Source organism: Pinus tabuliformis, chromosome 6 (assembly GCF_031772625.1).
Source record: "Pinus tabuliformis cultivar Carrire ecotype Pingquan chromosome 6, CPIR1, whole genome shotgun sequence".
Lineage (NCBI taxonomy): Eukaryota > Viridiplantae > Streptophyta > Pinopsida > Pinales > Pinaceae > Pinus > Pinus tabuliformis.
In genome coordinates, this window is record NC_142292.1 from 860,630,654 (window position 1) to 860,702,742 (window position 72,089).

The 72,089-nt window shown below is 37.5% G+C and overlaps 3 protein-coding genes across 14 annotated transcripts in view; 2 read left to right on the forward strand and 1 right to left on the reverse strand.

Annotated features, from left to right (window-relative positions):
* Positions 1-22,264: 22,264 nt before the first annotated feature.
* LOC149261607 (pleiotropic drug resistance protein 1-like) lies at positions 22,265-31,368 on the forward strand (the record flags this gene model as incomplete). The annotated part of the gene is made up of 6 exons (XM_089369930.1): positions 22,265-22,611; positions 22,773-22,893; positions 30,596-30,684; positions 30,791-30,875; positions 31,056-31,215; positions 31,280-31,368. Coding segments are annotated over exons 1-6 (891 nt in total), but the record flags the coding sequence as incomplete, so codon positions are not given.
* LOC149261608 (ABC transporter G family member 35-like) lies at positions 31,354-38,126 on the forward strand. Of its 12 annotated transcripts, none has more exons than XM_089382065.1 (19): positions 31,354-31,374; positions 31,860-31,913; positions 32,007-32,097; positions 32,201-32,502; positions 32,789-33,070; positions 33,160-33,476; positions 33,740-33,900; positions 34,011-34,114; positions 34,213-34,372; positions 34,477-34,597; positions 34,976-35,156; positions 35,266-35,598; positions 35,714-36,004; positions 36,166-36,249; positions 36,366-36,499; positions 36,658-36,885; positions 37,190-37,361; positions 37,447-37,701; positions 37,845-38,126. In XM_089382065.1, the coding sequence occupies exons 1-19, from the start codon at positions 31,369-31,371 to the stop codon at positions 38,109-38,111; spliced, it is 3,543 nt and encodes a 1,180-aa protein (XP_089238191.1). In that variant the 5' UTR covers positions 31,354-31,368; the 3' UTR covers positions 38,112-38,126. The 12 variants fall into 12 exon arrangements, with proteins under 12 accessions (XP_089238191.1, XP_089238213.1, XP_089238200.1 ...); XM_089382087.1 differs by having other exon boundaries at positions 34,477-34,595; positions 35,082-35,156; XM_089382074.1 differs by having other exon boundaries at positions 34,477-34,590; positions 34,999-35,156.
* A 23,913-nt stretch (positions 38,127-62,039) lies between these two features.
* LOC149261609 (putative RNA-dependent RNA polymerase 3) overlaps positions 62,040-72,089 on the reverse strand; it is a 142,415-nt gene continuing 132,365 nt past the window's right edge. Inside the window, exon 9 of the mRNA XM_089369936.1 lies at positions 62,040-62,204. Coding sequence (XP_089226062.1) covers positions 62,040-62,204 — 165 coding nt within the window. The remainder of the gene's footprint in view (positions 62,205-72,089) is intronic.

Here is a 72,089-nt window from a genome sequence, read left to right on the forward strand (position 1 = left end):
AGCCTTAGTGAGTAAGGCGAGGAAGGGAAAGGGAAGGCGTCCCATTCCAAATCTGGTTCTTCCCATGGTGGGAAGAAGTTTGACAAATCGAAAGTGTGATGCTTTCATTGTCATGAGGTGGTACATTATGCTACGAATTGTCCACAAAATAAATCCAAGCAGGGATCCTCGAAGGGATCAGATGGTGAGGCACTGGCCTCATAGTTTGAGTTGGATTTCTCTTTCATCGCATGCATGGTTTCATCCATGGTGAGATGTGTTTGGTACTTGGACAGTGGAGCTTCATTCCACATGTCAGGTGACAAGAATCTTTTGAGTACCTTGGAGGAGAAGGATCTCTAGATGCGGATCGAGATGGGCGATGATGGAAAGTACCATGTTTCAGGTGAAGGTACGATTGTGTTTCAGAGGGAGCATGGAGATCCTTTCACCCTGACTGATGTAAAGTATGTACCAGGTCTGAAGACGAATCTTGTGTCCGTTGCTATGCTAGAAGATAAAGGCTATGATGTATTCTTTAGTAAAGGAAAGGTATTCCTGAGGAATATCGGCACTGGACAAACCAAGAGGATTGGGATTCGAGTAAAGAATCTCTACAAGCTGGAGGTAGACAACTGTGCTGCATTGAGTTCCAAAGCTGAGCTGGTGCAAAGCCAAGATGTTGGCGAGCTATGGCATAGAAGATTGGGCCACTTGCACCATGGAGCTCTGAAGATCATGCAACAGATTTCTATCAGGCTTCCCAAGGGAAAACTGGAGCAAAAGGATACATGAAAAGGTTCTACCTTGGGTAAGTATGTGAAATCTTCCTTTCAGGATCAAGACAGTAGAGCTAGAGCAATCCTGGAGCGAGTTCACACAGATGTTTGTGGACCATTCTCTACAGCCTCCACCACTAAACAAAGGTACTATGTTATTTTTATTCATGATTTTTCTCGTAGATGTTGGATCTACTTTATGTAAAAGAAGGATTAGACCTTCTTGAGGTTTTGTGAGTTTAAAGCCTTGGCAGAGAAAGAGTCTGGAAAGAAAATAAAGGCCTTGCGTAGCGACAATGGTGGAGAGTATGTCTCCCAATAGTTTAAGGACTTCTACGTTGCAGAAGGAATTAAACAGGAGTTGACGACACCCCATAACCCACAACAGAATGGGGTGGCCGAAAGGAAGAACAGATCGATTGTGGGAGCATCTCAAGCGATGTTGCATGACCAAAGCCTACCACTTCAATTGTGGGTTGAGGCATACAACAGTATACTTGTAGAACAAAAGCCTGCACCGTATACTGGGAATGAAGACACCTATGGAGGCCTTTTCCAAGAAGCGACCAGATGTGAGTCACTTCCGGATCTTTGGATCATCAGTTTATTGCCATGTGACCAAATATGCCCGGAAGAAGCTAGATCCAATAGCTTAGTTGGGAATACTTGTGTGGTACACTGATACACCCCACAACTAATGAGTGTTCCTGCCTACTAGTCAGAGGATAGTGGTACGCAGAGATCTGAAGTTCAACGAGTATAAAGCCATGCGAGTATCACTTGAGAGGGAGCTCAAGTTGCATGCAGAGGAGGAACTTTCAGTTCCTAAGGAGGAGGAGTCTCAAATTGATGTGGAGCAGCCACATGCAGAGGATCCGAGAGTGGAGACATCCACTCATGCTGAGTCTTCCAGAGATGGGCGGAAACGCTCAAGGGAAGATGATAGGTTGATGTTGGATGCGCGAGAGGATGTGGGACAACCATCGTCTCAGTGCAGACAGAGGAGGTCACCCGAGCGGTACACTGGTTACATGACCCTGGTTGGGGAGTGTGTAGAGTCCGATCCTTCTTCATTCGAGGAGGCAGTGCAGCAACCAGTCTGGGTTGATGCAATGATGGAGGAGTATGACTCCATGGTTCGGAACTGTGTTTGGGATGTTGTCCCAAGACTTCAGGACAAGTTAGTGGTGAGTTCCAGATGGCTTTACAAGGTAAAGCAGGCAGCTGATGGCAGTGTTGAGAAACACAAGGCAATGTTTGTTGCCCATGGTTTCTCACAGGTTGAGGGGATTGACTGCGATGAGAATTTTTCTCCTGTGGCAAGGTACTCATCTATCAGATAAATGTTGGCAATATCAACTCAGATGGGTTGGAAAATCCATTAGATGAATGTGAAGACAGTGTTCGTCAATGGGAAGATTGAGAAGGAGGTGTACATTGAGCAGCCGGAAGGTTTCGAGACCTTTGATTGTGAGTCGCATGTGTGCCGACTCAAGAGGGATTTATATGGGCTGAAGCAAGCACCCCGTGCTTGGTACACCAGGATCGACAGCTATTTCACCAAGTTGGGCTTCACCAAGAGTGAAGCAGATGCGAACCTTTACCACATCATGGTAAAAGGTAAGCCATTGATCATTGTTATTTATGTCGATGATTTGATTTTGACAGGTGATGATTAGTTGATCCAGTATTGCAAGGAGGACCTTGCAAGAGAGTTCGAGATGAAAGACATGGGTCTTATGCACTACTTTCTAGGCATGGAAGTGTGGCAGAAGGATGGGGAAGTGTTTGTTTCTCAAGGCAAGTATGCCAATGAGATACTCAAGCGGTTCCACATGGAGAAGTGCAAGCCCATGCAAACTCCTCTAGCTAGTAACTGGAGGAAGGAGGATGCTACTTCAGGTGAGGTAGTAGCTGCTACTATTTATCGGTAGCTTGTGGGTTCACTTATGTATCTGGTGAACACACGACCAGACTTATGCTTTGCAGTAAACTAGCTGAGTCAAGCTATGGTTCAGCCTACCAAGCTGTTTTGGAAGGCAGCGAAGCATGTGCTGAGATACCTCAGAGGCACATCTCAGTATGGATTGTGGTATAGATGGACAAAGGGAGTGAAGCTTTAGGGCTTCACAGATGCGGATTAGGCAGGGAGTCCATAAGACCAGAAGAGCACTTCTGGAGGAATATTCAACCTTGGTTCAACTCCAGTTTCCTAGTACAGCAGAAAACAGAGGTCAGTTGCACTTAGCTCAGCAGAGGCTGAATACATGGCTGCCAGTCAGGCTGCATGTGAGGCCATTTGGATGCAAAATATTCTAGTGGGATTGTTTGGTCAGAGGATGGATCCAACTGTGATCTACTGCAATAATCAGAGTTGTATCAAACTCTCTGAGAATCCAGTTTTTCATGACAGGTCCAAGCACATTGATATCCGGTATCACCATCTTCGAGACTGTGTGGTCAAGAGGATCATGTTGTTGCTATATGTTTCGACCGAGGAACAGGATGCAGATATTTTGACTAAGGCATTGTCAAAATGCAAGTTCGAGTTCCACAGAGACAGGATTGGGGTTACTGATAATCCCTTTCTTGTTAAGAGGGAGTGTTGAAAATAGTAACAAGAAATGCTAAAAATAGCATTGCTATAAATAGCATTTCGGGATACATTCCAAGTTTAGTTAGCACCTGAACTAAAATTGAGAATTAAAATTCGAATTTGATCTTAGCAGTTGTTTGCAAAATAATTAATTAATTCATCTTGAGTTAATTAGTTGTATGAAATCAAACATGAAGTCTATGTGAAGACATGCAACAATTTCTCCATTGATTGAGGAAGTTATCCCTTGATTAAGGAGATTAGGAGGAGTTGTACTTTGAGTTGTAATTAGTTAGCTCAGTTATCTTAGTTAAGTCCAGTTAGATTAGTTCCAACAGTTTGTGGAACTGATTGTGAGTTCAGTTAGTTAATGCGTGCATGCATGTAACTGTTGCACTTCAGATAACTGAATATTCTCTCATAAATAACTCATGCATGTCAGTTCAGTCAGAGACCCAGTTGAGATTAGGTGATGGGACAGTGCATTATCAGTTGCAGGAATATTCCATGGAGGATATCTCTTGCATGCAGAAGGAATTCATTCCTTGGAGATTGCACAATTACTTTTGAGTTTCATGGTTGTGTGATGAGGCCAATTCACACAGGTGGCAACATTGGACCCCAAGAGAAACTGCACAAGGAAATAAGAGGCTTGGAGGGCTAAGGGAAGGCATATGTTGTGTCTATTCAGTCTGTGAGCTGAATTGTTCGATTTTACTGAGAGTTGAATGGCTTGTGAGCTAAAGCTTTATGTAATCCGAACATATTTCCGCTTGTATGATATTACAAAGATTGGGGTTTTAGGCTAAGGCTTTCCCCATAGTATTCTTCTGTGTTCATGTATGATTGGTTTTTCATTCTCAGTTATATGTGTTCTATTTGATCTTACTCATATTCGATTAAGCTTCTGCAAGTTTGTTGTAGAAGTAGATCTTGTATTTTGCTTTAGTATATTGCATAATTTGTTGATCTACAATGGAAATTTCTACAAGGCAAGACTCTAACAATCAATTTCCTTGTTGACCACTATTATTTTACTATTGACCAATGCAACTTGTAATGTTTAACTTTGAAAAATAAATCTTTATTTTTCAATATTATTAAAAAAACTTGAAGGTTTATTGCTTTACATAATATAATGCCATGTAGATAAGTGCTTCACATATTTTATGTCACAATTTATGCATATGGTTGTCATATTTATGCATAATTTTTAGATATTTGTGTAGTGAATTTTATCATTGAAAATAACTCATGCTCAAGTAAATAACATATTTACCATTAGCTTCTTCTCACCATAATTTAAGCAAGTCTTTTTTGGGCATGTGATATTGATAATGTATGGTATTGGTCCATTTTATTATAACAAAACCTATTTACAGATTAAGAATTTTCATGTAAAGTGGAAATAAAACTCCATCGTTAAAAATCTTGTTCCATGTGTTTTCATATATGTGTGTGTGTGTGTTTAACTTATATATTAATTCTTTTTATAATAATAATAATAATAGTAAATTTATATTATTGTTAGTTTTGTGATTTCTTTTTTTATTTTAACAATGTGAGACATATCATGAAGTACACGTTTTGATGTTTATTATGGATTGATACCTAACAATGTTTACTAGACATTTAATTTATATGGCTACGCTGAATAGGAATACAATGTAAATAAATATAGTCTTTTTCAATTGAAGAAAGCATGCCTGAAGCAACTCTCAAGCATATCTGGGGATCAAACCTCTCCACATCACATCCTCAGGACTATGTAAATTTATGCAAGTCTTGATAAACATCCTAGTACTATTTATTTTTATGTAAATAAATATATTTACCAACAAATACTTCCCACCATAATTTATGTTTTCCTCATAATGCATGCAAGAGTAAAATTGTAAATGTGTAGACTTACTAGTGGTTACTTCACATCTCAATTGATTAGTTACTTCGAAAGCAAGATTATATGAGCTGATTTGCCTATTGACCACTATTAATTTAACATTGACCAATGTCGGCTATAATTTTTTATGAATTTTTTTTCGATAATTTCTAACTTGAGTGGTAGGGCCAAGTTGTCATGAAGCACTTGTTAATATAGTATATGATATCTATTTGTTTTATCTTTTACTAGTTGTTCAATATTAATAACTAATATATACAAGATGATATGAATGCATTTTTGTTAAGATGGCTTTAATAACTAATTTACAATTGACATAAGATTTAAATTCCCTTTTGTTTTTAGGACAGAGGGCTCAATCCTCCTTTATAGATTCTAGGAATACATATTGTTTTTCTTATTTTAGGCATCTTCTAACAAAGAACATTATTTACTTGTATACTTAGTCTCAAGTTTAACTATCCATTATATATTTTCTAGCTTCTCAAACAAGAACTAAGCTTCCATGCAACACTTGTTTTATAAGGCATCATTAAAATGATATGTATTGTTTTATATAAATAATTATTGAATTGATTTATATTTTATTTTCTCTTACCATATTGTTATTCCATATATTATTAGATTGATTTCTTTTTAAAAAAAAATGTGTTTGTTTTATTTTATATATATATATATCATATTGAGTTGTTAGTTTTCTAGTGGGGAAACTAAACCAATAGCAAAAGTTTAAAACATCTATTCAAATTGACTATGACAAGTTTAATATTAAAGGATAACTTAGAGAGTGAATGGTCAAATAGAGATGTATGTGATGTCATATAAGGTCAAAACTAAAGAGGGTATAGGAAGAAAAAAAATAGCGATGAGCCTAAACATATTAGATATCAATTTATAGTGTTGAAATTTGCACTAGGAGGGGATCAAAGATGCTTGTGCTTAGAGACAATGGTGTGCTTGACAAAGGTTTGTGATTATGGAGATGAAAGCTTAGAGTTGATCTACTTGAGCTGCAACTGAACTTCATCGAGTTGCAACTGAATTTCCACATGGGATTCATCTAAGTTGTTATCACTCAAATTGGAACCCTTTGTGAAATCCTTGACAATGATGCTATCAGGGTAAGAAAACTTGGGAAACATACTATTGTCACCTCAACATAGTTCCCCTTCACATTAGGGTTATCCCAATCTATGAAATGAAATTGTAAATTATATCATTGTAAGTATAAAATAATTCATTTCACCAATGCACACCTCAATAAAGGATAGATAGACCAATGCCAATCAAGAGAGAAAATATATAAGTTAGGGCATTAATCACCATCTAATAATGAGGGTTAGGAGTAAATTAATTAGTGTTAAATATATTATATAATATGCTATAACAAAATATAAGTCAACATAAAGATTTAACTCTTTAAGTTTAGAGAAAATATACATTTTACCATACAAGAGGAAGATATTATTTCATAAATCAATGACAAAGTATATTCGAAGGTTACCTATAGATTATGTGTTGTAAATTGGATAAGATTGTTACCATCAAAACTTTCTAGAATGTGAGTTATGATAGAAAATAGAGAAATTATAGATTTTGGATGAAGAAAAAGTCACCCAAGAGTGCTTAAAAGCATTTTTAATGTTGTTTAATTGATACCTTAGCTAGGGAAATGAAATATATATGTGAAAATAGCATAGAAATAATAAAATATAAGTTCAAATGATAAGTAAATATGAAATTTGTACAAACTTGTAGGAAAGGTGTGAATCTTCCTAGGTTTCACCTAAAATTTTCCAAATTTGGATATAAACAATGTTAAACACTTAGGAGACAAATTTCATTGTTATATAATGTGTTAGATAACCTTGAATAATAATCCAACATTGAAATATGGACTAGAGTAGGATTAGAATGGACCTTTTGAGATAAACCCTAGCTTTAGGATTTCACAAATTTCGATTTCTTTTGTTGCAATTTAATTTCCAAAATTAATGAAACCTTATATAGACCCACAATATGCCAGATAAAATATTTAAGCAAAAATGTGTGGGGTTACTTAGCTCAACTAAGGGTAGAAATCAACAATTTACAATAAATCCTTGGAAAAAAAACATCTATAATTTGAAAATAATGTGTTAACTTTGCATTGGACAGTGAGTAAATATTTTTTATTGTTTATCTGGTATATAATTGTGTATTTTATATGACACAAAAGAAGAGATTGGAATTTTAAGTTTTTTTTTTTTTTCCCTTTTTTTTTTTTTGAAATAAGCTTAAATGCCTCATATCCACTTAGTTCTTATGGGATCAAGTAATATTCCCTTTCAAATATAGAGTGAGGGATTAGGGCATAAAAGTTTCAAGTAATCTCTTGTCTAATTAGGATAAACTATGAAAACCAAGATCCTATGAGAAGGATTTGTTCAAAGGAAATGCCCTTCATTAACAAAGTCGACAATGCTATGGAAAAAAACACCATAACACTTGTTAAGGAGCATATAGATAAGAAAAACAAGATAGTGAGAACTTACCACACTAAATAAGGAGAATATGTGAGTAACAAACCCTAGACATCCTCCATCCAAGTGATAAGAAATTGCTTCTCAATGGACCGATCTTGCTAATTAGTAGAAGTATTGAATTATCCACAACAATATCTTCAATAAACCAATATAGAGATATATCAAGATATTTTGACATTAAAACACCAAAAAGATATTTCTATTAATGGCTTAGAAAATGTTCTCCAACAATTCAGAATAAGAGGACAATCTTTATTTATAGATGATTCACAAATTATATCCTAAGGAATCACAAATAAATGATGATTCAACCACACAACTTGGAGACTAATTCAAAATATGATTAAAATTATGCTTTGTATGGTTGAAACCCACATAAAGAAATGACATAAAACCATCCACAATGAGTGGATCCTTCAAAATAGCTCCATAAAATGCCTAAAAAAATGCTTATTAACCTTCAAAATATGTGTCAAATGAATTCCCATGGCCATACTTCAAGTCAAGGTACTTTCATGGAGCATGGGAATGACTTTTCATGTCATAAAATGGGTCATTAAACCCCCAAAAAACAAAATGACATCAACCTTAGAAGGGAGGTTGATTTTCCTTTAGGAGGAAATTTTACACTTGAAATGTGTCGAGGATGCTTCATTTAGGTGCAACCATTGTTCCTTTTCCACTTTTCTTCCAACATATAACTTGAGTAGGTGAAACAACCTCTATAAAAGTGAAATGAAAACCCTTTTAAGTGGAGGACTTCCCACTTTAATGACAAAAATTAGTGTTGAAATGCAAAAAAGAGGAGAGAACTCAAGCATGTGACACATGAAATGTGTATAGGGGGGACATGTGGATGTAGCTAGCCCATTTGTGCCTCAAATAATGTGATCAATGCCTCAAAAAATGTGTTATGCCTTGAAAACTATGAGATTACCTTGGGAAGCATGAAACTAGATGAGCATGAGTGGAATTACATACAACAACTCATGATTTAAGATAGGTGTGCTAAAACGTGGGTGTGATAACCTTTAAAAAGCACAATCACATTTAACATAACAATAAAGTAAGTGACTCAAGAATATATGGGTAGTCCCTCCGACTTGACCCCAAGCTCCCTCAGTGATAGGAGGCAAGTCTATTGATTCTCATGATACAAAAGAAAAAACAATAAAGTGAGTGAGTAATTGAGGCTCCTGTAAATCATGTACACTATTAGACGCATCCCAAGATGCTCCCATACATACCCAAGACATAAATTCCCAACATGATGGGAGTTACTTCCATTAAGAGTAGTCGACTTAAGAAATAAAACTAAGCACCTTGAGAATGGGTATTGAGAGGACCTACCATGACCATCCACTATAGGAGATCTAGGCCACCAACCAGCCAATGCTTATACATCAAGTCATCAAAGAAGGCAACATAAATATAAATCATCACACGTTGAGCTCATTAGCATGGTCATATTATGTGAGAGAATGTAGGATACAGTGTAAAGGGTTTGAGGTGTAACACTGGTCTTGCAATATCTTACCCACCAATACTTTAATGTGTCAATAAAGGTCCATTGTTTGCTAATATTTTGTGTCCCCTTCATTGGAGCTTCCGATGTTAGGGATCCAATTATCCAATTCCTCATCATGGATGGTTTCACACTTGATTTGGACCTTTGCTCCACATTGGCAATTTCATCTCTAATGTGGGAGTGGTGTATGCTCTAAAGAGACATCCATTGATCCTTGAGAATTCCTATCTATATGAGTGCTATAAGGACCTGACCTACCTCACCAATATTAACTATTGGCTCTTCCATGAGGCATGATAATAAACCCAAAGGCTAAGTGAAGGGGAGTAGAGGTTGTAAGCAATAATAATGAAGAAAGCTTGTGGGTAAAGAAGAGAGAGAAAGAATTTGTGCTTCCCCCTTCTACCAATAATTGGAATACCAACAACAATACATGCATTAGGAAAATTATAGATCTAAAATGGGCCTCCTAAGAAAAATAATAAAATAATAGTTATAAATTTTTAACGAAAAAAGAAAGGAAACTACTTTTTTATTGTATTTCTGGCTTATCTCCTTATAGGTTTACTCAAATATCAAGTGTAGACACATTGTGGATGCAAAATTAAATTCTTCATCCAACGAGTACCCACTCTGCATACTTCTGAGTAGACCAACATAGAAAAAAATTACATGAAAAAACGTGTCCAACACACTTTTTCATGTATTTTCAATCTTTTCAATGTGGATCTACTCAAAAGTATGAAGAGTGGGTACTCATTTGATGTTGAATTTAATTCCACATCTGATGGGTGTCTACACTTGACATTTGAGTAAACTTATAAGGGCATAAGTCGAAAATACAATTTAAAAAAGTCATTTTTTCTTTTACCTCCAAAATATGTATCCTTGGGATGACATCATCATCTTGAATCATATTGGTTCTTTTAAAGTTAATTTTGATAGTGCATTTTTTATTTTGAAGCCCATTTTTGACATCAAAGTTCCCATAACGAGACTTGTAAATTTTATGTAATTGGTTGAGAAGTTCTACCTATCCAAAATCATGATTCTTAAGACCTATATTAAGAATCCACCTCTTATGTTCATGTAAACTAATCATTTCAGAATTATAATTGGATCACATATACTCAGGCTTGTGGAGGTCCTTTCCTCTCCAAAAAATTCATAATTAGACATTCTTCCTACCAATTGCCCCATTATTCCTAGCATGTAGTGGATTTGACACGGAGTTTCCATAATGCCTTGAGTTGCATAGAGGAGGTGGCTAAATTAGCCAACAAGTGTGTAGTTGGCCTCATGCATAAGGACTTTGGCAACCATATAAAGAGTTTTTCATATATTTTTTAAATTTATATTTAACAAAAAAATATATTAATTATTTAATTTTTATTTTGTTAGAGAATATTATTATTAAATAATAGCAAAAACAAAAGTTATTTTATTTTGAATAATATTGGCTAAGAAATCCATTTTCAAAATCAAGTGCACATTACTCTCTCTAACTAAAAAACATTTGTCATTCCTTCCCCCCACCACCAGAACTGTTGGCTAATTATTTTGAAGTCATATGGTTGAATTCTTAAATATTTTTCTACTCTTCAATGCTAAACATAGGACATAGTATTACATTAATGGTTGATTACCAATTTTAGTTTTTGGCTTCAATTGAATTTTATATTCTTAAATAAGCTATGTTGAAAGTTTTTTTATTTTTATTTTGGAGTAAGTTGAAAATCTTATTATGGAGTTTTGATTTCATCACATTAAATATTATGGGTTATCTACTGTGATGGGCCTATAAATCTGTTGAGATTTTTCTGTTTTAGTCAAAATAGGCAAAATCCCAGTGTGTGACAACAATAGAAAATCTGTTGCTGGATTATCTCCAGGTTGTTGGGAGAGATTTAATGCATCCTAAATTTGATGTGAGAAGCAGTTAGATTCTCCTTGCTATAAAATAGGTGGTCATACGGATAGCTGGGTGTAGTGTGTGAGAGAATTGATGTAATCTCCTGTTTGATTAATGAGAATTGTTGATGCCTTAGTTTGGTGGATGTAGCCCAGATTGGTTGGGTGAACCACGTTAAATTCTTGTGTTTTATGTGCTTGATTTATTCTGCTGTGTGTTTATTTAATTTAGCTGTGCATATCTCCAACAATTGGTATCAGAGCGAGTTGGAGGAGCGGCACAGTTAGAGGTGGAGCGTAAAGGCGTGGAGGTGCTGGTGCGTTGATAATTGTTGCCTGTTCATCGCTATTCATCGCTGGTGCATGAGGATGCCTGCGTGGAAACTGCAATCATTGCGTGGTGCGTTGGTATTTATATAGTGCTGTGCTGGTGCGGCTATGGTGTTGAACTCTATGTGCCCACAAACGCCATAGTAATTGCTGGTGCTGCAAAACGGCGTGGATTTGTGTATTTAAAAACAAAAACTGCGTATCTCCAATACCACACGTGACTGACTGCGTACGTGGAGTTACATTTAAAAACGGCGTGGAGTGGATATATTGGTGCTGCATGGAGTGGAGTGGATATATTGCTGCATGGAGTTGTTATAAAACAGCGTGCGGTGACACCTGCGTGCAGATGGAGGTATATTAAAACTGCGTGGTTAAGTTATATACACAGCGTTTCCATACGTGGAGGTAAACCATACACACAGCTGCGTGGAATTGAACCAGCGTGGGTATGCTGCTGTGCGTTGGAGCTGCCAGGACCTGCGTGTAATGCCAGAACACCCAGGAAATTTTGGTGAGTGCGTTTTTTGTTTTTTGGTGCGTTTTCTGCTTGGCGCGGGTAATTCAATACCAGTCGCGCCAACCAACTGAATTAGCGCGGAAACACATTATTTAAGAGCGCCAATGCGCCAATTCTCTGGTTAGCGCGAATTTTAAAGGTATAAACGCGCCAATTTGTCATTCCTTACAGCGTTTTTCATTTGGCACGGTTCTTGTAATTATTGACAAGCGCCATTTGTATTTTACATGATAATCTGAGGTTTAAACAGCAAAAACACCGGAGGTTTGTTTTTTTTTTTTAAAAGGTGAAGATAATCTGAGGCATAGGCATTTATTGACATTCAATTTTGTTTTTTATTAAATTGAAATTGGAGATTCTTTGTTTTTAGACGAGATGGCCAAAACTCAGAGTGCCTGTTTTGAAATAGAGAAATTTAATGGGAAAAATAATTTCGAGATCTGGAAGGTAAAGATGCACGATCTGCTGGTTCAACAAGGTGTGGCGAAAACACTGTTGGGGAAAAACAAAAGGCCTCCTTCCATGACAGAGGATGAATGGGATGAGATGGACGATAGAGCTCTGAGCACAATTTGGTTATGTCTGGCGGACGATGTTCTGTTCAACATTGTGTCAGAGAAAACCGCCGCAGGCCTGTGGTCGAAGCTTGAGAAGCTCTATATGACGAAATCTTTGACAAATCGGATTCTCCTGAAACGGCAGCTTTATGGTTTGCGAATGAGAGAAGGTACCTCGATTACTGATCACCTGAATGTTTTTAATACCTTACTGGTGCAATTAGACAGTCTAGATGTGAAATTTGATTCAGAGGATAAGGCAATAACTCTATTGTGTTCATTGCCCGAATCCTGGGATCACTTTGTTACTTCCATAAGCTTTAGTACAACAGACATCCTTGAGTTTGACGATGTTGTTGGAGCCTTGTTGGCTGAGGAGACGAGGAAGAGGTCGAATGCAGACACCTCTACATCAGAGGTAATGATGGCCAGAGGTCGCTCAAGAGAGAGACACTCTGGGGGAAAGCATAGCGACTCTCGTTCAAAGTCCAAAGGCAAGAAGACAAAGGTGAAGTGCTGGCATTGTGGCAAGGCTGGACATCTAAAAAAGGATTGCTGGAAGCGAAAGCAGGCTGCTAAAGAAGGCTCTTCAACAGAAAAGAAGGAAGCCAACACCACAGATACAGGTTCAGTATCTGGTTCAGGTATGAGTGATGAGGTATTGTCTGTTAATGTTTCAAAACATGATCAACATTGGTTGTTAGATTACGGGGCATCTAACCACATGTGTATACATAGAGACTGGTTTAAGACATATAGATCAGTTGATGATGGAGTCGTGTACATGGGTAATGATGTCACTTGCAGTATTGTTGGAATAGGAAGTATACAACTGCAAATGTTAGATGGCACAACCAAATTGTTAACTGATGTGAGACATGTCCCAGATCTAAGAAAAAATCTAATTTCATTAGGAGCACTGGATACGAATGGATATAAAACTGTAATTCAAGGTGGAGTTATGAAAATTTATAAAGGTATCTTACTAGTGATGAAGGCTAAGAAAGTAGGAAATCTGTTTCAGTTAGAAGGAAAAACCGGGTCAGTTCATGTGTTTACGGTGTCTGAACAGGACAGTAGTTCCATTCGCCTATGGCATCAAAGGTTGGGCCATATGAGCGAACGAGGGTTGAAAATTTTGGCTGACCGCAAGTTACTTCCTAATCTAAGATCTGGAAAGTTAGATTTCTGTAAACATTGCTTGTTTGGAAAACAAAGTAAACAAAAGTTTAAAACAGGCAAACATACTAGTAAAGGGATACTTGATTATATTCATTTAGATGTTTGGGGTCCAGCCCCTACAGCGTCATATGGTGGCTCGTCATATTTTGTATCGTTTATTGATGACTTTTCTAGGAAAGTGTGGGTCTACATGTTGAAAAGGAAGTCTGATGTTTTTACAGTTTTTAAGCAGTTTAGAGCATTGGTAGAAAATAGCACTGGTAGAACTATAAAATGTCTAAGAACTGACAATGGTGGTGAGTTTACTTCCAAGGAGTTTGACAACTATTGCAAGGATGCAGGGATCGAGAGACATAAGACCACGGTTTATACTCCTCAGCAAAATGGAGTGGCTGAACGCATGAACAGGACTCTTCTAGAGAGAGCAAGGTGTATGCTGAGTAACGCCAGGTTGCAGAAGGAGTTGTGGACGGAAGCAGTGGCAATAGCTTGTTATGTGATAAATCGATCTCCATCGACGGCGATAGGCTGCAAGATTCCGCAAGAGGTATGGAAAGGACACCCTTGTGACTATTCTAAACTCAGAGTGTTTGGTTGTGATGCATATGCTCTAGTGCCTAAACATCAACGAACTAAATTAGATCCGAAATCGAAAAGGTATTTCTTTGTTGGGTATGGTGATGGATCAAAGGGATTTAGATTGTGGGATCCTACTACCCGCAAAATCATCATCAACAGAGATGTAAAGTTTGATGAATCCTCTCTTGTACAGTTAGATGTAAATAGTAGATTGAAACAGGATGATGTATCTGATTTCCAGCATATTCAGTTTGACAGCACTTCTGATGATAGTCATGATGATCATAGTTCAGATTCTAGTCATGAACAGGTTTCAGAATCAGATTATGAACAGGGTTCAGATGGAGGACATGAACAGGTCTCAGATGGCGATCATGAAGAAGTTCCTACAGATAGTAGACAGCCAATTGTGGAAGCACCAGAAACATCCTTAAGGAGGTCTACAAGGATCAAACGCCCTCCGAGAAGGTATGATGATTATGTTACTTCAGTTGCTTTGACCGCTAATGATGATGAACCTTTGTGTTATCAGGAGGCTGTGGAAGGTTCAAATAGTGACAAATGGAAAGCATCCATGAAGGAAGAAATGATGGCCTTAGGTAAGAATGGCACATGGGATCTGGTTGAACTTCCCAAAGGCAGGAAAAATGTGGGATGTAAGTGGGTGTTTAAGGTGAAACGGGGTGTGAATGATATGGAAGACAGGTACAGAGCGAGACTGGTTGCAAAAGGGTTTTCTCAGAAAGCTGGCATAGACTTTCATGAGATATTTTCACCAGTGGTTAAAATTGTTTCAATTAGAATTGTGTTAGCATTAGTGGCTTTGCTTGATTTAGAGTTGCAGCAGTTAGATGTTAAAACTGCATTTCTACATGGAGACTTAGATGAGGAAATATATATGGAACAACCGGAAGGGTTTGTTCAGCATCGCAATGAGAAATTTGTCTGCAGACTCAAAAAGTCATTATACGGCCTGAAGCAGTCGCCTAGGCAGTGGTATAAGAAGTTTGATTCTTTCATGTTGAGTCAGAAATATGTAAGAAGTGAATATGATCATTGTGTTTACTTTAAGCAGTTAAATAATGGCATGTTCATTATCTTAGTGTTGTATGTTGATGATATGCTTTTAGCAAGCAAAAGCATTGAAGAAATCAACATGTTGAAGACTCAGATGGCAAGGACGTTTGATATGAAAGATCTAGGAGCGGCAAGACAGATTTTGGGCATGGAGATTTTCAGATACAGGAGTAATGGTAAGTTGTGGCTTTCACAACAGAAGTATGTTGAGAAAATACTTTTGAGGTTTGGTATGAATAATGTGAAGCCCGTGTCAGTCCCTTTAGCTTCCCATTTCAAGCTTTCTTCCAGTTTATGTCCTAATACAGATGAAGAAAAGGATTATATGTCTCGAATTCCATATGCCAATGTAGTAGGATGTTTGATGTATGCGATGGTGTGTATGCGACCAGATATTTCACATGCAGTTGGGGTTGTCAGCAGGTACATGGCAAATCCGGGTAAAGAGCACTGGTCAGCAGTAAAATGGGTGCTTCGGTATATGAGAGGCACAAGTAGTTATTGTATTTCTTACAATAAGAGTAGTGAATCTGTTTGCGGATATGTTGATTCTGATTTTGCAGGTGATTTGGATAAGAGAAGGTCAACTTCAGGGTATGTCTTTACTCTTGCAGGTGGAGCTATTAGCTGGATGTCAAAGCTACAAAACATTGTTGCTTTGTCCACTACTGAAGCATAATACATTGTTGCTTCGCATGCTTGCAAAGAGGCGGTATGGTTGAAAGGTTTGCTTGGTGAGTTTGGTAGGTTACAGGACAACATCAGGTTACTTTGTGATAGTCAAAGTGCAATACATTTGGCTAAGAATCCAGCCTATCATAGTAAATCAAAGCATATTCCAATCAAGTATCATTTTGTAAGACAGGTTATCACTGAAAGGGTCGTTTCTCTTGAAAAGGTGCCTACAAAGGAAAACTGTGCAGACATGTTCACAAAACCAGTTTTGTTAGAGAAGCTACGTTGGTGTTTGGCTTCTCTTGGCTTGCAGAAAAGATAGAAATAATAAACAAACTGGGCATCAGGCTAATTGTTGTCAAGGTGGAGATTGTTCAGATTTTTCTGTTTTAGATAAAATAGGCAAAATCCCAGTGTGTGACAACAATAGAAAATCTGTTGTTGGATTATCTCCAGGTTGTTGGGAGAGATTTAATGCATCCTAAATTTGATGTGAGAAGCAGTTAGATTCTCCTTGCTATAAAATAGGTGGTCATACGGATAGCTGGGTGTAGTGTGTGAGAGAATTGATGTAATCTCTTGTTTGATTAATGAGAATTGTCGGTGCTTTAGTTTGGTGGACGTAGCCCAGATTGGTTGGGTGAACCACGTTAAATTCTTGTGTTTTATGTGCTTGATTTATTCTAATGTGTGTTTATTTAATTTAGCTGTGCATATCTCCAACAAAATCTTAAATGTTTTATTGTAAATCCATCAATGTCTTAAATGTTAATCATTGTTCATTAAGTTAAGATTAAACCAATATTTCCCATGTAAATTTGACTTGGTATTGCAAAGTTGACTTGGTATTTATTTCATTTTACATAAAATATGAATTTAAATATTAATCATTGTTCATAAGTCAAGACTAAACCAATATTCCCCATGTAAATTTGACTTGTTATTTATTTTATTTTACATAAAATATGAATTTAATTTATAGTAAAAACTTCAAAGGTTGAAAAATGATGTTTCTGGAAAGTAATTAAAATATTATTTAAAATATTATAAAATATTATTTAAAAGGTATAATTTTGGTGGAAACTATGTTATTCAAGTATTTTAATTTGATTACAATTAGTTGAATAATTAGCTATAGTCTTAAAAAAATTAACATAGAAGAGTTAGACAACATTGAATAATTGTATGTTAACCATCCTAGATCCATCTTAACCTTGGATCTATCAAGCATGGAGAGGGACCAAATCTCTCAAGGCTCGAGAGATTTGATCACTCTAAGCGCTTCATAGATTCGGGGTTAAGATGGATCTACGCTATTTATATAATATCTATAATTGTAACTATGTGTCTCTTTCTTATTCCCTCTCTCTATCCCACCCCCCAAACATATGCTCTCTCTCTCTCTCTCTCTCTCTCTTCCCCTTCACTCTCCACTCTCTCTATCACTCCCTCTCTCTCTCCACCTTTCTCCATCACTCTCTTTCTTCTTTCCCCCCCCCCCTCTCTCTCTTCTCTCTAACTCTGTCACTGTCTCTCTTTCTCTCTCCTTCTCTCTCTTCCCTCCATCTTTGTCTCCCTCTCTCTCTCTATTCCCCTTCTCTCCCTATCTCTCTCCTCTCCTCTTCTCTCTCTTCCCTCCCCTCTCTCTCACTCTCTCCCTTTCACTCCCCCTCTCTCTCCCCCATCACACACACACACTCTCTCTCTTTGCCCTACAACTTTGTCACTATCTCCCTCTCTCGCTCTCTTTCTCCCTCCCATCCCTCTCTCTCTTAAATTTGATTCCATGATATTGTGTTTAAGAAAGTATCTAAATAAATAAAAACTCAATTGGTTGTAAAATATTAAGCCTATATTTTGGATCAATCATATCAAAGAAAAATAGAATAATGAAAAAATTAAAACAATCATGCACTATCTTTCCTCTATTATTGTTAGTCAATTTGTTTGCTCTCATGGTTTGGATCCTTAGTTAAGATGGATCTATGTTGGTTTTTAGTAACATTATTTATATTATATATATTTCACATCTTTATATATAAAATATTCTCATTTTTAATTTTATTGAAACCTTGATTTAATTTATATGAGAATCTTTGTAGTAGTCGTGAGCATAGAGGGTTTAGAGGGTTTAGATATATCGTAAAAGTAATGATAAACTTTTTCCTTTTATATTTAATTAAAAAATGTTATAAAATTAATTAAAATAAAAATATTTTGATTGTGAAATAAAGTGGGGGGTGAATATCCATGGTTAAGAATTGAATTTATTTTTATTGTGAAATAAGTTATTGTTTTCGGGCATGTGGTATTGATAAGCCATGGTATTGGCCCATGGTATGGTAACAAAGTCTATTCACAAGTTAATAAAAAAATCAAAATATAACAAATTGACTTTAGCTTTAAATTTTTATGATTAATTGAGCCAAAATTTAAATGTTTAGAGTCATTCGACTTTGTATTACATTTAACTTTTATTTATTACTTTTAATGTTTTAATTTTTATTTTCCAAAGGCTTCTTATTTCAACTTAAGGTGGATGAGGATGCCATAGTCTAAAAAGTATGCTTTTTTGCCCTCGAAGTTATGGAAATTCCAGCTATATTTTGAAAAAATCAGGGATTTTTGTAAATCCAAGTAAAAGATATTAAAATTTATAATTTTAGGTGCCTTATATGTTTTTGATGGTGTTGAATCCATTTCCACCATCAAAAATATGATTCAAACACTGCATCTAAAAGATTTTTTGAATTTTTTTTTACTCGGAACTTTTGGCTGTCCTCCGCCTCTACGACTCCGATGAGGATCTATTGACTTTTTTATATTTTTTTGATTGAAGGCCTAGATTGATTCTCAAGGGAATATTCTAATCATATTCTTAGTCTTAATGCTTATCAATGATTCTAGTGTATTAAAGAATTTGTTAGGTTATGTTGACTCTTAATAAATTAAAAAAATTATTTCCTAGCGATTTGAGATTGTTCCACTTCTAATAAGTTTCTTCATGATAAGTTCCTCATTATTATTTATAACATTCATTTATATAAAAGAAAATTTTATTTAGCAAAATGGTCCATTACTTTTAATAAATTTAAAAATTAGATTTGTGCCAAGTGGTTCCCCACCTGCCAATTTCCTAGGGATTTGAGATTATTTCAATTCTAATAAATTCCTCCATGATAAGTTCCTCATTATTATTTATAACATTAATTTATAATTCATTTTTTTTCTTAAGTTTAAGTTGACCATAACCTTTTTATACATGGTTAATGAGGTAAATGTGTGCATTAGTAAGATATTCTTTGTGTTGCAATAGTTTTTTGGTTATATTTATGAAGTATTCCACTATATCAGCCACATTAATACTTTTAATGTGGTTGTACTAGTTTTAAATTTAGCGACATATAAATGTTAAATGTTGAACATTTACCCCTACACTCGGTTGATAATGACATTAGATTAAATTTTTTGAATGTTAAACATCTACCTTATAATGGGTTGTAAATGTTAAATGTTGAACATTTACCCCTACACTAGGTTGATAGTGATAATGACGTTAGATTAAATTTTTTGAATGTTAAACATCTACCTTATAATGGGTTGGAGAGCAAATATGGCTAGAAACTCTATATTAATTAATTTAATATGCTTAAATATGATTGGAAATTCTATATTAATTAATTTAATATGATTAAAATAATATGGCTCTAATTAATCCAACAAAGCAACATGTAAAGGTTCTATGTTTTTGGCATTTCCTGGTTCTATTTTCCCAAGAGTTTTCCATGAAAGATAGTGAGTTTTGCTTGAAATCTACCAAAAATTGTTAAAATGAGAAATTTGAGTTATTAAATCTATACAACATAGAATCTAGCTGAAATGGTTGGAATTATATATTTGAGTTGTTAAATCTATATAGCTTGGAATTGGCCATGGTTAGAATGACAAATTTGAGTTGTTAAATGTATAGCTTGGAATCACTCAAAAATAATTGGAATGACATATTTGAGTTTGTAAATCTCTTTAGCTTGGAATCTGTCAAAAATGATTGAAATAACATATTTGAGTTGTTAAATCTTTACAGCGTGGAATTAATCAAAAAAATTTGGAATTACATATTTTACTTGTTAATTTTGTACAACTTTGAATCTGCCAAAAAAAGGTTGGACTGACATATTTGAGTTGTTAAATATATATTGTGTGTAAATGGTCAAAAAAATGTTAATCACATATTAGAATTGTTAAATCTATACAGATTGAGTGCCCCAAGAATTTTGGGATGCTTTAATCTTTTTTATGCATTAGAATACACATTTCAAATAATGCAAAATAATGATTTCACCCTTATCAATTTTTTGGAAAACACACACACACATATATATGAGTGGTCTAATTAGCCTATAATTTTACTTGGAAAATAGTGTAAACATTTCTGCATGACAATTTTTTTGGGAAATCTATGTTATAGCTGTGAGAGTTTTTGGTGCCTTAAAAGTGGTGCCCAAAAGTTTTTGATGGTGCTGAATCCATTTCCACCATAAAAAAAATGATTTAAACATTCTTATTGTCAAATATTTTGAAAAGGAAAATGACCAGATTCCAATGAAAAATGATTTTTCACCAATTTTCCAAGGTTGGAAATCTATGTTACAGTTGTCAAGCTTCAAAATTTTGGGTCCCTCAAAAGTGGTGCCTAAAATATTTGAGGGGCCCGGGGAAGGGAAAAACGAGTGTTTTAGTTATGGAGTTGTCTATAATGCGACTTTTTGAGATTCCGGTGACGGAATCTGGCGGAAGAAATTGAGATGAAATCATGATTTGTTGCAGTTAAAATGGTTTTTTAACTGCATATTCGGATTCAGCACCCTGAAAAACCCCTGGGACGGTTTCATTGTGCAGAAATTAGCTATCAAACTTGGATTCCAATAAATTACTGCCGGATTTTCACCGGAAAAAATCGCTGGAAAAGCTTTCAAAAAGTCGCGTTAAAGACTACTGCTTTTAGTTATATAGTCTATTTCTTTATTGAGAGTGCGTTCACCATAATAAAAAAATGATTTAAACACTCTTACCGTCACATAATTTGAAAAGAAAAATGACCATTTAAATGAAAAATGAGTTTTCACTGACCTACAAGAAAAATTGTAACTTTGATAAACGATACTATTTATATACTTCCCACCTAAATACAATTTTCATATCTTAATTTCAAAAATATATATAATACAAGCTGACTTATTTTTTATTAAAATATATAAGAAATCCTATTAAATTAAAATCAAACCAATTTTCAGAAAACATTTACTTTATTAAATTAAAGTCAAACCAATTTTCAAAAAACATTTACTTTATTAATGCTGCTATAATGTAAAAATGATTATTATAATAATATTTGATATCACATTTCCATATCAAACCAATTTTCAAAAAACATTTACTTTATTAATGCCACTGTAATGGAAAAATGATTACTATAATAATATTTCATATCATTTTTCCATTTATCATTATTTTTCCGACATTTAATGCATAATTATCTTCAATACTTTAAAGTAATTTCGATCGTCGCAGACGTAAAATAAAAAGGGTCGCATTCAGCGACTTTAGCTGGCTCTTTCATTCTGTTTGAGTTGGTCCTTTTTTATCAGATCATCACTGTGCCAACCTTTATGCCGTGTTCACTTTGCAGACTGTGTTGGAAATTCAGCGACCAGCAGATGCAAAGTGAGATCGTGAATTTTCAGTTTGGAATTTACATTTACATGTATTTGAACAAGTTGATCACGGCAACGGCAATATAGGTGACGTAGTAGAATTCACTGCTACAACGGACCCGCCGTTTATAAAAAAAATCCGTGGCATATTTGCTTCTGCAAGACTTCCCTCATGGCGTAGTTGTGACAGTATTAATTTGAATGGATCACAAATTTATTAGGGCGGATTAGTTGACTTAGGAGAGCGCTGTTCTAGAATCCCATCAAGCATCAGTTTGCTTGTCTCATTCTGTAGTCCTGTAGCTTGATGATCCGGAGATTCAAATATTTGTCCATGGTGGTGGCTTCGCTGCTTCAGTTCTCTTAGGTTTTGTTGCAGAATTTGTTGAAGGAACTGGAGCTCTGCAACGTCATGGCAGTGCCTGTGGGTTTGCAATCAGGCGGGTTGTGGGGATCTGGGCGCAATGCATGGAGTGGCGAAGACGGTGCCTTTTCTGGGTCTTTTGGTAGGAGGAGCATCCACGTGGAGGAGGACGAAGAGGCGCTCAAATGGGCTGCTCTTGAGAAGCTCCCAACTTATGATCGGCTGAGGAAGTCCATTATACACGAAGTTGCAGACACCGGGAGCTTCAGGTATCAGCATGTGGATGTCACATCGCTTTCCAGTGAAATTCGCGAGAAGTTCATTGAGAGAGTGCTGCAGGTGGCGGAAGTAGACAACGAGCGGTTCTTGACGAAGCTCAAACAGAGGATTGACAGGCAAAGCAGATCTAACCTGAGCTTGAGTTTTTTCAATGATAATGTTTAATGATTAAAAGTGTGTTTTTTTTCTAAAATATTTTAAGTTCAAAACTATAAAAGTAGAATTAGAAATTATTTCATGCACCAATTTAATATCTAACTAAACAATAACTTCACAGAGTTGGGATTGCGTTGCCAACGATAGAAGTTCGGTTTGAGCACCTGAACATTGAGGCAGATGCCTGTGTCGGAGGCCGAGCACTTCCTACTCTCTTCAATTTTACTGTCAACATCATCGAGGTGAGGGACTGGACGATATATTTTTGATTTGATTGTTCTGGTCTGGAGGATTCGGAAAGCTAATCCTGCTCGTCAGTCTCACATGGGTAATACCTTGTCCAGTGCAATTGGTTTTGGTTCCCCTTTTCCACGAAAGTACCTCAACACCAAATTTGTTTTTGGCTCCCGTTTTCCATGAAAGTACCTCAACACCAAACTCTGACACCATGTTCGCCCCTGGACAAATTAGGAGTGCAACCCAGGACCTCCATGTTCGCCCTTGGAACCCAGGACCTGCTTTATTTGGAAATGTCATTCAATAACAACACTTTGGATCCCCTTTTCTACAAATGTACGTCAACATCTAATCCTGACACCATGTTCGCCACTGGACAAAGTTCGGAAGGAAACCCAACACTGACACCAGGTTTGCGACTGGACAAAGTTCGGAAGGAAACCCACCACGATAAGCATAAAATCCTATTTCCAGGACTTATTTCGAGCACATTCTGGATTAGGAGGACATTTTGTATTAGGTTTTTTTGGTTATGGTATTTATTAAGTAATAGGCAGTAAGTTAATAATTAGTTTATTGATTTTACATTTTTGTAGTTTATTAAATATTACTTCATCTTTTTTATAAACAAGGTATAATTTTTTTTCACTTAATTATATGTTTTTTTAATATTAAATTGTAGATTATCTATTTAACAATATATTTAACTGAATAATTATTAACTAAATAAATATAGAGTTGTTTTTAATGTGATTTTTTTAAAAAAATTCGATTTATTCTTCCGATTTAATTTGTCTAAAATACGGTAAGAATTCATTGTAATCACAAGTTTGATGGGTAAACTCTGCACAAGAGAAATGCTCTAGGGGTTTTTTAGAGTGCTAAATCCATATATGTAATAAAAAAAAAACAGTTTTAATAACAAAAATCAAAATTTCACCGCAAATTTTTCTGCTGGATTCCGACCAAAAAATCAACCGAAAACTTAAAAAAATAACATTAAAAACAACTCCATTAAATATCTCATATAAAATTTATTTATAATAACCAAACTTACTCCCCCTTAAACCACACTTTAATTGAAACTCTCTAAATATTAAAAACCGCTTTCAACGCAACTTTTTTTTGCATAATCTATTCTAAACAAACCAAACTACTATCCTAACCAAACCAAGCTCCTGCTCCATTTTGATGTGTTTTTCCACCCAGCAAACCAAACAAATACGCTAACCAAACCAAACTCCCGCCCCATTTTGATATGTATTTCCACCAAAGTGTTAAATCTGTTGGAATGTTAATTCCAATTGCAAGTTGCAGACACCGTGCAGGCGGACGTGGACAATGACGGTAGCACGAAACCGCTCCTCCAAAACCACCAGTATATCGGATCGCCTTCGACCAGCAGGTAGTTTCCGTATGTTCGAACCTGATGCAATCAACTGTGAACGCGTGTTCCTCCCTCTACGTCATCATCTCTGACATTTCGGGACGTAATGGTCAGTCATGTAATGGCTCCCGATATCTCCTTCCACCGTCCGATTGTTTCCATCGCTCTCCACCGTCGATTGCTCCAAACCTGCATACGGGCAACATTTAATACTTGCGTGGAGTAATTTGAAGTTTGATTGACCGCCGTAAAACATTCAATGCATAGTTATGTGGTTCGTAAGTGTTTGGTAAAACATTGAATATTAACTACACTAGCGGTATGGGCACATATTATGTGTGTTATTTTTTTAAAAAGGAGCGTTGACCATATGTATTGAAAAACCCACGGTAGTAGAATTTTTTTGTATTAAGTTTTTTTTTATAACGAGCCATAAAAAATATGCTTGTGTTGTGGTATTGTTGCACACGGGAGAGAGGTATGTGCAGCAGCGAAAGTCATGGTATTGCACAGCAGTGCATGAAGAAAAGAAAAGAGGGGGAGCAAAAAGAATGTTTTTTTGTTTTGACCAGAGTGAAGAAAGGTAAATATTGCACAGCATTGCGGGGAGTATATGCATATAATTGTTATTCGTGGAGTTGCATATAAATTTTTTTTCAGCAATATGTGTTAAAAATATTTTTCACAGCAGTGAATGTAAAAGGGGTTTTACAGCAGTAAACCCAGCACAGTAAATTCTCAGGTGGAGACAGAGTTTTGTTTTTTATGGGTGAAAGTAATTTTGGTGAATCCCTCTCAGCAAAAGAGGATGAATGTTGTTTCAGACATTTTATATTTTAATGAATACAAGGATTTTTATGGCTGTGTAATAATCTGTTCTGAGAATTTTTATTAAAAGCTTCCCTGTGCAAAAAGGATCCTGTGGCAGAAGGAAACAGAGCATTGCCTCTGTGGAGTTTATTCTGTTTGTTTTTGGGATTTTCTCAAAAAAACCCCCAACAGTGGTATCGGAGCTGGTCCAGGCTCTTTGACGGTGATAGAGCCAATCCAGGCTCTTTGAAGGTGTCAAAGAAGCTGAAGGAAAGATTCTTGTTGCAGCAGAGAAAGCTTCTCCAGCAGAGTGAAGTCTCAGGCAAAAGAACCCAGGTATTCCTCAAAGTTTTCTTTCTGTGTTGATGTTGAACAAACAGTGAGTCATTTTAAAAACACAGTCAGCTATTTTAAGCATAGTTAAGAATGGCAAGGTCAAAGAAAAAGGTCTCCAAACCTCTTAAAAATGTGTCTCCCTCTTCTACTAAAATAGAAGACAATCTACTTGAAAGCATTCTATTTGAGGCTTCAAAGTTTAATGGAAATTTTGATATGTGGGAAATAAAAATGAGGGTTGTCTTACAGTCTCAAGGGATTGAAATCTGGGAATCAGTGATTGATGATAGCAAGATGGATAGAGAATCCAAGGAGTACAATGCAAAAGCAGAAAAGACAATCTTGGATGGACTGCCTGATTCTATAAAGAAGAAAATAGGAAAATATTCATCAGCAAAGGATATTTGGGACAGACTTCATGACCTTCATGCAAAGGGAGCACTGACCATGACCATCAGTCAAGAAGAAAATTCTGAACCCATCATAAAAGCTGAATGTGAGAAGGTTGACCTCATCAAACTTCAAGTAAAAGAAAGGGATGAAGAGCTCGTCAAGCTTAAGAAAGAGCTTGATCAATGCAAGAGGAAACATCATGAAGAAGTCATATTCATGACAAATCAGTTGAATAAAGCAAAGAAGCAGGAAGACGCCTTGTCAAGTCAACTTGAACAAAGGCACAAGAGAGTGAACAAGCTTGTAGAAGACATTGGACAGTACAAGGTAGAGGTCTCCTCCCTTAAGTCTGAACTACAAGAAGCCAGGAAGCAGGCACAAGAAGCTGAGAAGAAAATGGAGAGCAGTGAAGCAGAAATCTCCAAAATGAAGTCAGAAATTATCTCCCTTAAAATAGTAGCAGCTGAAGCTACTCATAGCAAAGAAGAAACTGAGGAACAACTTGCAAAGAAGAATAATGAGTGTGAAAGATTGGAAGAAGAGATTGTTCTCCTCAAGAAAAAGGTTGAAGAAATGAACAAAATCATGAAGAGCTCTCAAGCCTTGGATGACATGCTCAGCTATCACAGATCCCCATCTGATAAATCAGGACTTGGGTATGTAGGTGAACCCTCAAACAAGAATGAAAATGCTTTAAGCAAAGGAGATGTGAAGAAGGCAGAAAGAAATGGTGATGCTCCTAGTTCCAGCAAAGGCAAGGAGAAAGATCAAGGCTACAATAGAAGAAATCCTACTCCAAGTAGAAAACCAGCTCCAAGAAGAAATGTAGCTGATGTCAAAGAGGCAAGAGGCGATGGTTATCATCAAAGGATCTCAAGGCAGCAAGGCTTCAGAAGTACATCAAGGAAACCTCCATCTCCCAGGTACCAAAGTTCATTTTTTGGTTATTGTTATTCTTGCTCAAACTTTGGTCATATGGCAAAAGACTGTAGAGCATTTCATAGAGATAGATGTTGTAGTCTCCGACAATCTCCAAGAAATAATTTTATAAGAAGAAATCATGAATTCTTATTCATGAACAATGTAGAATGTTTCAAGTGTCATAACATTGGGCATATGGCACGTGATTGTAACTTAACATGGGCTCTTACACAAGCTAGACCCATGCAAAAGAAGAAAGTTACACAAGTATGGAGAAGGAAGGAAATACAGTCTGAAAGCCCCTTGAGCTCCCTAGTTGATCTAAGTTTCTTTTGAGAAAACTTTGCTGAAAGAAGATGATGCATACAGTTAAGGGGAGCCTGTAATTTTTTTTTATCATAATTGCTGAACTGTTTTAACAGTCATTCTTTGATGAAGATCTTGTTATAGGGGAGAGATATGGAATTAAATCTTCCATAAAAGCAGAGAAGAAAAGTCTGCAGGGCATGGAGACTGCGTGGAGGATGTATTGCAGCGCAGCAGAGCGCAAATGAAATTTTTTTTTGTTGTTAATCCCTCTGAAATGTAATATGCAGCAGTGTTGAAAAATGTAATGTTTTTGCTTTGTTTTTTATCACATATGCAATGCAATATGCACAGAAGTGCGGAGAAGGAAAAGGGGCAGCGTTGAAATGTGAAGTGCAGCAGCACGATAAGAAAAATGAGAAGCAGTAGAACGCACAACAGTGTGTGAGTGAAGATGAAGATGAATTCGATGTGAATCATATGCATTTTATATGCATTGTAATGCAAAGCAAGGAGACCCGCACAGCAGTGCGAAGGCAGAACATAGAAGCGTGGAAACTTTTGTGTGTGGAGCACATGGATTAGAATGAACAGCAGTTTGAAATTTTTTTTGTGGAGCACATGCATTGAAATGCATAGCAATGGAATGCAGTTTTCCTTTTATGTAATGTGAGAGAATATACTCACAGCAGAGTGAGTGTAATGCACAGTAGATGGAAATGTTTTGTATTGGCAATGAAAATGCAAAGCAGTGAGAGGAAAATGAGAAGAGGGAAAAACGCAATAGAGCGTAAATGCCCAGTGTTTGAGAATGCAATGAAATTTTTCACACAGCGTTGAATATGAAAAATGCAGCAGCATGAAGTTTTTTTTTGTTATTGATGAAACGAAATGTAATGGGCAGCAGCACATGTAAAAGAAATTTTTCTTTACAACAGTAAATGAAAGTGCAGTGAGTGTGTTGTTCATTGAACCGAAATCCAATATATGCACAACAGTGCATTGTGTAAATAAAAAAAATGAAGACGAAGATTGTGTGAAGCAAGGGTGTAGAAAGGAACAGGGGCAACCCGTGTTAATTTTTTTTTTTTGTGGAGAATGAAGCGCAGCAGCGTGATGATGATTCCTTTTATATGCAAGTAACGCAGTGTAATGAGTGAAACGAAAAGGGCAGCGAATGAAGAAAATAGAATGAGATGCATAGAAGTGCAGTGAGGGTAACGGACACAGCAATGTGAGAAATTTTTACGCACAACAGTGCAAATTGCAGAGGCAACGCAGCAGCGAATAAAAACTCAGGGGATACAGACTCTATGGTTATGGGTATGGACAGCAGTAAATAAGAAAAAGGCAGCAGTGTGATGGCAAGAAGGTGAAGCACAACAGTGCAAAGAAAATGAAACCAGAGAAGTGAGAATGAAGAAATGTGTTTTTACACATCAGTGAAAAGGTGAATGAAGCAAGAGGATTTTTATTTACAGCAGTAAATGTAAGTAAATATTTTTATTACAGCAGTATAAGCAAAACTCTTTTTTACAGCAGTTAATGTAAATGAGATTTTCTACACACCAGCAGTGTAAAATCTCAGGAAGAAAACAGAGTAATATTTTCGGTTGTTTTGGAACTGCATCTAAAGTAGTGTCTGTTTGTAATCCCTCCGTGAGAGGAAGTGAAGTTCTTGTTGAATCCCTCTGTTAAAGAGGAAGGTGCTTTTTCAGCACAGTCATTTTGGTGAATCCCTCTGTCAAGAGGAAGATGTTTTTCAGCATAGTGTTGGTGAATCCCTCTATGTGAGGAAGATATTTTTGTAACAGCAGTGTTGGTGAATCCCTCTATGTGAGGAAGTGTTTGAGTATGTTTGAATGCCCAGCAGTTGAAATTAAAGGGGAGTGTTGGAATGTTAATTCCAACTGCAGGTTGCAGACACCATGCAGGCGGACGTGGACATTGACGGCAGCACGAAACCGCTCCTCCAAAACCACCAGTATATCGGATCTCCTTCGACCAGCAGGTAGTTTCAGTATGTTCGAACCCGATGCAATCAACCGTGAACGCGTGTTCCTCCCTCTACGTCATCATCTCTGACATTTCGGGACGTAATGGTCAGTCATGTAATGGCTCCCGATATCTCTGTCCACCGTCCGATTGTTTCCATCGCTCTCCACCGTCGATTGCTCCAAACCTGCATACGGACAACATTTAATACTTGCGTGGAGTAATTTGAAGTTTGATTGACCGCCGTAAAACATTCAATGCATAGTTATGTGGTTTGTAAGTGTTTGGTAAAACATTGAATATTAACTACACTAGCGGTATGGGCACATATTATGTGTGTTATTTTTTAAAAAAGGAGCGTTGACCATATGTATTGAAAAACCCACGGTAGTAGAATTTTTTTTTGTATTAAGGTTTTTTTTATAACGAGCCATAAAAAATATGCTTGTGTTGTGGTATTGTTGCACACGGGAGAGAGGTATGTGCAGCAGCGAAAGTCATGGTATTGCACAGCAGTGCATGAAGAAAAGAAAAGAGGGGGAGCAGCAAGAATGTTTTTTTGTTTTGACTAGAGTGAAGCAAGGTAAATATTGCACAGCAGTGCGGGGAGTATATGCATATAATTGTTATTTGTGGAGCTGCAAATAAATTTTTTTTCAGCAGTATGTGTTAAAAATATTTTTCACAGCAGTGAATGTAAAAGGGGTTTTACAGCAGTAAACCCAGCACAGTAAATTCTCAGGTGGAGACAGAGTTTTGTTTTTGATGGGTGAAAGTAATTTTGGTGTCCCTCTCACCAAAAGAGGATGAATGTTGTTTCAGGCATTTTATATTTTAATGAATATAAGGATTTTTATGGCTGTGTAATACTCTGTTCTGAGAATTTTTATTAAAAGCTTCCATGTGCAAAAAGGATTCTGTGGCAGAAGGAAACAGAGCATTGCCTCTGTGGAGTTTATTCTGTTTGTTTTTGGGATTTTCTCAGAAAAACCCCCAACAAAATCTATTTATTTATCTCTACTTTACAATAAAAAATATAAAACCAATAATATCAAAGTGTCATGAAAAAAAGGTGAGGATAAAACCAATACTATCAAAGTGTCAAAGAGCAAACCAAAAATTGCCATCAATGTGTTAGATCCATTTATTTATATCTGCTGGTCAATACCAAAAAAGACCAGCCGTTTCCACCCTTGAGGCTATTCTGTTTTCTGCTACCTTCAAGAAATATTCAGTCGAGGCCACGTAAAAATTCACTTTGTTATATCATTGATGATTACATTACAATTAGGTTGTGGCTTAGTGTTTGTGATAAAGTGTTCCAGTAAAAAGAGTTGAGGTTCAAATCTCAGCAGGTGCAGTAAATGCTTTCAGATAAGAACAGTGACATCTAGGACAGCAAATTCTATGCTTTCAGATTAGAACAGAGAGATCCAAGACACTCTAATGGAAACCGTCCTGGAATAAGATTCAATACCCAATTGACATGGAGTAGGAATGAAATTGGCAATTTTGACAACTTGCCATTTGACAGCATCAAAAATGTTTTTATTGTCCAGGGATTTCTTAACTACATGAAGATCTTGCGGTCAAAGAGGATGACTCTAACAATTCTCCATGATATCAGTGGCATCATCAAGCCTTCTCGGTAAGTTTTTCATATGGTCTTTTTTCCTAGCTAGAAGATGTACAGCATATGTCACCCGTTTTCAGACACAATCTCAATACATTTGAAACGTCATTGGACTGTTCAGAATGACACTTCTTCTTGGTCCACCTGGTGCTGGAAAAACAACATTGCTAACAACACTGGCTGGAAACCCTGATCGTGATCTCAAAGTAAGTTTAGAATCTATTCTAATAAGACATTACTGTAAGAATTGCAATCCAAATTTTAAATAAGCAGTTTCGACATTATTGTTTACTATAGAATGTGCCTAGTTTTTATATTGTTCGTATTTTGTTTCATGAAAGTAATTTTATTTCTTACAGAGGCATTGTTTCCTTTTGCTTTTACAGGTCACCGGAAATGTAACGTACAATGGGCACTCATTAAATGAATTTGTGCCTCAAAGAACATCTGCTTATATTAGCCAGCACGACTTGCACCTTGCAGAGATGACAGTAAGGGAAACAATGGATTTCTCAGCGCGTTGTCAAGGTGTAGGAGCAAAATACGGTGAGTGTTTGTTTAGTTTTCTCCCAAGATCACACCCATTTTACTTTGAATATTGACCACCTGTTTATGCATTGCTTTCCAGAGCTGCTGCAAGAACTTTTAAGACGTGAAAAGCAGGCCGGCATCAAGCCGGATTTTGATGTTGATATTTTCATGAAGGTAGGCATTTCTGCTAATGAGTGGTGCTATTCAGTGCTTCAATTAATTCTTGAAGACTCTTGTCTCATCCATGGGGTTTTGGTTTGATGCAAAGGCTGGGTGTTTAGTATCACGATTCAAATTTCAAATCCTGACATACATGTTTTGCCCTTGGTGGGCCCTTCTTGTTTGTTCAACCTGGTGAACAATATATATATAGAGTTATATTTTCATTAATGGGTAGGTAGTATATATTACTTGTTTGCTGGTGGGTACTAATGGAGAGATAGTTCTATATTGGTTATTAATGGAGAGATAGCTCCATATATATGGGTTGCAGTCAATAATTTACTCGATTAAATATGACCAATGACATATACTATCAACTGACATTAATGGATAAATAACTCCATATATGTTGTTGCAGTAGCTGTATTTTCCCTGCTGAAACAGGGCCAAGAAAAACTTTCATTTATTGTGGAACATAATTTTTCTTATTGATGCAGGAAACTTCCATTGAGGGACAACGGACTAGCCTTGTCACGGACTATGTGTTAAAGGTTATTCTTCAAAAACTTTCGGATAAAAATGCATTAGGATTTTAAGGCATGCAGATTATTCACATATGCTGCCGTGTCTTTGATTTCTTTCAGATTCTGGGCTTGGACATTTGTGCAGACACCATTGTTGGAAATCAGATGCGCCGTGGAATCTCTGGAGGCCAGAGGAAGAGAGTTACCACAGGTGGTCTAAGCAGGAATAGTTCTTTGGCACCACTGTAAATTTGCATTTGCATAACATGGTAGTGCCAAAGCAATTGTCTGATTGTTTGACAAGATCTGTGCAGGAGAAATGTTGGTCGGTCGTGCAAGAGCTTTTTTCATGGATGAAATTTCAACAGGATTGGACAGTGCTACAACTTTCCAGATTATCAAGTGTTTCCGCCAAATTATCCATCTCTTGGATGCGACAATGTTGATCTCTCTTCTACAACCTGCCCCTGAAACATATGAGCTATTTGATGATATCATCATACTGTCTGAAGGAGAGGTGGTTTATCAAGGACCTCGAGAATCTGTTCTTGATTTCTTCGAGTCCATGGGCTTCAAGTGCCCAGACAGAAAAGCGGTTGCTGATTTCTTACAGGAAGTAAGTATCATTTCTGATACAATTATGTTTTGTCCGATGGTTTCAGAGTACTAGTTGCAAACTACCATCTAGATCTCAAAGCCAAAATATTTACAGAATTTTCACAGATGAAATGTCTGGATTCTACAGCTTGATAATCTTTGTGAGCTCTGGCTCACCATGGTTCCTTTTTGTCCATTCACCACATTAGTGATTAAATGGATTGTTTAAATCTTCGTCGAAAAGATAGCTCGTTAAATTTCACTTAATTAATTACATTTGCGGTGGAGCGACTTGAATTTTACAGGTGACCTCGAGAAAAGATCAAGAGCAGTATTGGGCACTTGAAGGCCAACCATACCGTTACGTATCTGTCAAACAATTTGCAGAGGCCTTTCATTCATTTCATGTTGGCAATGATCTTTCAGAAGAGTTATCACACCCATATGATAGAAAAAAGAGCCATCCCGCTGCTCTTACATCTTCTAAGTATGGTGTCAGTAAAATAAACATATTCAAAGCCTGCTTCGCCAGAGAATGGATGCTTATAAAGAGAAATTCTTTTGTATATATATTCAAAACAGGACAGGTGAGTTGGGACCCAAATTATGAGGAGTGCCATTTTTTAATTCACTTATTGGAGAAAAGAAGTATGAATGCTGACAAACAAATTTGCAGATTGTAGTTGTAGGGATACTCACAATGACCATGTTTTTCCGCACGGAAATGCATCAGCGAAATATTGATGATGGAAACCTGTACATGGGAGCTCTTTTCTTTGGACTCATCCATGTAATGTTCAATGGTTTCCCAGAATTATCGATGACAGTTAGCCGCCTTCCAGTTTTCTACAAGCAAAGAGACTTTCTGTTTTATCCATGTTGGGCTTTTGCTTTACCAACATGGATAGTGAGGATTCCACTCTCTGTGGTAGAAGCAGCCATTTGGGTTTGTGTTACATACTATGTTATCGGTTTTGCACCAGAGGCCGAGAGGTAATTCTTTTAGCCTCCGTACCTCAATGAATTTCTATATCCTAATTTCATTAAACATGGATAGAAGCATAAGAAATCTTACAGGTTAATTAATCGGTTGATGTATGAAAGGGTCTATGAATGGAAACAAAGTCTAACATTCTCTGCCTCCAAATTATCCCTATGAGAAAAGAAAATTGAAGCAGGCACGTCAAAATTGTTTGCATTGTCAGAACACTGAAATATGAAACGAATAATCAAGGAGATTGCCTTCATTGTTGCAGGTTCCTTAAGCAATTCTTCGTCCTCTTTGTGATCCATCAAATGTCGTTGGCACTTTTTAAATTCATAGCCTCATTGGGTCGGAACATGATTGTCTCACAAACATTTGGATCATTTGCTTTGCTTATTGTGTTTGTTCTTGGAGGATTTGTGCTATCAAGAGGTATGTGACAATATAGCATATGCAAAAATAATATTTACTCCAAAGAAAAATACTTTATGGCAATCTTGGGTTACAAGAAATGCTTGACTTTATTCATGTTTCTGGAACAGAGAGTATACCTAGCTGGTGGATTTGGGCATACTGGTGCTCACCGATGTCCTATGGCCAAAATGCCATAGCTGTGAATGAATTTCTGGCTCCCAGATGGGACAAAGTACGTGTTATCATGTCCTAATTGAGTGTTCTATCATCATAATCTAGGAAAGAAATATTGAGTATTGCCTTTCATCTCAACAATTAATCTTTGTGCAGCCTGTCAGTAAAAGCTCCAATGAAACAATTGGACGTGCAGTATTAGAATCTCGTGGAATATTTGCTGAAGATAAATTTTATTGGATTGGCATTGGAGCATCAATCGGGTTCTCTGTACTTTTCAACATTCTCTTCATTGTTGCTTTAGCGTATCTTAACCGTAAGTCTGGCATCCTATTATAAGATTTGGTTTGTGCTACTGTTTCTCTCACATTCAAATTTTATACAAAGAGTGACACATCATAAAATCCGCTCCGATTACAGCTTTAGGGCAATCACAGGCTGTTATATATGAAGATGCTATTGAAGAGAAGCAAGCAAACAGAACTGGAGAAAGCAACCATTCTGTTCAACTGACATCTCAAAGAAGGTCCAGTGGTAAGGCATGAGCTCTCCAGAAATAATTTTAGTAATGTGAATATTTTAATCCATTGCTCACAGCTTGGAGTGCATTGTAAATGGAAAGGATGCTGATTGTAACTGATTAGAATCTTGCAATAGACAACGAAGTGAGAAACTTGAATGAACTACATAACTTCTCTGTAGCACCTTGTCTCAGACAACTGAGTGGGAGACATTGGAAAACCTTTGTGCTGATCTTGAATTAGACTCAAAAGCACTGTTTTTGGTTTTGCTTGAAAGGAAAGATGAAAATATTGAACTATAAAGATTGCAATCTATAAAACTATATAACCAGTCACATCCAAAGCTTTAAAAGTTTATGAGAAAAACAGGCACTATTCTTTCATAGATTTAATAATTTTGTCAGTCATTTTTACTTGTCAGAGAGGAGAGATAATCTAACCTCTAAAGACAATTCTACACCCGATGGAGAAATCAGTGTCACTCATGCCTCGACACAACAGAAGAAAGGAATGATCCTTCCTTTCAGGCCATTGTCGATGTCTTTTGAGAACATAAACTATTATGTTGACATGCCACCGGTATGTGTATGTACAAATCATTCAATTGGATTGATAATCTGCCAGTGGTTTGACATACCCAGGTTCTCTTCAATGGAATATCTGGAACTAATGTTTAGTTTCGTAACAGGAGATGAAAAGTGAAGGGTTGGGTCACGACAGGCTACAACTCCTTTCCAATGTAAGTGGATCCTTTAGACCAGGGGTACTTACAGCCCTGATGGGAGTTAGCGGTGCTGGAAAAACTACCCTAATGGATGTCTTGGCTGGAAGAAAAACAGGGGGCTATATAGAAGGGAATATAAGCATCTCTGGATTCCCTAAGAAGCAAGAAACCTTTGCTCGCATCTCAGGGTACTGTGAACAAAATGATATCCACTCTCCAAATGTCACAGTCTTTGAATCACTCGTGTATTCTGCATGGCTCCGTCTTCCTTGCGAGGTTGACGAGAAAACTAGAATGGTTTGTCTAAATTTCTCCCCTTTGCATGCAGTTCTTCAAAGTGGAGATATTTCTTACTAATGAGACTCTGCAAGCAGCTTTTACTCACAGATTTTTGCTGTTACAATAAGTGCAGATGTTTGTGACAGAAGTCATGGAGCTCGTAGAGCTCACTCCTCTGAGAGATGCTCTTGTAGGGCTTCCTGGAGTGACAGGTCTTTCTACAGAGCAAAGGAAGAGACTTACCATAGCAGTGGAACTAGTTGCCAACCCTTCTATAATCTTCATGGATGAGCCAACTTCAGGACTAGATGCCCGTGCTGCGGCAATTGTTATGCGTACTGTTCGCAACACAGTCAATACAGGTCGAACTGTTGTTTGTACCATCCATCAGCCCAGCATTGATATCTTTGAAGCTTTTGATGAGGTGAATTCAAATACTTTCATGGTCAATCTATGCAATGTGAAACAAAAGGCCTACTCTATGTTTCTTTGTTTGGCTTAAGAAAAATGAAGGGTTGCAAAGGGCTAGAACAAGTCAGGGAATAATTGCTAAATTTTCAGTTTTATTGATTTGCTAAACTGCAGCTCTTGCTCCTGAAAAGGGGTGGCCAAACGATCTATGCGGGTCCTGTGGGTCATTATTCTCATAAACTCATTGAGTATTTTGAGGTATAACTGATTTTTTATTCCGTGTATTATAAGCTATTTAGTAATCGATTGCCCTTGTCATTATCAATCCATGGTTGGAAAGAATGATCTTGTCCGATTCTTGGTTGTTTGACCAGGCTGTTCCAGGAATACCACAGATTCGTGAAGTATACAATCCAGCGACATGGGCGCTGGAAGTGAGTTCCATAGCTGCTGAGGAAAAACTTGGTGTAGAGTTTGCTGAGATCTACAGAAAATCAGCACTCTATGAGTATGTCTAACATAATTGTAGGAATTTGTTTGAGAACTTAGAGCTTTTTTTATTGTGCATCTCTAATTTTGTTACCCTATCGTCGTAACATAATTTCTCCCAAGAAACTGTAATACTTTTAAAATCCTTATTTGACAGTTATGTTGTTCTGCTTTCAGATGGAATCAAGCCCTTATTCAAGAGCTAAGCACCCCTGCTCCTGGCTCGCAGGATCTGAGTTTTCCAACACAGTATGCACAGTCCTTCAAGGTTCAGTGTGTGGCATGCCTTTGGAAGCAACATTGGTCATATTGGAGGAATCCACACTATAATGTTGTGCGTTTTTTCTTCACTACAGTGGTTGCCCTACTGTTTGGGACCATCTTTTGGGACCTTGGAACAAAGAGGTTGGGCACTCTCTTGACAGGCATAATAGACTTATTTGCAAAACTGGTCCCGCCTCAATTTGACATTTTGTTTTCTCTATCATTGATTAGTTTATTATCTATTACATATTTGAGTCAACAGAGTCACTTAGCATATTGAGAAATCAGTCTGACATATGTTTTCCAAGTGAACTTACAGTCTTTATTTGTTCCCTTGAAAACTATTTTATCGTTCTCTGTAAGCAGAGAAAATTGTGTGTTCTCTTAACGCCTTTTGCCTCAACTGCTCAATGTCGTCTAAGTATTCTTCGATGTTCTTTTACAGAGGTAAACAACAAGATCTAATGAATATTATGGGATCAATGTACAGTGCTGTACTTTTCCTTGGTGTTAGCAATTCATCGAGTGTCCAGCCAGTCGTCGAGGTTGAACGAACTGTCTTTTACAGAGAAAAGGCCGCTGGAATGTATTCAGCACTCCCTTATGCCCTTGCACAGGTAATCTAAATGTCAACAGCTAGTGAGATTATAGTTTTGTTATGCAGATCAATTGACCGAATGACCATCCTTGTTATCACTACAGGTGGCAATTGAGGTGCCCTATGTTCTGGTACAGTCTGTAATCTATGCCATCTTGGTCTATTCTATGATTTCTTTCAAGTGGACAGCTGTTAAATTCTTCTGGTTCCTCTTCTTCATGTTTTTCACTTTTCTATACTATACCTATTATGGAATGATGTCGGTAGCCTTGACCCCAAGTTACCATATTGCTGCGATCATTTCATCAGCTTTTTATTCTGGATGGAATCTCTTCTGTGGTTTCATTATCCCTCGACCTGTAAGGCCATATTTTCAACTCTTGATCTGTCCATCAATTTTTCCTTCCAGCAACTATTTGAATTTCAATCTAGACTGCAATTAACAATGCCCCTGTTGAGTGGTCCTAATACATTCAATTTTCTGGTTATGTTTTGAAAACAGAAAATGCCCGTATGGTGGAGATGGTACACCTGGGCAACCCCTGTTTCTTGGACGCTCTATGGTCTGATTGCTTCACAGTTGGGTGATGTAGAAACAGAGATGGAGACAACAGAGGGGAAAGTGAAGGTGTCCACATTCATAAAATCATATTTTGGGATGAGACACTACTTTTTGGGAATTGTAGCACTGGTGCTCGTTTGTATCCCTGTTGTCTTTGCTTTGTTGTTTGCCCTGTCCATCAAATACCTCAACTTCCAAAAAAGATAGAAATCACATCACATGCTCATCAGATATATTTTATGTTATTTTTCGTTGATAAGGCTGCGTTAGCTGAAGTGTATACAGGCAACCACATGATTCAGTTACAGTGATATGAATCTGAGTATACAGGCAACCATATGATTCAGTTACACTGATAAGAATCTATGTCATTGAAAGCCTTTGTTCTTTATGATTATGCTGTTGTAACCAATGCCATCTTTGGGTTTCGAATTGTTAGTAGGATGTTATCTTATAGCCTGGCTGTTCCTATAAACACAGCAACATGGTCCAAGATATGTTGTTCTGCGAGAGTAACCTGAAATATTTGACTCCACTAATAACTTTGCAATATCACACTGGTTATACGTTACTTTCATAAACTCATTACTCATTTATATCAGATAGTCTTTCAACTGAGAGCATCTTAGGAATAACCCTATCGATCCATCTTTATCGTAATTGATGCATTCCATTCAAAATTAGATTCAGATTCATCATACAAACGAAAATTACATTATTATAAATCCAGTTTAATGTCTAATATCCGGTTTCTTCAATTTTGTTAAACTGTTCAATATCTTATTTTAAATTTTGTTAAATTTTATTTCATTTTAAAAAAGAAACTTTGAATTTCACTTATGCGAATTTAATATCTGGTTTCAAATTTTAAAAGTGGTGTAAATAATTTCATATTTATTCTTATTGTAAATAAAATGATATGTTTTAAGATGTATGTTTTGAAAAAAATAATTTTCAAAATGGCTTCTCATGTGAACTTTGTTAAAATTATATATAATTTAAAAGCACAAATATGAGGTATTATTAATTTTAAATAAAAATAAAGATTTGGTTTGTTGATAAAATTACAGTATATTAAGTTAACATATTATATTTTTATTTATAATCTAATATGTTTCATATATAATTATATAAAGGCTTGAAGCCAAATATAATTCGGCATAATTTCTAAAATTGTACTATTTAAATCAAATAAAATCTTTATTATGGTGTCATACTCCTATTTTGAAATTTGTACCTTAATATTTAATAATAATAAAAACCTGTATTATATAATATATTTGTTTTAGATGTGAGAATCACTTCTCTAAAATATAAAGATAATTTATTATAACATTGACACTCAAACGATTGTCTACAATAAATAGTTTTAATATTGGAATTTAATTTTGTTTTTATATTTATTTATTTTTATTTTTTTCAAATAATTAGAATTTGTAAATATAAATTGTTTTATTTTTTTATCAAATAATTTATTTTTTATGATTTTAAATATGGATTTGATTAAAAAAACACCATGCTAACTCGCATAAAACTTTCACAATGTTTAAGATAAATTTTGATAATGTACATTGAATTACCTTGATCAAATAATATTACATATATACATGAAGTGTTGTCTTAAGATACGTAAATTGTCTTGGACACACAATCAATTGGTTGAGAGGATATCTCAACGACACGTCAATCTAGGAAACAAATAGTTCTAAACAACTCCTAGAGAATAGGAACAAACTCCTTTACATAGAAAGAATCACACCTAATACAAGTAGGAATTATATTTTCCAAGTTGCCCCTTTAATGACTACTTGTCTCGATCTCAACCAACAAAGTCTAACTGTGGTCCTGGTGCTTACAAACATGATCAAAAAAAGAATATGTTGACGTCCATATAAAGGATCAACCATCTATCGGAATGCATGAGTACCAACCGCTGCAACCGCAAGTCTACTAGGATGTCCTTCATGTACATGGTTCAATCCACCATTACCTACTTACGTGTACCAGTACGTGTAAATCCCCCTCCATTATCACCATCGTCATGGCTTTTCTCGGATTACCCATAACCATGCTCTAGGTGCTAGTGGCTTACCCTAAACCATGCCCAGGGTTTTGTTGGCTGACCCTAAACCATGCCTATAGGAACCCTTGTCCACCTCACTCTCACACGTGCACAAACCTACACTTCCAAAGTGGTTTTAAGATTACCACAAACTTTATGGGGTACACATACCTTATAAGGCTAACAACACAACTTCAAGTACATAATATTACAAACTTTTCCAAGACCACTACAAAACATCATAGACTTACTTACAATTAAGATGTGTGACTCATAATACAACATGTTGGGGAGTCTATTCCACAAATTCACACAAACTTTCACTTTATTGTCTATCATCCTTCAATCTTTGATGCTACTTCAACATCTATCCTCTAATATCATCTTTATTAAAAAAAGTTGTCCTTATCATTCAAATAAATACTCTATTGTTGAAATGGTCAATTCCAAGGAAAACTAATTCGTTACCATAGTTAGATTAGTAAATTAGCTAGACTAATTTCACTTCAATTACAAATGATAAAATAAACTTAACATGCACAACTTATAACCTGCAGCATCTAACAAAACTTTGACATGAATGGATGCAAAACCAATATTTGGGTAAGTTAAGTTGCCACGTATTCGAACCAGATTTTTCTTGGATTCGTTCACCATGGAATTGAATGCAGTAGAACCAGATCAGTTGCTAGGTTGTGCAAAAATTCGATGGACAGTGAAAGACCTCCACAGACCCTTCCTCATTCGTTGAGTCATCTCTGCCAAGTAGCAATTCATATCAGAATAACACGTTTGTCTAAAAAAATGGCAGAAAAGTGAATATTTTCAGAAGATCCATTGGTCTTGGGTGTAACATTTCTTAATTGTTCAAGTCTTCTCTTACATTCGATAGCAAGAAAATAAAAGAGTTGGAGTGTTGGCATGGAAGAGACTGTGCAGCGCAGTGTTGAACATTGACTGTGATGGAGCGTTGAAGGCAACATTAAAACACAGTTAAAGGCAGGGCAAGCCTGACGCAGAAGGAGGCCGTGAGAAGGATGAATTGTTGAAGGCTGTGAGAGGTCGAGTTGAATTGTGATAAAAACAAAAGAGACAAAATATATAAACTATATATAAACTTGGCTCTCCAGGTGAGATACCTGGAGAGTGTACAAACACTCATACATGCCCTATATTTCATTGAGTCAGATGAGCCTCAAATATATAGGCTTTCACAATATCGGGTGGTTTGAACCACTCCCTATCAAATAGGATCTCAATCCTATTCTAAAGCAACAAACACTTAAACATAGAAAAACTAACTTTCTCCATTAATGCTAACACTCCCCCTTAATGGAGAAAGGGTTCACTAAAAAAACTCAAATGACATATGACACCTGCTGGTCTTAGTCTCATATAGGCTTACAATGGTAAAAGATAGAGCTTTCATTTTTGTCTTCTTGCAGCAGAGCCCATACTTGTTCATTTGTAGATGAAGCTTCATCTTCACTTTCTTTTCCATAAGAAAATGATGGAGCTTCACCTCCTTTTTACGTTTTCTCCCTCTCCGGAGAAACACATGAACTCTTATCCTCCTCTTCGAGTATCTACTAACATTCTTTGCATTTGATGTTGCAGGTTCTTGGGGTTCTTCAATTGCTTCTTCTTGTCTCCCAATATATACACAAAAAACAATGTTAGATTTATAAAGAGGACCACATTTACTTTTATCTTCCTGCTCCTTCAGGAGAGCTTTCATTTCTTCATCTCTCCCTACTCCATCCCTTTTTGCTATCATAGTTATGCCTTCAGCCTCTTCACTCAGTTCTATTGTTGCAAGCATGTTCTGCATTTGATCTGTATGTGAAGATAGACCTTCCTTCTCACCAAACAGTAATTCATCAATAAGATGTTTTTCAATCATCAAATTGATCCACTCATCATGAGGTATATAAGTCTCATCAAACTTAATTTTTGCATTTGGAAAACTTTCAGGTTCTACAATAATGGATGTGTTTTCATCATCACAAGTTTCAGTTACAGACACACATTCATCACCCATCATTGCATCTTCAGTTTCACAATCAAATATGGGATCATTTTCAAGAGCAATATCTTTAGCATCATTGCCCTCATTCAAACAGTATTTCATTTCTAAAACATCCCATAAGAATTTTGTACTAAGAATCTCTCCATATTCATATATTATGTTGAGTATGATGTTGTCATCTAATGCAGATGTTATAAGACTTAATGCTGATGCATCTCCACTATCATTAATAACATCTTCAACATAATCCAGTAAATTTACCTTCCATAGTACTGTTTTTATTTCATTTGCCCATATTTCATAATTCATACCTAAAAAAGACGGTAAATCTGGCATTAACCATTTAATAATCTCACCAAATTCCAAATCTGCATCTTGATCAGCTACTAGTCCATCACCATCAAACTCGAACACATCACTAAATTCAGCAAAACAATATTTTGCATTTCTCTTTTGATGCTGTTGGATATTTTTCAATGGAGAAAATACCAAAAACCAAATAAAATTCACCACACAGAGGCAATGCTCTGTTTTACCTCCACAGGATCTTCTTGTGCACAGACAGCTTAATTTTTTTACTGAGGAACAGAGTATTTCACCATAAAAGATTTCTATTCATTAAAACAAAAAAAAATTCACTCTGTCTTCATACAAGAATTTACACTGCTGGAAAATTCCCAATAACTTTTACTGCTGTAAAACCTCCATTCACATTTACTGGTGTAAAACACTTTTACATACTGCTGTAAAAACAAAACTTACAGAGTTACCAAAAAAGGAACACGCACCACCATTTTCTTTATGCACTGCTTGTGCAAAAACCACACATGGTTTTCTTACACTTTTGTTTTACAATACCTGACAAGAGCATTACAATCTGTTCCTTATGATTGTGCATACAACTCTCTGTTCTATTTCGCTGCTGCGAACACACACACATTTTTCTTCCCGTGTGTCATACATAAAAAAATTAACACATAAAAACATGCCTATTAAAACATACAACTAACACACATAAAAAAAACTTTACGTGCCGTAAAAAAACATGAAACGTATACCATATGGGACATATATCCATAATCAAAATTAAAGCCTCCACCTAATATCTACGAAGACACATTAAAGACCATTGATTCCACTACGGCGGTCAACGGAAAAATCATTCACTCCACGCAACAATCGATTTGACATGGGCCCGTGCACCTTCCGGAGATCAACGGCGGAGATTTCGTGCCCAGATCACTTGGCTGATCCAACGAGGTTCGCACACCAACCTCGGGCAAAACAAACGAACTTTACTGTCCGGGGAAAATGGTTTTGGGGGGTTCGTACAAGAGACGCGTGGCGGCAGGTGAGAGTGTTCGGAGGGCTCCAAGGAAAAACAGCCTTTGCCAAAAGGCGGTGCGAACAAGATAGGTGGTTTTGTTTGGTGGTTTTCAGCTGCGTTGAAATTACACATTTAACACTCCCCTTTAATTTCAACAGCTGGGCATTCAGTCATACCCAAACATTTCCTCAAAAATTCAAAGCTCTTCTGAACTAGTGGCTTTGTCAAGATGTCTGCAACCTGTTCTTGGGTCCTGCAATGTTCTAGGACAATTTCTCCATTGTTCACTAACTCTCTGATGTAGTGAAACCTTGTATCAATGTGTTTCGTTCTCTTATGAAACACTGAATTCTTTGACAAAGCAATAGCAGAGCTATTGTCACAAAAGACCACTGTCGCTTTTGCCTGCTCCTCGCCTAAGCTTCTCAACATTCTTCTCATCCATACTGCCTGACATGCTGCTGCTGTCGCTGCCACATATTCTGCCTCTGCTGTAGATAATGCTACAATGGACTGCTTCTTAGAAGCCCATGAAATGGCTCCTGAACCCATGTTAAAAACATAACCGGAAGTGCTCTTCCGATCATCTACACTTCCAGCCCAATCGCTATCTGTGTACCCAACCAAATCTGAATGTTCTGAGGCATGATATAGAATTCCAAACATTTTGGTACCTTTGACATACCTCAAAATTCTCTTTGCTGCCTGCCAATGTGCCTCCTTCGGCCTTTCCATGAACCTGGAAATTAAACTAACAGCATACATTAAATCAGGCCTAGTTGCTGTTAAATACATAAGGCTGCCCACAATGCTTTTATACAAACTAGGATCAAAATCCTTGCTGCTGTCCTCTCTGCTGAGTTTTAATCCCATCACTGTGGGAGTGATTGCTGCCTTGCATTCTTCCATCTTAAATCTGCCCAAAACTTGATTTACATATCTTGCTTGACATATAAAACTTCCTTTTTCATTTTGATCTACTTCTATGCCTAAGAAGTATCTCAAGAAACCCATGTCAGTCATTTCAAATTCATTCTTCATGACTGATTTAAAATTCTCAATAAGATAAATATCATTTCCAGTGAAAATAACATCATCTACATACAAGACAACAATTAAAATTTTACCATCATTTTCCTTGATGTAGACTGTGGGTTCTCCTTCACATTTGTCAAATTCATTCTCCAATAGATATGAATCTATCCTGCTGTACCATGCTCTTGGCGCTTGCTTCAGCCCATAAAGAGCTTTCTTCAATTTGCACACTTTGTGCTCTTCTCCTTTCTTCTCATATCCGAGAGGCTGTTCCACATAGACCTCTTCCATTAACACTCCATTTAGGAATGCTGATTTCACATCCATTTGGTAGACTTTCCATTTGTTTTGAGCTGCTATGGACAGCACTGCTCTCACGGTTTCCATTCTTGCAACCGGGGCGAAAGTCTCCTCATAATCTCTCCCATACTGCTGCTTGTAGCCTTTGACAACCAGCCTTGCTTTATGCCTTTCAATCTTGCCTTCAGCATTGCTCTTGGTCTTGTAGACCCATTTCACACCAATGACTTCTTTGCCTTTCGGTAACTCAACCAAATCCCATGTTTTGTTTCTCTCTATGGCATTCATCTCTTCATCCATAGCTTCTATCCATTTCCTATCTTTAATAGCTTCTTCAAAATGAATAGGATCATCAACATGACAATACAAGGCAAATAAGGAATTCATTCCTTCATCATAAATGTCACTTAGATTTCTAAACTTCTTACCTCTTTCACTTGGTGTGCAAGTGCTTGAAGATGCACTTGAATTTCCTCCTTGTGGTGTGCTTGGAGAAGCACTCTCATTGATCCTCAATGGTGTCCCTTGCTGTCCTTGTGTTGGTGCTGCTGTTTGGGGATTCATTTCAGCCACCTCCTCTTCATCTTCATCATGAGGCAAACAGCTTTTAATGTTCACTGTTTTCTCTATGCTTCCATCCCAAGCTTCCTCTTCAATGAATTGAACATCCCTGCTTACAAAGAACTTCTTGGTAGATGGAATGTACAGCCTGTAGGCTTTGGATTCATCACTGTATCCAATGAAGATGCATTTCTCCCCTTTGTTGTCCAACTTCCTCCTTAGTTTATCTGGAATGTGTGCATAGGCCACACACCCAAAAACTCTCATGTGGGTGACTCCTTGCTTTCTCCCACTCCATGCCTCTTCTGGCACTTTGTTCATGACTGCTTTTGTAGGACACTTGTTCAAAATATAAACTGCACAATGTACAGCTTCAGCCCAATACTCATTTGGCAAATGCTTTGCCTTCAACATGCTCCTTGCCATCTCCATGATGGTTCTGTTCTTCCTTTCAGCAACTCCATTTTGCTGTGGGGTGTACCGAGTTGTAAACTGTTTATGAATTCCATTTTCTCTACAAAACTTTAGGAATTCATTGGAGATATACTCACCTCCTCTATCAGTTCTCAATACTTTTATGTGCAGCCCGCTTTGGTTCTCCACTAGTGCTTTGAAGTTTTGGAATTTTTCAAAGACTTCACTTTTGTTCTTGAGGAAATATATCCAAGTCTTTCTTGTAAAATCATCAATGAATGTCAAGAAATATAGGCTGCCAGCTAAAGATGGAGCTTGCATTGGTCCACACAAATCTGAGTGGATAATCTCTAAGGGTGTCTTTGCCCTTATGCTTTTCCCTGATGGAAAACTCTCTCTATGTTGTTTTCCCAAAATGCAGCCTTCACATAGGCTGTCCGGTTTCTCTATCAATGGCAATCCTCTTACCATTCCTTTTCTGCTCAATAAGTTTAGACCTCCAAAATTTAGATGCCCGAATCTCAAGTGCCATAACCAGTTCTCATCCTTTGGCACGCTTTGGAAGGCCTCTTGGGTGACTGCTGCCATTTCCCTTTTGTTTTTCATGTCTGCCCGGATCCGGAGAGGGAACATCCTATTCCTTGTCATCTTCACTTCAACAATGCATCTTTTGCTGGGTGGTATGTCCATGATGGTGCACACATCATTTACAAAGTAAACATTGTAACCTTTTTGGATAAGCTGTCCAACACTCAATAGGTTACATCTCATTCCGGGGACATAGTAGACATCTGCTATGGTTTTCCTTTCTCCTTGCTTTGTAAATATTTTTACCTCCCCTTTTCCCATAACAGACACTTTACTATCAGTTCCTAGTGTGACCTCTGATTTCAAATTCTGATTTAAGGCTGAAAAGAAGGCTATATTCCCTGTCATATGGTTGCTGCAACCTGAGTCTAAAAACCAAATGTCTTCACTATGTGTTTCAGCCATGTTACAAGCTAACAGGACATTTTCTTCACTGTTGTTTTCTCTTGTAACATTTGCATTTTGTCTGCTGTTCATATCATGCTGTTTCTTTCTACAATCACTAGCATAATGTCCATACTTTTTGCAATAATAGCATTGAACATTAGATTTATCATACCTTTGTCCTTGAGCATGATATTGTTCTCTTTGTTGGCTGCTGCCTTGGCCTTGGTTCTGATTTGTATTGCTGCCTCTTCCTTGTGCATTTGCTGGGCTGTTCCTTCCACCTCTGTTCTGGCTTCTGCCTCTTCCTCTTCGGTTTCCTCTTCCTTGACCTCTTCCTCTTCCAAAGGACATCTGGGTCTTGAAGGCTTGCTCTAGGGATGAGTTTTCATTCCTACTCAACCTCTGCTCATGAGTTATCAGTGATGCATGTAGCTCATCAACTGAATATTTTGAGAGATCCTTTGTCTCTTCAATGGTGGTGACTATGGCATCGAACCTTGAGGGTAAGACCCTCAATATTTTCTCCACTATTCTTCTATCTTCAATTGTTTCTCCATGAGTTCTCATTTGTGTGATTACACCAATCACATGAGTGAAGAATGAGTCAATGTTATCTGACTCCTTCATGTTCAAGTTTTCAAAATCCTTTCTCAGCATTTGCAATTTTGCTGTCTTCACTCTCTCCATGCCTTGATAGGCTGTCTTGAGAGTTTGCCATGCTTCATGTGATGTTGTAGCTGCTGCTATCCTTGGGAATAAACTCTGGTCCACTGCTTGATACAACAAGACAATGGCCTTTGCATCCTTCTTCCTATTGAGCTTCAGCTGATCCTTCTCTCCCTGAGTTAATGCATTGAACTCAGTTTCATCTGCTGGTTCCTCAAACCCATATTCTACTAGTTCCCATATATCTTGAGAGATGAACAAAGCTCTCATGGTTATAGACCAGTAGTCATAGTTCTTCCCATTAAAGTGTGGGAGCTGGGTGTTGAACATACCCATGCTTGTGCTTGCCATTCCTTGCATCTTGAACTATGGTTTTAAATCCTTGACTGTGATTTTTTAAAAAAAAACTGACTGTCTTCAGCAATAACAAGAGAAATGCTTTTGGGGAATACCTGAATCCTTCGCTGTCTGAGTCTTCTAACTGCCTGAGAGGTTTTGCTGCAGCAACAACCTTCTCCCTTCAGCTTCTTTGTCTCCTACAAAGAGCCTAAGCCTTGCTCTGATACCACTGTTGGATATTTTTCAATGGAGAAAATACCAAAAACCAAATAAAATTCACCACACAGAGGCAATGCTCTGTTTTACCTCCACAGGATCTTCTTGTGCACAGACAGCTTAATTTTTTTACTGAGGAACAGAGTATTTCACCATAAAAGATTTCTATTCATTAAAACAAAAAAAAATTCACTCTGTCTTCATACAAGAATTTACACTGCTGGAAAATTCCCAATAACTTTTACTGCTGTAAAACCTCCATTCACATTTACTGGTGTAAAACACTTTTACATACTGCTGTAAAAACAAAACTTACAGAGTTACCAAAAAAGGAACACGCACCACCATTTTCTTTATGCACTGCTTGTGCAAAAACCACACATGGTTTTCTTACACTTTTGTTTTACAATACCTGACAAGAGCATTACAATCTGTTCCTTATGATTGTGCATACAACTCTCTGTTCTATTTCGCTGCTGCGAACACACACACATTTTTCTTCCCGTGTGTCATACATAAAAAAATTAACACATAAAAACATGCCTATTAAAACATACAACTAACACACATAAAAAAAACTTTACGTGCCGTAAAAAAACATGAAACGTATACCATATGGGACATATATCCATAATCAAAATTAAAGCCTCCACCTAATATCTACGAAGACACATTAAAGACCATTGATTCCACTACGGCGGTCAACGGAAAAATCATTCACTCCACGCAACAATCGATTTGACATGGGCCCGTGCACCTTCCGGAGATCAACGGCGGAGATTTCGTGCCCAGATCACTTGGCTGATCCAACGAGGTTCGCACACCAACCTCGGGCAAAACAAACGAACTTTACTGTCCGGGGAAAATGGTTTTGGGGGGTTCGTACAAGAGACGCGTGGCGGCAGGTGAGAGTGTTCGGAGGGCTCCAAGGAAAAACAGCCTTTGCCAAAAGGCGGTGCGAACAAGATAGGTGGTTTTGTTTGGTGGTTTTCAGCTGCGTTGAAATTACACATTTAACAGATGCTTTCTCCTTAGTTTTCTACGAGACTCTTTCAGTTTACTTTGAAGACCCATTTTCTCCTTCTATTTTCTCCCTTGCATCAAGCATGCAAGAACACTTTGGTCGGGAATAGTTCGTTTCCCAATATCGAATTCAGTGGCTACAAAACCTACAGGAAGGGAAACCCACTCGCTTCAAGACCTAGATCCACTTTGATCATGACTAGGTTCCAAATAAATAAATAAATAACGCTCCAGAATGTCGGAAATTCAATCTCTTTGGCTGCAACTCTCTGCAACTTGGCACAAACACACCGGTCTTTAGCGCTAGAAAAATTGCAGGGAAGCCTCGTGAACAAGATGAAGACGCCTCTACAACAATTTCATGTGGTCAACCCTCACTTGATAGATGGCTCACAAGCCTCTGATCCCTTGCTTGCAGTAGCTATATCGGTCAAGAGATCGAACCCACAAGGAGTCGGAGCAGGATGAAGAACAAGACAATGTTCACATGGGTAATTCAAAAATACACAAAAAGTTGTTTTTTCAATGACTCATGCGCCTCAACGACAGAAGGTCAAACAACCCAGGCATTATTTTTTCACTCCACAATTTGCACAGTCTAGGCTTCCACATGCTCCGAACTTAGCATATTGGTTGTTCAACTCAGCTCAACCCCACGATGGGTGCCAAGATCAACCCCAACTGCAATTACGTTGCACGATGAATGACAACTGCAATGATAGGAAGCTCCAGCTCTTCAATCACTCAGATAATAACATCAATCACACTGTTATGGATTCAAACCATGCCCAAGCCAGTCAAACACCTCCACGGGCTTCACCAGATTACTAGTCCACTGCAGCTCCAACTATTTATTTTCACACATTCATAGCAACCATGCCCTCTGTTCACAGTAACATCGATCTGGTGGAAGACGCACCTTATTCAACTCACCAGAGTCGGGCCCTTCACTCTTCCATTGCAGAACATGATAATGTCAAACAACTCCATTTGCCGAGCGAGAACAAATCAAGCACAATGAGGCTTCCCCTCTTTTTTGCATTGTCGAGATTCTTTGGACTGTCGCACCTATATATATATTGACGCCAACATACTCCTCTTTCGATCAAACAAACCAACCTCACCTCACTTTTCTCAAAACATCAGGCTGATCGGCTTTCTATGAGCGTTAGGAGGATCACATATCAATTACCATTTGATAATCTGTGTGTTATTTCACCACGGGCCTTCAGGCCTCACCACGGCAATTAAGCCTCTGCCACGACATGGATCTCAACACCACGATCTTCTTCTTAGTTCTCAATCGATGGCACACAATAGACAATACACTTGGCTCTTTCATGATTGCTCCATTCGACTCTCAAGGTAGCACTCCACACTTCACACTCACGCTTGGCTCTCTCCACTGGCTCCACGCACAGGTAGATCAGACAGTGAATAGCTCCACAACTGCTTTCTCAAAAGCAAATCCTGACACAGATCCTCACATGGCACTCGTCCTCCGATGCACGCAATAGCCACACGACACACTCCTCCTCTGGCATTCACACGGCACATAGGCTCGCAACCAACATGCAGGATAACACACGCTTAGACAACACTCAGCAGTCCACAGCTCTTCTGCTCACGTTCCACATAACAATCCAGGCAGCAGATCTCCATGGTAGATGCACCAGTCTGACTGAGCTCCTCGGATATTCCCATGTTGTGTGTAATACCCTTGACGGTTGGGTTTATGACAACCAACCCGCAACAGATCCACTCCAATCCACGTAGACAGCAACAGATCTTTCCAGAATGTAGAACGCAGAAATAAATAAATATACAGCCTTCAGGTTGCTTGTGGCTGCTCACGCCACCGCTGCAATTTGCAGCCTGTTTTCCACTCTGCGCAGCCTCCACAATCACCACTGGAATTTTGATGCACTGCACGAGCTCCTTTGTGTGTCGACGCTCATGCAACCTCCAACATTGGATGATCTCCCGCCTCCGTGGCAATCCGACCTCCTGTAGTTTTCTCCACGGCCTCCGATCACCTCAGTAGCCTCAAACGTATCCACGCCAACGGCCTCCGGCTCTTTCTCGCAGAGGCTCTATTGCCGACAACGGAAAATATCCTCCACGCGGTGAGCTATGGTGTGAGCAGCTTCTGCAAATGTTCGCTTCCTCTACCAAAATCCTGAAACCACAGTGGATTCTATGACAGAATCGGCAGAATTCACTTCCCAGTATATAGAAGAACTAGATTTTCTTTCCCTCGAATGCTTTGCAACAGCCTCCTCATCAATTGATAGTCTAGCAAGACGTCCTCAAACACGCAGCTTAAAACAGTTGGCGCGATTTACCACCACGGACTCGCGAAGGTCTTCGTGACTGTACACCACATATATGCGACTATCGATAAAATGAAAATGTGTGGAAGGGTAACAGTGGGATCGACGCGATTAGCCCTCCAATCCAAGCGACGATTTCGCCTCAGTCGCACCCTTCACTTCACTCAACTTACAGGATCGACAACCCTGAAGCTCTGATACCATGATAAAAACAGAAGAGACAGAATATATAAACTATATATTAACTTGGCTCTCCAGGTGAGATACCTGGAGAGTGTACAAACACTCATACATGCCCTATATTCCATTGAGTCAGATGAGCCTCAAATATATAGGCTTTCACAATATCGGGTGGTTTGAACCACTCCTTATCAAATAGGATCTCAATCCTATTGTAAAGCAACAAACACTTAAACATAGAAAAGCTAACTTTCTCAATTAATGTTAACAAATTGTTTCTCAGAGGTCATGTGAAAGCCGACTTTTGCTCAGAGGTCGAGAGAAGGGTTGATTTGTGGATGGAGAGGTTGATTGAGGTTGAATATGACGAGGCCGATTTGGATAAAGATGTAGATCAAATCACTGTTTCCTGTGTAAAACTTTTGGCTGTGTAAAGCTGATTTTAATGCAGTTTCCTTTTGTGTAGCTGAGTTGTTGACTTGTGTGATTTGGAGCTGTGTGAAACAATGACGAAAGACGAATTTTGTTGATAGGGGAATTTGATAATTGGAATTTGTTGGTAGAACGAATTTGTTGGTTGAGTGGATCTCTTCCTGCTCATAATTGGATAATTGGACAAGATAAAGTGTGGTGTTACGACCACAACCACGCAGAGGTTGGAGCATCGAGAAACTGTGGGACTGTTCAGTGCCACAACTCAAAGAGGTTAGTCTGGGAACTGGTACAAACTGAGCGCAAGAGTGTGTACAACTGCAGATCGGAGGTGGAGGTGTTATTCCATATCCATAATGAGGGGGTCTACGTTGACATTTGTTGAGCATAAGCGCAATAGTTTCTTTGATTTATGTTTAGAGCGTTGAGATCTGAGGTGCACTAGTCCTGTGACATGTTGGAGCTAAGTCTTTTACTGTTTAAAATTGTTACATATTAGAACAACTATATTTACTAATGTGTAAATGTGGTTGATATGCGAGGATATGTATATATGAAGCATGTATACAATTATATTTATCAATGTGATTGATATAAACGGATAGGTATATATGAAGCATATATATAATCACATTTACCAATGTGATTGATATAAGCTGATAGGCTTATATCAACCACATTAATAATTATTATGTGCATTTTTTAAACACCATCTATTTATAATTATTAATAATTATATAAATAATAACAACAATATTCTTATATATTTATATATTTATGATTATTATATTATATATTAAAATAATATTAAGTTATTGTGTAATATATTTAATATTATTTAATTTTAAATTATATAATGTAATTTAAATATTTATTAATAATAATAATAAGCAATAAAAAACTTAATAACAATAATTATTTAATAATAACAATAATACTTTAGTAAATGTGATTGATATACCTATAAGACTTCATTTATATATATATGACACAAAATAATAATAATAATTTATTATTCATTTTTTATAAAATGTAAATAAATAATTATTTATTTTATTAAAAAAGAATTAATTTTTAATATTCTTTTTACAAAAAAAAATACAAATATTTTATTTTATTTTAGTTTAGTTTATAAGTTATAATAATATTTATAATAATAATTTACTAATAATAATTAATTAAATAATTATTGTTAAACAATAAGAATATTATTTAACTAATTATTATTAAATAATAATAATAATATTAATTAATTAAATAAAAATAATAAATTTATTTTTAGATAATAATAATTATTTTTTTTCTCATTGTGATGTTGGACTATGATTTACCATGGTTGGCCATGGTTTATTTTCATATTTAGACAATCTTTGTCACGAAGCGACATTTGAGCATGGTTGACCATGGTTGACCATGGTTGGCTATGATTCACTATGTTTGACCCAAAGCAATAACAAACCATTGTGATTAATACTAAAAACCTAAGAACTATAAACTTAAGGGAATAATATTAAACTCTAGGAATATGAACCCTTAGATCAAAAACCCCAAGGCACTGATATTATAAATGAAAGGGAATAATAAACCCAAGGGATACAAAATATAAACCCAACATATATAAACCCTAACATAAATATTATAAACCCTAAAATAAACATGGTTGATCATGGTTGATTTCCATATAGAGACAATCCTTATCACAATGCAATGTTGGACCATGGTTGACCATGATTGATTTTCATATTGAGACAATATTTGTCAGAACATGACGTTGGACCATGGTTGATTTCCATATCCATATGGTTTGACCATGGTTGAACATGGTTATCTATGATTGACCATGCTTGACCATTATTAATATTATAAATCCAAGGGATTAATATTTTAAACCCAAGGGAATAATAAACCCAAGGGATTAATACTAAAACCCCAAGGGATTATGAACCTAAGGGAATAATATTAAACCCAAGTGACTAGTATTATAAACCTAACGTATATTAACCCTAAGATAAATAATATAAACACTAAAATAAACATGGTTGGACATGGCTCATTTTCATATTGAGACAATCTGTATCACAATGCCAAGTTGGAACATGGTTGATTTTCATATCGAGACAATCTTTGTCACAATGCGACGTTGGACCATGGTTGATCATGGTTGATTTTCATATCGAGATAATCTTCGTCACAATGCGACATTTGACCATGGTTGACGACGATTGGCTATGGTTGACCATGATTGTCCATGATTTTTATATGGAGGTGATTTCTGTCACAATGCGACATCTGACCATGATTGACCATGGTTGGTTATGGTCGACCATGGTTGACCATGATTGATATTATAAACCCAAGTTAATAATAAACCCAAGGGATTTATATTATGAACCCAAGGGAAAAATAAACCCAAGGGGATTAATACTAAAACCCCATGATTGACCATGGTTGACCATGATTGATATTATAAACCTAAGGGAATAATTAGCCCAATGGATTGATATTATAAACCCAAAGGAATAATAAACCCAAGGAATTAATACTAAAACCCCAAGGGATTATGAACCTAAGGGAATAATATAATATTAAACCCAGGGGACTAATATTATAAACCCAAGGTATAAAAGCCCAAAGATAATTATTAAAAATACTAAAATAAACATGGTTGAGCACGATTGATTTTCATATCGAGACAATCCTTGTCACAATGCGACATTGGACCATGGTTGAACATGGTTGATTATGGTTGGCCATTGTTAAATAATATTAAACCCTAGGAATATGAACTCTTAGATCAATAAACCCAAGTTATTGATATTATAAACCCAAGGGAATAAAAAACCTAAGAGATAAAAATTATAAACCCAAGGTATATAAACCCTAACATGAATATTATAAACACTAAAATAAACATGGTTGACCATGATTGATTTCCATATAGAGACAATCCTTTTCACAATGCAACATTGGACCATGGTTGACCATGATTGATTTTCATATCAAGAAAATATTTGTCAAAACGCAACATTGAACCATGGTTGACCATGGTTGATTTCCATATCCATATGGTTTGACCATGGTTGAACATGGTCGGCTATGATTGACCATGGTTGACCATGATTAATATTATAAACCCAATGGATTGATATTATAAACTCAAGGGAATAATAAACCCAAGGGATTAATACTAAAACCCCAAGGGATTATGAACCCGAGAGAATAATATTAAACCGAAGGGACTAATATTATAAAACCAATGTATATAAACCCTAAGATAAATATTATAAACATTAAAATAAACATGATTGACCATGGTTGATTTTCATATTGAGACAATCATTATCACAATGTCATGTTGGACCATGGTTGACCATGGTTGATTTTCATATCAAGACAATTTTTGTCACAATGCGACGTTGGACCATGGTTCATCATGATTGATTTTCATATCGAGACAATCTTTGTCACACTGTGACGTTCGAACATGTTTGACCATGATTGACCATATTTGATTCTATAAAACATGGTTAACCATGATCAACCATGGTTGACCATGGTTGGCCATGATTGTCCATGATTTTTATATGGAGACAATTTTTGTCATAATGCAAGATCTGACCATTATTGACCATGGTTGACCATGGTTGGTTATGGTTGACCATGGTTGAGCATGATTGATATTATAAACCCAAGTTAATAATAAACCCAAGGGATTGATATAATGAACCCATGGTATTAATACTAAAACCCCAAGGGATTATGAATAGAAGGGAATACTATTAAACCCAATGGACTAATATTATAAACCCAAAATTGGTAAACCCTGATATAAATATTACAAACACTAAAGTAAACATGGTTTATTTTCATGGTGAGACAATCGTTGTCACAATGCGACATTTAACCATGGTTGGCCATGGTTGTCTATGGTTCACAATGGTTGACCATGATTGATATTATAAACCTAAGGGAATAATAAACCCACAGGAATGATATTATAAACTCAAAGGAATAATAAACCCAAGGGATTAATACTAAAACCCCAAGGGATTATGAACCCAATGGAATAATATTAAACTCAAGGAACTAATATTATAAAACCAAGGTATAAAAACCCAAATATAAATATTAAAAATACTAAAATAAACATGGTTGAGCACAGTTGATTTTCATATTGAGACTATCCTTATCACAATGCGACGTTGGACATGGTTGGCCATGGTTGAACATGGTTGATTATGGTTGGCCATTTTTGAATAATATTAAACCCTAGGAATATGAACCCTTAGATTAATAAACCCAAGGGAATAATAAACCTAAGGGATAAAAATTATAAACCCAAGGTATATTAACCCTAACATGACTATTATAAACCCTAAAATAAACATGTTTGACCATGGTTGGTCATGGTTGATTTCCATATTATATTAATCCATTGTGATGTTGACATAATCATAAATAGTTTGACTAATATTTAACCCTTAATATTAGGGTTTTATACAACCAAGGGATTATTAATATTATAAATACAAGAGATCAAAAAACCCAAGGCATTAGTATTATAAAAAAAATGATTAATAAACCCAACTGGTGAGCACCAGTATTGTAGCAATAATGCTACAACTCCTGGGGCTTCCTACTTTACTTTTATCAACCCAGTAGTTCGTAACAAACTTGCAAGTGACGGTGTTGTATGCACAAGTACTAGCTCTTACTGCAGGCTGTCACTTGGTCAGTTGGTGCAAATCCACTAGGAGCTTAAGCCAACTTCTATGAATTCTCAGAAGAAGCTTTTAACTGTGATAAAAAAAGCTAACTCTACAGAGGCTATTCTATTTGTAGAAAGAGAAGGAAAACTGAAATGTAACGCAAACCCTAGCAAACCCTAATTTACCCAATAACCCTACTTTTGCAGGAAAAGAGATGAAAACTTATTTTCATTGACCAATTAGAGTTACCCCCCAAAACCTATAACTCCCTCAGAAGAGCCAATATACATACATTATTGGACCTCTTAAATTACAGTCGAGAAGATCTAATGAGAATTGAACACTTCGGGAAGGAATCTGTCGAACAGGTATTGGAAGTTCTACAAAAACTTTTTGCAATTGATCCACTCAGGAATTAGTCTGATGAAATGAGTGCCATTGACTACTGTAAAGGTAAATTTCATTTATTCAAGCTACTTCTAAAAATAAATGAGAAGAAAACATATTTTTGTGCTTTTGAGTGTTTTTATGTGGAATTATTATGCTTGTGATTTATCTGGTTGGGGTTGTGCAGAGGTTCGGAGGCGAAGGAAGATGGATTTGCTTTTGCAGAGGTGGATGGAGGTGTGGAGAGGTCCTAAGAAGCCCCTAGTACCTTTCTGAAGACTTTCATAGCGATTAGACTTCGAAAAATCAGTCACAGGAAATTCTACAGGAGGCTACAGGGGATATACAGGAGGAGGTCGAGAGCTATTTTTGGAGTTTTGAAGGTGGAAAAATGATGGGAAAGAGTAATTGAAGGCTAGATGAAGGTGTTGAGGTGCCTAGAACTTGTCAAGGAAGATCAAGAATGAACATGATGGTTGGATTTGTTCAAATGACGAGAGGAAAGCTTATGGAGAAAAACGCAGAAATTAGGGTAGATTGGCGAAATATTGTGAATGACTTGGGAAATCTATGAGAAGTGAGTTGGTGCTAGCTTTTTTATGGATGTATGGTGAGCTGAGGTGTCCTATAAGATATCTGCACATCTACTTACAAAAATTGATCAAAGAAAGAACTAACTATACTATGAAAACAGAAATTTCTCTAGCTTGACCTAATTTCTGACCTACAAACAGAAAATGCTGAACAATAACCTTTGAACAAAAAAGCATGCAAAGAGATCTATTGGAAAAGAACAAGAAATGATCTAGGCAACTGAATCTAAATCAACATATCAATCTTTCCAAATCAAGTCATCACACTAACAGCTGCATGGAAGAGCAAAACTGTGTTTTTGGTGGCAGCAGTAGTGCCTTGACCTCAAATCATAGTCCCAACAAGGGAAATAGGAGATCAGGGCCTGCTATTGGCATTTTTGAATCTTATTTTGTCACTGTTGTAACCTACTTGAGCAACTGAAACACATAATAGCTATGAAAACCATCAAAAGCAATCTAATCTAACAAAGTAAAATGAATCTATGTAACAGAAATTAACTCATGAACTGAAGCAAAAACATATAAGTACAAAGTAGGAGGTGCTGGGCAACTTGGGTTGGGCCCTAACCCAAGAGCTTTAGCCCTTTGAAAGAGATCAGTGCTAGCTCAAAAACTATTTCATCTTCATTGTCAAAAATAGCAGTCACATTACATAAATTGTTCTAAAAAAGGAACTCGAAAATAAGCTGAACAAGTGCTGCACAAAAGTGCGAAAATTCTACTAATGACTGGCTAAACTACTGAGGCTCAAAACCCCCTTATTTATACAAATGGAGTCCTCCAATAGTCCTCCTAAAATCAAGGAACTCGGCTTCCCAGAACTGGAGATAAACAACAGTCCTTCTTTACTTGCTCGACTGTCCCTTGGATGCATCAATGTGGACCTTTGTGCTCCGAGTTGCTGATGGAGGATTCGAGGAAAGGGGTCATAAATGAAGGAGACACCCCCTACAAATCCTCTTCCCTATTTTCCTCGATTTTTGGCTACCATTTGCTCATAAATCCCTTGACTTTGTCCAAAATTGACCAAAAAATATGCATAAAACACACATTAGACTACATGGCAAAATGACTAACCCAATTCACTCTATTAGCATAAATATATTCAAAAACATGCAATAAACTAATGAGAATGGTGGATTAAGTCGAAATAAGAGGCAAAATGAGCCCATATAATCACCCATTTCTAGGGCTCATCATCACACACCTACTGAATGGGTTGCTCATCCTCTGAGCAACTAATCTAACTCTTCATCCTTGATGGCTCTGACAGATTCCCTAACATCCCATGCCTTTGATGTGATATCTTCCTCTTTATCATGGAAACCTGCCTTTCTATCCACCTCTTCTCACTGTTTCTGTTCTTCCGCCTTGGTCTGTTCTTCTGCCTTCTTTTCAAGTTTTTCAGTCTCTTGGAGCTTTGCCAATGTCTCCTGTAGAGAGGTTTGTGCCTCCTGTAGGACTGTTTTGGAGTCCATTAGTTTGATCCTTTCCTTCAAAGTAGAGGTATTAGGACTTCCTCTTTCGTAAGTGATGGGGTTTTGGAGGGAGATTCCTCCGTGGTTGTAGTAGAGACATCCTCAATGATGATGGGCTCCTTTGAAGGTGGCTAAGGCTTCCCCATCTTGATTTTGGTTCTCTTTCGAGCCTTGAAGTACATAGATGGTTGTCTCTTCCTTCTTCCTTTGGGCTTGGCTGGAGTATTAAGTGCAGGAAGAAGAGTTGTTGCCTCTCTTGCTAGTGTCTCAGGAGACACTTCTTCTTGTTGTGCTTCCTCTTCTTCATCTGTTGTTTTGCCTGTTTCTGCTAGTTTTGTGTCTGCTATCTCTGATTTTATTTTCTCCTCTGCTTGCTTTGTTTCTGCCTTTCCTGTGACAGCCTTTTTCTGCACTGTCTTAGGCTTCTTCTTTTCAGTTCTTGTCCTCTTATTTTTCTCTGCTGTGGTTCTACCCTTTTCTGCTTTTGACTCTGTCTTCTTCTCTGCTTTAGGCTCATCTTTGGTGGTGTCATGTTTCTCCTCTCCTCTCTGGTTTCCTTCTTCTTCTGTGTGGGTTTCCTCTTCTTCATGGATTTCCTTCTCAGCTTCCCCTTTTTGTTCCTCCTCTTCACTTCCAGATGGACTAAGGTCATCAATGAGATTTTTTATATCATCCTCTTTAGTCATGTTCCTAAAAATATCCCAGGCTATGGGGATTGTGTAAGTGTGGAGGGCATCCTCCACTAGCAATTTAATTAGCCCATGGTGGGCCAATTGGTCTGGAACCCCTGCCTTCAATTTGGTGCTAGATTCTATTAAGGATTGGAGGAGAAAATATGGAAGACTAAGTTTTCTGGATGCAGGAAGGTCCATGCCATATCTTAGTTCATGTAACAGTCTGAAATGATACCCATAGACTATTATGTATCTTCCTTCACAGGAGATATATTTCATGATCTGATAACTGACCTCACCCCATGGATAAGGTATACTTGTCCTCCTAATGCCATTCTTATCCTCCATAGGATGTTCATTAGGCTGGAAAAAGGTCTTCTTGGCTACTTGGCCCAGTGGTTTTTCTTCTTTGCTCTAGGGGAGTCCAAGTGGGAGACATTTAATCCTGTTGATGAACTTTGGTGTAAGTTCTATGGTTAGACCCCTGAAACTGACTGTGGCATGGGTTTTTGAGTGAGGTTTTAAAGACAATAAAAATTCCGTTGTGACTACCTCATCACGCCCCTGAAATTTTTCAAAGAAAGGCATCCAATTTTCCCTAGTAAAGAGGGCTACCACTTCTGGATGTTCATGTAGTTTAGTTGAATTTAGAGGCTCCTTTCTCATAAAAACCCCTGTCATGATGTTTAGAGATTGCTGGAATGTTTCAAGTGAGGAGGAATGCAACAAATTTCAAACCTGAAAACAGAGGAACAACTGAGGTTTTCTTTCTGGAACCAGAGAGAGAATTTTTTGTGTTCTTCCTTTCTAACAAAAATAAATTGCAATTTTCCTTCCCTTCAAACTCTGTTCTCAAACTTAATTTACTTCTCAGTCTATTTGAGAGAAGCAATATCTTTTTAAAAAGAAAGAGAGTATACAGGACAATGTTTTTTCCTTCCACAAAATAAATAGACTACCCAATGAAAATTCACTTTTTTACAGGCTTAATTCTCTAAAGTTGCATCATCTCTTTACACAGGAGAATACCATGGAGGAGAAAGAGATAGTTTTTCAGTGCAAAGAGCAAATGGAGAAACTGTATATATATATTTTTTAAACACAGGCAGACTCTGTTCTCACTTTTCCCTTCTTTTCAACTCAATACTTCACTTCGAATCCCACCACCTTTTGTATATATATGGAAATGCAGAGTGGGTTTTACTGAGCCTACCTTTTTGAGCTTGAATTTTCCATAAAAATCCCGAATTTTCCTCTGTGATGCTGCTCACTGGCCCTCCTGTAGAAGGGCTCCTGTAGGACTGTGTTTCCGCTCCTGTAGAGTCTGATAATGCTCCTGTAGAGCCCGATAAGCGGAAGGGTTCTGAAACTGATGGAGAGCAACTGTTTTGAGGTTCTGGAGGTGGTAGGTAGGTTGCTACAACCGAGAACTCGTCGATACAATTAAAACAAAGGTGGTGGAGGCGGTCGTCTGCAGCATACTTAAGCTTACAGGAGTGTTCTGTGGTGACGAGGTGAGGTGGCAGGAAGGGTACGTTATCCCCACCCGGACTGTTGGTACCTACTTCAATGCCATTATGAAACTTTTGCCACCTACCCGCAATCACTTCCAGCATTCCTGTTATACGCCGCCACTACTTGTTTTGAGTTTTTCTCGAGTTGACTGAACACACGTGTCGAGTGCACCCACTGAGCGCTATTTAAACTAGGCGAGGCACTGTTTGATCTAGACAAGGGTGGCCAGTTAGCTGGCCACCGATCTCATTTAATCACAACCATCTCACTTATCCATACAGTTTTTAAATTATACTCATGCAACAGAGGAACGAGTTTAGTCACTTATCCGTTAGTCGCTACCATGTTGTTGCATGCTTAGACTTTGGCGTTTTGTTCACGGACTGCTGCTAATGGTGCCCGTGGCTTGGCTACCTCATGCTGGTGATCTTTAACCAGGACCGGTTCCTTATGTGTTTTTTCATTTGTGGCTGCACTAACCCTGCCTCTGGAGCTTGATTTTTAAGGGGATCAGCTGTTATAGGAATCCTGCAGGATTTCCTGTAACTACTTCTCCCCCAAAAAATTTTGGCTGAGGCTTGAACAGGGACTGGAGAGATAGTTGAGGAAGCTTTTGTCAGCCAAGGAAAAGCAATTGGTATGCACCAGGTAAGAGATAAGCTAAGGATGCTACTGTTTTATTCTTCATTTTTTTTTAACAAAAGAAACAAGATTTCTGTGTTTTCTTGTGCAGGGAGGAAAGAAGCGAGTGGAAATGCAGTGGCACAGGTATGGAATGGAGAGTTAGGAGGATGAATTATGGCAAGGGGGGTCCACAGGTCTTTTGGACAAGTTTCTAGCCCTCTTATCCTTTTCTGGACTTGATTTCGAGCTCTCTGTGGTTTCTACAAGAGCCTCCTATAGAATGCACAAAGCTTCTTGTAGGATGCATAATTTCCAGAACAAGTGAGACCAGGGACTGGGAAAAGACAATAGCGATGGAGAAATGATCTATCATATGTGTATTTGGCTTGACCATGTTCCTTTTCCTTCTGTGGCCCTCCTGCAATCTGCAATGCATTAAAAAGAAGTTAATTTTTCTGTTCCTGTTTTTTCTTCTTTTTTTCCCTGCTTTTCTTTTTTCTCTCTCTTTTTTTTTAAGAGATAGTTGGGGCACCCCAGGAGGTTTTCACCCTCACTGCCTGCCCTGGGTGCCTCCAAGGGGAGGTTTTCACCCAGGGATCTTTTATTCTCCTCATTTTTCTTTTCTGTTTTTTTTTAGAGTGTGGGTGGAGTGGAGGCAGAGACTTGCTCCACTACCAACACTGTTTTACTCAAATTCTCAAAGAATGTTTGAGGGGCTTCCTATAAATTTTCAACCTATGCCCATTGAGAAGCATGGGGATGGCTTCTTCATCGATGGTCCTGATTAGAACTGAACCATTGTCATTGCACCTTTCTACTGTGCATGGTCCCAACCATCTTGTCCTCAGTTTTCCCTTGAAATATTTATACCTTGAATCATACAGTAGCGCCCAATCTCCTTCCTGAAATTGTTTTTCTTTGAGGTATCTATCATGCCATATTTTCCTTTGAAGCTGGACTACCTCTGAGTGGAGAAGGGCCTACAATATTTGTTCATCCAATCCATTTAGCTGAAGTAACCTTTCCTTTTGTGCATGGCTGAGATCTAGGTCCAACTGAGCTGCCATCCTTAGTGTGTTATATTCAAATTCTATTGACAGCAAAGCCTTCTTCCCATAGACCAGCTCATAGGGTGTGAACCCTGTGGTGGTCTTCCAGGTGGTGTTATAGGCCTAGGTGGCCTCAACCAATCGATCTGCCCAATCTTTTCTACTGCTGCTCACTACCTTGGTCAAAATCCCTTCCAAAGCTCTGTTAGTGACTTCCACCTGTCCATTTGCTTGTGGATGATAAGGGGTGGAAGTTCTGTGCTTAATTTTGTGATGTGTGAGCAGGTCTTCAATCAGATTGGAGGTAAATTGACTCCCTTGATTTGTGACTAATTCTCTTGGATATCAAAACTTGTAGAATATATTCTCTCTCAAAAACTTAGCTACTTTTTCTTCTGTTGCTGCCTTGATCACCTTTGTTTCTGCCCATTTTGTCAGATAATCAGTGCACACAATGATGTAAGATTTCTGCTTTGAAGGAGGATTGACAGGACCCACAAAGTCCATGCCCCACTTCTCAAGTGGCTCGAAAGTCACTTGAGGTTACAGGGGCATCTCATCCCTTGGAGTAAGTTTCCCCATCCTTTGACATCGGTCACATTGGATGATATATTTCCTTACATCTTGATGAAGAGTGGGCCAATAGTAACCCGCTTGCAGGATTTTGAAGGCAGTCCTCTTTACTGCAAAATGGACCCCACAGGGCCCATCATGACAGGTTAGGAGAATGTCAAAAACTTCCTCGTCCTTGACACATCTCCTCAAAACCTGATCTGGGCCAAGTTTGAAGAGACTTCCCCCAATCTAAGTGAATGGGGCACTTTTCCTCACGATCTTTCTCTTCTCTTTTGAGGATAGGTGTGGTGGGAACTGTGCTAAAACTAAGTAATTTTCTATATCAGAAAACCAGGGAGAGAGTACTAAGATAGAAAATAGGTGTTCATCTGGCATTTGATCATCTACCATTTCTTCTTCACCTACAGGTAGATCTATTCTATACAAAAAATTAGCAACAACATTTTCCTTACCCAGCTTATCAACAATGGTTAAATCAAATTGCTGCAATAAAAGAGACCATCTAATAATGCGAGCATTTACATCCAGTTTGTTCATCAAATACCTAATTGTAGTATGATCAGTGTGTACAAATGTTTGATAGCCGGTGATGTAGTGTCTGAACTTATTTAGGGAATAGACTACAACTAGGATCTCCTTTTTAGTTATAGTGTAGTTTAATTATGCGTTTGACAAGTTTTTACTTACAAAATATATGGCATAAGGAAAATTCTCATCAACTTGCCTTAAGGCTTCTCCTATCACTTTGTTCGAGGCATTTGTATGAATGTGGAAAGGTAGGGCCCAATTTGGACCTCTCAAAATTGGGGCAGTCACCAGTTTACTTTTCAAGGTATCCAGAGCCTCTTGACAATTGTCAGTCCATATGAACTCAACATCTTTTCCCAAGAGACCAAACAATGGAGAGGCTACCTTACTGAAATTATTAATGAATCTTCTATAATACCCTGCTAAACCTAGGAAACTTTGAACATCTCTTACCTTTTGAGGAGGTGGGACCCTTTGGATGATGGCAATTTTGTTGGGGTCCACCTGTAATCCTTGCCGAGAGATTGCATGACCTAGCACGGTCCCTTCAGTCAACAGGAACTCACATTTTTCAGGACTGAGGGATAGGTTCATCTCAATACACTTGTCCAAAACTTTTCCCAGGTTAGACAAAGTTTCCTGGAAGTTAGAACCATAAGGGGTAAAGTCATCCATATAGATTTCCACTGCATCATGAACTAGTTCAGCAAATATACTCAATACTGCTCTCTGCAAAGTGGCTGGAGCATTGCACAATCCAAAAGGAAGGACCCGATATGCAAAGGTACCCCAAGAGAAAGTGAAAGTGGTCTTATCTTGGTCTTCCAGGCTGATTTGGATCTGGTTGTACCCACTAAACCCATCTAGGAAGGAGAAGAACTTCTTACCTGCCAGGCCATCTAACACTTAATCTATGAAAGGCAAAGGAAAATGGTCATTCTTGGTGGCCTCGTTTAGTTCCCGATAATTGACGTAGATTCTCCACTTCCCATTTTTCTTTGGCCCTAGCACCAAAGGAGAGACCCATTCTCTGTCAGAGATAGGGTAGATGAATCCTACATCCAGTAACTTTTGCAGTTCTTCTTTGATAATGTCCTTAAGGGTTGGATTCATCCTCCTTTGAGGCTACCTGGCTGGTTTTCAATCTTCCTTAATGCAAATGTGATGAGTACAGACTGAAGGGTGCACTCCCTTCATCTCCTTATAGCTCCAAGCAAAAGCATCCAAGTGGTTTCTCAATAAGCTACACAGTTCTTTCTCCTGAGAGGTGGATAGAGATGAGTTGATCTTCAAGGTTCTTTCTGGGCCGAATTCCACATTCTTAACTTGGAGAGGTTGGATTAGCCACACAGAGATCAACTAATGGATTGGCTTGGGTTTCTTCCACCAGCTCTTCTAATGGCAACACACTGGGGGGCGGATTCTGAATCAAGTTTTCAATAAGATCATCCTTGGTTTGTGCCCCCCCCCCCATGGTAACTTCCATTGCACATAGTGGTGCAGAATAGACTTCATCCTTATCTTCCTCCTCCAACCAGAGAGGTAAATCATGTTCTAACAAAGGTTGGGCAGGAGGATATAGGACTCATTGTTTGGACATATGCCCATTCTTGATTGCCATGTTACCAGCTCGACAATTGATGTAGACATCTGCAGTATCCAACCAAGGTCTTCCCAGGATGAGAGGATACCCAGTGAGCTTTGCCTTTGGTTGGAGAACCAGGAAGTCAGCAGGGTACTCCCAAGAATCGATGGAGACAATTACATCTTCCATAATCCCCTCAGGAGTCATGGTGGAGCGATCTGCTAACTGTAGTACTATTGTGGTCTTTCTCAGGGAGCCCAGAAGGTTGAGCTTGAGCATAGTGTCCTTGGTCATCACATTAATGGTAGCCCCTAGATCAATCAGGGTATGGGGGATTATGGTGCCATTGATGTGGACATCGACTACAGGACTTCCAAGGTCTAGATATTTCAAATAAATTACCTGCCCCAACATCAAGTCGGACAGTTGTCCTATGACGTTAATAGTTGGAGCATCTCTCTTGCGCTTGCCTGGGTGCCTGAAGCACTTCTCCTTGATCATCTTGTTGTATATAGGCACATCCTTTATGGCTTGGAGAATTACTATCTTTACACATAACTATTTCAATTCTCCCAGAAGTTCAGTTTCTTCTGGGGTAGGTTGTGTTGTTCCAGATAATCTCTCAGGAAAGGGTGGAATGGCTTTTGGTTCACTTTCCTCTTTTTCTTCCTCATCCTCCTTAGGGGGAGGTTGGTTATCTAGGAGAGCCTTCCCAGATCGTAGGTTAATCTCCTAATTCTCCACAAAATAGGTCGGGCATGATGTTCCCCACTATATACCTGCTGGGCCTGTCTGTTATTCGGGTTCGGATTTGGTTGAGCAGGTATTTGGGGTTCCCTTGGTGGAGAAGGAGGCAATGGTTGTGGTTGAGTAGGTGGTGGAGGCAAAAGAGTGGGAGGAGAGTTGTACTGGGGCCTCCACCCCTGATGAGGTGCATTCCACTAAGGCTTTGGATGAGCATAAGAGTGAAATGAATGAGTAGTTGGTTGAGCATGGTATTAAGATGGATATGACCAAGGAGGGGGTGTGGACCAAGAAGGATGAGTAGGGGGACCCCAAGAAGGCATGGAAGTGGCTTGATTGGGGTTGTAATATGTCTGGGATGTCCCTTGCATCCCCTGCTGGTAAGGTCTGGGCCCATGTGGCCTCCTTTGGTTCATGAAATAAAGTGGCTCAGTGGCCCCTTCTGCCGCCTAGTATGCAGCTTTAAGTCCGGGCAAGGAAGGGCACTGATTCGTAGAATGTTCTTCTGCACAGACTGAACAAACTTCTATAGAGTTCAATGGACTTTCGTTCCTAGGATGCCTTTTGGTGCACCTAGGACAAAAGATGGCCAAAGCCCTCTCTGCTTCCTCTTGTTTTCTTTTGATATGCAAGGTATCCATTTGCATGGCAAGGGTCTACCTCATCTCGCTTTTGAAATCTTCCAGCAGATTTTCAAATTCACCTCTAAGGGATGAACTGGATGAGGATGTACTGGCTAAGGGTTGACTTCCCCTCCCTCTCTTTCTGGCTGCCCTAGAATGGTTTCTAAACACAGTCTTTATGTCATCATAAGGTAGTTGGTAGATGTCCCCCTAGCCAGCAAATGGAGGGTATCTAGAAGGTCTTTCGGGACCCCTCTGAGCAGGACCAACTTCAGAGGTTCGGGATCAAGTGTGCACCTGGCCCTTTTATAACTGAGCTGAAACCTCTCTTCATAATCTTTCAAGGATTCATCACTTCCCATGGTCATTCGGAAGATTTCTTCTTTGGTATCCTTTGACCTACAGTAGTCCTGGTATTTGTTATTAAAGGCTTGCTGCATCTGAGCCCAAGTTGTAATGTTGTTGCCAGGTAACCCCATGAACCAACGCAATGTTGCATCCTTGAGGGTAGAAGGAAACAATTTCAACTTCTGCTCATCTTCTGCATAGTCATAAGTTCGACAAATAACAATAAATTCAAACAAAAAGGTGTCAAGATCTTCTGTAGTCAACCCATGGAAGTGAGGTAAGGTTTAAGGACTTATGTTCTTCATTTTAGTGTCCCCGTTGGTCTCTCAAATAGGAAAGGTACCCTCTACTCTTTCCCCATTCCTTCTAACGTTTCTGTTTTCAGCCATGGTCTCAGGAGGGATGGTTTCTTGCTCTTCTTCTACTATAGGATATTCTTATATCTCTGGTAGTTCACCTATAGGTTCTTCTGGATCACTGCCACTAAAGAAGAGAGAAGGGTGACTGTGTGATGTGGTGGTGGTGTTGGGTAGGAATTTTCTTGAATTATCTCTGTTCCTATGAGGCATGAAAGGAAATCTCTTTTTGGGTGATTTTTTTATTTTTATTTTTTTTATGCTTGTACCTGCAAAACTGAAATGGATTGAACAACAAATTGCAACTAACTGAAATGAACTTGTTGAAATGAAATTGCAGAATCGAAATGAGAGCAAGGAAATGACTAATCTACTTTTGCTGAAATGGAAATTGTAGAATTGAAATGAATGCAGGAAATGACTAATCTACATTTGCTGAAATAGAAATTGCAGAATTGAAATGAAAGCAGGAAATGACTAATCTACGTTTGTTGAAATGGAAATTGCAGAATTGAAATGAAAGCAGGAAACGACTAATCTACGTTTGTTGAAATGTAAATTACAGAATTGAAATGAAAGCAGGAAATGACTAATCTACGTTTGATGAAATGGAAATTGCAGAATTGAAATGAAAACAAGAAATGCATAATCTACTTTTGCAGAATTGAAATTCCAGAATTGAAATGAAAGCAGGAAATGCCTAATCTACTTTTGCAGAATTGAAATGAAACAGCTACTCTGCTTTTGCTGAAATAAACTACTTAGCAGAATGTTGCAGTAGAAAATAAAAGAAAATAGTAATAAAAAAATACTCTAATGCTTCCCCAGCAACGACGCCAAAAATTGGTGAGCACCAGTATTGCAGCAATAATGCTGCAACTCCTGGGGCTTCCTACTTTACTTTTATCAACCCGGTAGTTCGTAACAAACTTGGAAGTGACGGTGCTGTATGCACAAGTACTAGCTCTTACTGCAGGCTGTCACTTGGTCAGTTGGCACAAGTTCGCTAGGAGCTTAAGCCAACTTCTATGAATTCTCAGAAGAAGCTTTTAATTGTGATGAAAGAAAGCTAACTCTACAGAGGCTATTCTATTTGTAGAAAGAGAAGGAAAACTGAAATGTAACACAAACCCTAGCAAACCCTAATTTACCCACTAACCCTACTTTTGCAGGAAAAGAGATGAAAACTGATGAAATGAGTGCCATTGACTACTGAAAAGGTAAATTGCATTTATTCAAGCTACTTCTAAAAAGAAATGAGAAGAAAACATCTTTTTGTGCTTTTGAGTGTTTTTATGTGGAATTATTATGCTTGTGATTTATCTAGATGGGGTTGTGTAGAGGTTCGGCTGCGAAGGAAGATGGATTTGGCTTTTGTAGAGGTGGAGGGAGGTGTGGAGAGGTCCTAAGAAGCCCCTAGTACCTTTCTGAAGACTTTCATAGCGATCAGACTTCGAAAAATCACTCATAGGAAATTCTACAGGAGGCTGTAGGGGATTTATAGGAGGATCTACAAGAGGAGGCCAAGAGCTATTTTTGGAGTTTTGAAGGTGTAAAAATGATGGGAAAGTGTAACTGAAGGCTAGATGAAGGTTTTGAGGTGCCTAGAACTTGTTAAGGAAGATCAAGAACGAACATGATGGTTGGATTTGTTCAAATGATGAGAGGAAAGCTTATGGAGAAAAATGCAGAAATTAGGGCAGATTGGCGAAATATTGCGAATGACTTGGGAAATCTATGAGAAGTGAGCTAGTTCTGTCTGTTTTATGGATGTATGGTGAGCTTAGGTGTCCTGCAAGAGATCTACACATCTACTTACAAAAATTGATCAAAGAAAGAACTAACTATACTATGAAAACAAAAATTTCTCTAGCTTGACCTAATTTCTGACCTACAAACAGAAAATGTTGAACAGTAACCTTTGAATAGAAAAGAATGCAAAGAGATCTATTGGAAAAAAACAAGAAATGATCTAGGCAACTGAATCTGAATCAACATATCAATCTTTCCAAATCAATTCATCACACTAGCAGCTGCATGGAAGGGAAAAACTATGTTTTTGGTGGCAGCAGTAGTGCCTTGACCTCAAATCATAGTCCCAGCAAGGGAGAAAGGAGACCAGGGCCTGTTTATGGCCTTTTTGAATCTTATTCTGTCACTGTTGTAACCGACTTGAGCAACTGAAACAAAAAACAGCTATGCAAACCATCAAAAACAACCTAATCTAACAAAGTAAAATGAATCTATGTAACATAAATTAACTCATGAACTGAAGCAGAAACATATAAGTAAAAAGTAGGAGTTGTTAGGAAACTTGGGTTGGGCCATAACCCAAGAGCTTCAGCCCTCTGAAAGAGATTAGTGCTGGCTCAAAAATTGTTTCATCTTCATTGTCAAAAATAACAGTCACATTACATAAACTGTTCTCAAAAAAGAACTCGAAAATACGCTGAACAAGTGTTGCACAAAAGTGCGAAAATTCTACTAATGACTGGCTAAACTAATGAGGCTCGAAGCCCCCTTATTTATAAAAATGGAGTCCTCCAACAATCCTCATAAAATCAAGAAACTCGGCTTCCCAGAACTGGAGATAAACAATAGTCCTTCTTTACTTGCTCGGCTATCCCTTGGATGCATCAATGTGGACCTTTGTGCTTTGAGTTGATGATGGAGGATTTGAGGAAAGGGTCATAAATGAAGGAGACACCCCCTACAAATTATCTTCCTTGTTTTCATCAAGTTTTGGCTGCCATTTGCTCATAAATCCCTTAACTTTGTCCAAAATTGACCAAAAAATCTGCATAAAGCACACATTAGACTACATGGCAAAATGACTAACCCAATTCACTCTATTAGCATAAATATATTCAAAAACATGCAATAAACTAATGAGAATGGTGGATTAAGTCGAAATAAGAGGCAAAATGAGCCCATATAATTACCCATTTCTGGGGCTCATCACCAACAAACTAATATTAAAAACCCAAATGATTAGGAAACCTTAGGAATTAATATTTTAAACTCATGGGATTAATAAACTGAAGGGATTAAATGATAAACCAAAGGAATTATTAATATTATAAACTTAAAGAACGAAAAAACCCAAGCATTTAATATTATAAACCCAAGGAATTAGTAAACCGAAGGGAAAAATATTAGAAACATAAGGGATAAAAAAACGTAAGGGATCAATATTAAAAACAAAAGGGATTAATAAAGCCTAGGAATCAATATTTAAACCCAAAGTATTGATAAACCCACATGACTATGAATATTATTAACCCAAGGGATTAGTAAACCCTAGGGATTGTTAATATTATAAACCCAACATGTTAATAAATCGAAGGGATAAACATTGTAAACCTAAGGGATTAATATTAAACATTAGGACTATTTTTTAACCCTTTATATTGGGCATTAATAAACCCAAGGGATTAAATGGTAAACCCAATGAATTATTAATATTATAAACTAAAGAACAAATAAATCCAAGCATTTAATATTATATACCCAAGGAAATGGTAAACCCAAGGGAAATAGTAAACCCAACAGATTAATATTATAAATACAAAGGATTAATAAACCCAAGTGACTAATAAATTTGGGGAATCAATAAACCCAACAAACTAATATAAAACACAGGATAGATTAATAAACCCTAAGAATTAATATTTTAAACTCAAGGGATTAATAAACCCAAGGGCATTTAACATGGTCAACCATGTTTGAATTTCATATCGAGACAATCTTTGTCAGAATGGGACGTTGGACCATGGTTGAATAATATTAAACCCAAGGGACTAATATTACAAAGACAAGGTATATAAACCCTAAGATAAATATTATAAACACTAAAATAAACATAATTGACCATGGTTGATTTTCATATTGACATAATCCGTGTCACAATGTGACGTTGGAACATGGTTGACCATGCTTTACCATGATTGATTTTCAAATAGAGAGAATATTTGTCACAATGCAACATTGCACCATGGTTGACCATGGTTGATTCTCATATTGAGACAATATTTGTCACAATGTGACGTTGGACCATGGTTGACCATGATTGATATTATAAACCCAAGGGAATAACAAACCCTTGGGATTAATACTAAAAACCCAAGGGACTATAAACCTAAGGAAATAGTATTAAACCCTAGGAATGTGAACCCTTATATCAATAAAAACCAAGAGATTGATATTACAAACCCAACGGATAAAAATTACAAACCCAAACTAAAATATTATAAGCCCTAAAATAGGCATTTTCGACCATGGTTGATTTCCATATCAAGACAACCCTTGTCACAATGCAACGTTGGACCATGGTAAACCATGTTTGACCATGATTGATTTTCATATGGAGACAATACTTGTGAGAACGCGACGTTGGACCATGGTTGATTTACATATTGAGATAATATTTGTTGCAATGTAACATTTGACCATGGTAAACCCAAGGGACTATAAACCTAAGGGAATAATATTAAACCCTAGG

Coding starts and splice junctions, on each gene's coding strand:
- LOC149261608 (XM_089382062.1), top strand. Junction 36,005..36,165: donor TCTTTGAAGCTTTTGATGAG/GTGAATTCAAAT, acceptor GCTAAACTGCAG/CTCTTGCTCCTGAAAAGGGG. Junction 37,702..37,844: donor GTTTCATTATCCCTCGACCT/GTAAGGCCATAT, acceptor TTTTGAAAACAG/AAAATGCCCGTATGGTGGAG.